This window comes from Dreissena polymorpha, chromosome 11, assembly GCF_020536995.1.
Source record: "Dreissena polymorpha isolate Duluth1 chromosome 11, UMN_Dpol_1.0, whole genome shotgun sequence".
Lineage (NCBI taxonomy): Eukaryota > Metazoa > Mollusca > Bivalvia > Myida > Dreissenidae > Dreissena > Dreissena polymorpha.
In genome coordinates this window covers 32,730,625-32,802,713 of record NC_068365.1, presented here as the reverse complement: position 1 = coordinate 32,802,713, position 72,089 = coordinate 32,730,625, and the positions used below count along the sequence as shown (strand labels likewise).

General features: G+C 35.4%; 2 protein-coding genes and 1 long non-coding RNA gene across 6 annotated transcripts; 2 read left to right on the top strand and 1 right to left on the bottom strand.

The window, feature by feature from the left end:
• Window positions 1-25,452: 25,452 nt before the first annotated feature.
• LOC127851659 (uncharacterized) lies at window positions 25,453-35,802 on the bottom strand. Its single transcript, XM_052385479.1, has 11 exons — window positions 35,597-35,802; window positions 34,601-35,061; window positions 33,826-34,169; window positions 31,434-31,548; window positions 30,350-30,504; window positions 29,836-29,905; window positions 29,321-29,458; window positions 28,840-29,015; window positions 28,011-28,179; window positions 27,123-27,233; window positions 25,453-26,418 (listed from the first exon to the last, which is right to left on the bottom strand). Exons 1-11 carry the CDS (start codon window positions 35,800-35,802, stop codon window positions 26,228-26,230), a joined length of 2,136 nt encoding a protein of 711 aa, XP_052241439.1. The 3' UTR covers window positions 25,453-26,227.
• Window positions 35,803-42,464: 6,662 nt separating this feature from the next.
• On the top strand, window positions 42,465-43,668 carry LOC127851667 (uncharacterized). Its single transcript, XR_008035877.1, has 2 exons — window positions 42,465-42,689; window positions 42,817-43,668. It is a non-coding gene; the product is annotated as an uncharacterized LOC127851667 (long non-coding RNA).
• Window positions 43,669-46,139: 2,471 nt separating this feature from the next.
• LOC127851665 (N-lysine methyltransferase KMT5A-like) lies at window positions 46,140-71,681 on the top strand. Of its 4 annotated transcripts, none has more exons than XM_052385489.1 (9): window positions 46,140-46,958; window positions 48,276-48,587; window positions 49,271-49,385; window positions 56,776-56,929; window positions 60,960-61,158; window positions 68,606-68,737; window positions 69,592-69,723; window positions 70,015-70,146; window positions 70,915-71,681. In XM_052385489.1, exons 5-9 carry the CDS (start codon window positions 61,152-61,154, stop codon window positions 71,064-71,066), a joined length of 555 nt encoding a protein of 184 aa, XP_052241449.1. In that variant the 5' UTR covers window positions 46,140-46,958; window positions 48,276-48,587; window positions 49,271-49,385; window positions 56,776-56,929; window positions 60,960-61,151; the 3' UTR covers window positions 71,067-71,681. The 4 variants fall into 4 exon arrangements, with proteins under 4 accessions (XP_052241449.1, XP_052241448.1, XP_052241451.1 ...); XM_052385488.1 differs by having other exon boundaries at window positions 46,162-46,257; window positions 46,689-48,587; XM_052385491.1 differs by lacking the exons at window positions 68,606-68,737; window positions 69,592-69,723; window positions 70,915-71,681 and having other exon boundaries at window positions 46,744-48,587.
• The last annotated feature ends 408 nt before the right edge of the window (window positions 71,682-72,089 follow it).

Genomic DNA, 72,089 nt, shown 5'->3' with positions numbered 1-72,089 from the left:
CCTTTGCTCAGTAAATACCCTAAAATACTTACACAGGTTTGAAATCGTAGAACTTGACCCAATTTTCTCTGATGGCAACTCTGTGTTGTCCTTGAACATCAAACCTGCAAAAGTAATCGAAAATAAGAAAAATCTAAATCATAAACAACACCAAAATCGGCTATGGAAATCAGATAAACAAGCTGAATTCGTCTAGAATTTAGAAAATCATGATTTAATACCAATTTACTATGTACTAAATACTACAAATAGTGCGGCTCATATTACCACTACCACTTCTTGCACTAATACTACTTCTATACTACTTCTGCTACTACTTTTACTTAATCTAATATAACTACTCTTAACACAACAACCACCACCACCAACATTAACAACAACAACGATAATACTATTCAACACGACAATTCTATCAACACCGAAAACAATAGTCGCAACAACAAAAGTATCAATATGGCCCTCACACAAATAGCACAACTATTCCATACGACAGCCGTGCAAACATTTCAACCAAAATCATTTCATCATAAAACCAACAACACACACCACATTCAATCAAATCTAAACCCTGGTACGGGCCTCAATGTAATAACAAGAGATTAACCTACAAACGAACGCGTAAACTCTACAATCAAAACAAAACATCAGATAATAAATATTTTATTGTTTGCATCTAAGCAAGTTACCTACATATGAAAAATAAAGAGATAACTGCTATTTAGTCTCATTTTTAAGAAATAAAATGCCGAAATAAACGAAGACGGTTAAATCCGTTCACAAAAATTTCACACAAATACAATAACAATAACCAACAGTAACAATAAGCGTTTAATATGAACACAATTACTAAACTTAGCAGCGAATGAGAAGGAGAATTTATTTCTTCTTTTTAAATATAAACAAATTTAACAATACAAATATATATTGGTTTTAATCATTGTGTTTTGTACTCTTCATCTAAGTGGTAAAGTTACCACGATAATAGCAGTGGGAAATCCACCACGTTTCCATGAAAGGGGAAATAATTCCTTAAATCACTATACTAGTGTGCAAAGAAAACGGATTTCCTTATTACTTACTTTGAAATACGAAGACATTCGCCATATCTTTTAAGCATCTTAATTGACTAAACGCTAAGTTATCAAACCAAAGCAAATATCATTGTTGAGAGGATATGTTACTGATTAATAATCCATACAAATATTATTGCTTGAGCAATCACAGTTATTTTCCTTTTCAATTCGATTCGACGCTTCATATTATCACCGAATCGGAGCGATAGAGGCAGTGAGGGTTCAGTGAAAGTTGGATATCACGCGCTTTGGCCACTCACAGACTAACGCGATTAGCTTATTGTGGACAGTTCATGCTTCACAAACAATATTACATATTTTATTATATTTTCAATTGAACTAAATTCAATTTGTGAAATGTGTCAGGATTATAAATCCACAAACTGGATTTTTACTATTAGCAAATAGATACTAAGACAACGACGCTTTTTGCAATTTTGTTTTCAAAGTACTTGTATTCGCTATACTATTAATTGGTTCCAAGGAAAGCGAACACGTTATTCAAAAGTACAGAATGCGGTTCGGGGTGTATTTTTTCTACCTTTTGGTTGTCTGGGCTCTTGATAATCTTGGCGATAATGATACACACACGGAATATGATTTGCACAAGCGACTGTTCCAGCAATACAACTCGAACTTAATTCCTCGTAGAATGACGTCATCGGACCCGTTTCACGTCGGCATCGAGCTCTACCTGATGTCAATCGATGAAATAAACGAGCTTCGACAAACTATCGCCATAACGGCATTTTTAGAAATAGAGTGGACAGACAGTTTGTTAATATGGGAACCCTTGGAGTATTCTAATGTAACTTCAATAAATGCCAAGGTCAAAGACATATGGACTCCGGATATAGTTTTACGGAGAACGCTTGACAAACAGTCTGACATTATAGACGCAGATGGACATGCGGTGATTTATTCGGATGGTCGAATAATAATGTGGCCTTACGGTAGGTTCACTGTTTCTTGTAAAATACTTATTGGACAGTTCCCGTTCGACGAGCAGACGTGTTTATTTGATTTTATGTCATGGACTAACCCGAGTTCATAGCTCGTTTTAAGCAGTGATTCAACGGAAATAACCACGGGTGCTTATTTTGAAAACGGCGAATGGACTCCCCAATAATATGCATTACGTTTCTAAACACGTTTTGTTTTATTTTGCCGGCGGATGGCGGAAAGCGGATGACGTTCTGCCTTTCCCTATTTGTTGCACTGGCCGTGTTCATGAGTATTGTCAACGGGTCCCTCCCAGAATCATCGGACGAGGTGTCGAAATTCGGCGTCTACATATGTCTTCAGCTGATCGACTTCGGCCTGTCAACCATTGCTACAGTTGTGCCGCTGAAATGCTTTTAAGAAAGCGAGCACACACCTATACGTTCATGCGTCCGGTTGTTTGTAATGGAAATGTGCGTGCGAAAAAGTTATCAAATACATTACTATAATGAAGTGAAAGCAAATCAGAATGGATACGAACTCATAACCGCGGCGATTGGTACGATCGACGACTGTGGAAAAAGTGATAAATGTATGTCCGATGGAAATGGCACGATACATCATTTACCTCCGGTTACCTGGAAAATGGTTTCCTGTGCGTTGGATCGCTTTTGTTTCATAGCCTCAATAGTTTGGCACGTAGTGCTATTAAGCGTTCTGTGGGCCGTCTTGGTTTCATAAAAACGCGATGGATTGAATCATAGCTGCAAGTTTAGCTATAATCCGACGGCTCTTATTTAAAACAGAATCATCGATAGAAAGATAAAAAGACGATACCTTGATGAATTTTATTCGCTAACAATTTTATTTATCACGTGGGTTTGTAATTAAACATTAGCGATTGACAACATTTATATGTAAATATGCCGTCAGGGTTGTCGTTGTTTGTTGACCAATGAACAACGTTTATTTGACATTGTGTCCAAATAAGTAGCTTCTCAACTAACATGTCTACGTATGCGCTTTGTTTGATGGGAAGCTTAATTTTCATTTTGCGACAACATGTGCATGAAACATTTGGAAAAGTCACCATAATTATTTATGTCGGTAAATAGTAACTTTGCATAAAAACATATTATGTTCTTTATAAATTTATTTAATTTAGTTTTGAAGACGCTGAATATGTAGCTTTTCCAAAATTATTGATATCTTTGTAAAAAAAAAATAAGCCGCTATTTCACAATCCACAAAGTATGAATAAATCCATACTAGCAATATTGATCTGTTTAAAAAACAGCGAAAACAAAAAAAACCTTCAAGGAAAAGTAATGTATCAGTGAAATTCTACATTATTGGCTTTTGTTTCTTTTTGTATGGCCTACGTTGGGCGCTTGTTCTCCAGTTCTGCTGTCACCCTGTGTCTTGTCCTACAACTGTTCCATGCTGGAACACGACGGCATTTATATAATTTACATAAGAAGTAAAAAATACCGCGCACTGCAAACAGATGCCAGTGGTGTAACAGTAATTTGGAAAGAAATAATAAATACAAATATTATGTTTTTATATTATACTAGCATTGCTGTTGCACATAACCAAAGAGAACACAAATACATGTATTTTTTCATATGTTAATCATAATTAACTGTGATCCGACAAAAATCTTGCAATATACCTTTTCTTACATTACGCCATGCGTTGAATTGTAAAGGCTTCCGAATGTGTCTTGTATATATAATGTCCATACTTTCTGGCAGGTATATTAGCTTCAATGCATCAGTACTCTGATAAACTATTAAAAGGTGTTTTTAATATTTTTTTGGGCAAATGATTTGCATGAGAAAAAATGTGTGTAATTATACCTTTAATCCTTTCTGTATCTTTTATTGCATATCAGAGTGCATTTCATCCTCATGACCATTGGCATAACCCTTTTTGTCTACCTGTACAAGATCAACCAATATAACAGCCTTCGTATTGACTGTATGCGTTGTTTGCACATCTTGGAGGTACCCAGTTTCTACAATTCTGCTCTATTTCAACTTTAAGCAATTCAACTAGTAATAAGATTGTGCATGGTACTAAATGTAGTTTATTTGTTAATATATATTGGTCCTTATTACTGGATAACTTTGTGTCCGAACAGATGTGGATACTTTTGAATGTAAGCTAATGTTTCTTTGCCAGAGAAACTTCACTTTCTTTTTTTTCTGTATTGCTGGGATTATTATTGTGTCTTAAACAGCGGGTATGTATTGGACCGCCAGCTTCTTTTTGTCGTTTGCACCTTTTACATTTTTTATTCAGTATTTCCGTGAATTTCACAATACCTCTCAGACTATTTCGTATCGTACATTCAGTTTAATACCTTTTGTTCCTCTATACCTTGGCTTATTTGACAACTTTGTGTCCGAGAGAAAAAAAGAGAGCCGGCGTATGAGCGATGAACTAAATTCTGAAGTACAAAGGTGAGTTTTTCGTTTAATTTAATAAGCATTATTTTTGCAAGAAGTTTTGTTTGAAAAATCCTCTTTGCATTTCTTAACTTAAGCAATTGGCATTAATAACATTAATTAAAGAAGATCTCTTGAAAAATACAAAATAATTTCCTCGCCCTTATGTATAATCGCCCACATGCGCTACCAAAATATAGAAATTTAGTGTTAACAACTAAAGCGGTTAGTGCAATACTTAACAATTGTCATTTGATTTCATTTATTAAAGTTTTAATCGAAAGATGTAAGAATTTTATTTATTAATAAGTACAAACTTCGGAGTTATAACAAAGTCGTTGTTTTCTTTGTTCTTCTTTTTCAGAAGACTAACCGTTACTATAATTCGCACAAATATATCGTTTCTAAATATATCAAACCGCAAGTATGACACACAGTCTAAGATTTTCATTTATATAAGTCTTCGGTAAACGGTTTATGACAACGGTAGAAGGTGATTCCATGCGCGAATATTATTAAAAGTTAGCAAGATTTATTATGTTCAAATAATTTTTTTCTAAGTCAAATTAATGGCTTATAGAAATTGGAAAATGCATAGTTGACAGTTAAGAGGTAAATTTGAGTTTAATTCGCTATGTTTTGCGCTAGTTGTTTTAATATTGCTCAGCATTATTGTGCAAGTTAAAATCAATGCAATCCTTTTAGTTAATTGTGTATACGTTGTTCTTTAGAGAAATTGAATAGATTATTCATTCAAACCAGTATGATGTATTGTTTTTTGTTGTTCATCATAGTCTGTTGCATATTTCCCTGCAATAAAACATGCTTTTAATTTATCCCCCTTTGACTATACAATTCGAACCAAACAGACAGTGTTTTAATTTAAAAAGATACATGCTATTTTGACCGAGATGTTTTTGATTTGTTACAGTTATTTTATCAAAGTTTTCGAATGAAAAACATACGCATATGGTGTATTGCTGATATTGAAGTTATATATCACGGTTAATACATAAGGGCGACATTTTCAAATAATTGTGTTCTGTGAAGGTGTGATTTATATGAAGTTTGTGCAATCATTATTTCATACAAGCATTACATTTATTTTAGCACAAATCTAATAAGTTTCATCAATCCATGTATTAAACGAATCTCTCGGATGTTAAAAGAGTACAATGACATTATTAATTACACACTAGTTTGCATTGAACTGTTTAATTATAAATGAGTTGTCCATGTAATAAGCGTTCAACGTGCGAGATTCGAAACAAAATTCTTTATATAAGCTTATTTCACGAATGTTTAGTTTAGATCCGGCCGGTTTATTCGGTGACCCAATGATAATGCAATATTGACAATTGGTGTTTGCCGAGAATAAAAGCATAGAAGATTAGGTAAGAGGTACTAGTGATTTTCATACAATTTCAGCATTACTTACACGTGTAGGCCAATGACGTCCTCATTTTTTTCAAATGTTAATGTTTTATCAGAGCCAATTCAATTTCAATTTATCATGTACAGAAAAAGTATACGAACTAGAATTTAAACCGGCATTTGGATCCATGTAAGTTATAAACAACCGTCGAACATGCATACATTATTAGATTTGGTCAGACGAAATTGCTTCTATATTGTCTTTGTTTATTTTTTAAATGTCCTTAAACGTACCAATTATACTTTCATGAAACTAAATTTAAAATGTTATTCTAAATTAGAGGCGAGTTTGATAAGACTTTCTGTAAGCGTAAATTGATTTCACTTTAATATAATAATGATCAGAAAATAAATTAGTTATTGATAGATAATTGATTCCTTGTCCTCATGGATTCGTTTATGCTACTAGTGCATGGGTCATCAAACAAACAAGAAATGTCTTATCTAAATAAACTGATGGAATTAAGTGTAGCGCCTTTTTAAATATTTTCCTTTTTATTTGAATTACAAATATGTTTATAATCAATATGGTTATATGTAATTGAAGCTCTTTACAGCAGCATTCTATTGCGATATCGACTGGACCGACCGGTCAATAGAAATTTATATTTGAATAACTCGAGATAACTTGCTTTAAATCGACATTAATCAATAAATACAAAATATAATGTACTATCAGATAAATAACTGCATCTAAACTAGATGTTGGTCCATGATGATGATGATGATGATGATGATGATGATGATGATGATGATGATGATGATGATGATGATGATGATGATGATGATGATGATGAGAATGATGATGATGATGATGATGATGATGATGATGATGATGGTGGTGGTGGTGGTGGTGATGATGATGATGATGATGATGATGATGATGATGATGATGATGATGATGATGATGATGATGATGATGATGATGATGATGATGATGATGATGATGATGATGATGATGATGATGATGATGACATAATGAACACAAATCGTAACCAGAGCACCATGTGGACAATTACCCCAATGTCGACAGTAGTGAAAAAACATGAAACATGAAGAAAATTCATTTTTTTAATAGATAAAAAACTAATGTTATTGTGAATGGTGTTATTGTTTCACGAAACCTCAATATGATCGGTATTTACGTTGACTGTATTAAGAATCATCAGTTAACTTCCCTCTTTTGGTAGGCGAACACACACACTTAAAAAAGACTAAATCTATTAAAACGCCTGATTACTCAATCAAAATAATAAATATGAGACAAAAACACTTAGTGTATTAAAATACAATTTGCAAATGTTCCATGTCATTTATTTTCCACAAAATGCCCTAAAGCACATCTAATTACATTAAAATTTCCATAATAAATCGCTGTCTCGAAAATACCAATAGAATGCCTCATTCGCTATGTCATATAAAAAATAAAAATAAAAGAAGTATTTTACTTGTTTGACTGCATAGGGTTTACTAACAATTGCGGAAACATTCGACCATACACAGACAAAAGTCATCTCTATTTATCCTTTTTATGAGAGATTTTGTTTCACGCTACATATAAAAGATTAATTTTTAGAAATAAAACACGCCGTTTTATCAATAGGAAGATATTTGTCTTCAACATTTTCACCATAAATTATATGTGTCTTTATATTTAACATATATGAATGTTCTTTTTAGAAAATAATAAAACCTTAAAATAATCAACAGACAAAATTAAAAGGATCCTTATTTACATATATATATATCATTGTGAACTGAACGGGTCAATGACGATGCATGGCCTGACGGTAGTAACTTTCCTCACAAATACATGGCAAATTTTTCTATCAATTCACAAATTAAAGGGCGCGCTTGCCAACGTTTTAAAGAGAAATGCACTTGTAAAATTAAGTTAAAGTAACATTATAATTGACAAGAGAACATAAAATATTATCTGATATTCATCTTCAATTACTAAATTAAACATCGACGATGCTGAACTAGATTAATAGTACCCAATACGCACTAGACGCATTTAATATTGCCTGATGGGTGTTCGAGGGATAATGACTATGATTGTCTTGGTCTTTGACAAAGAGATAAGTGATACAAATATAAAGTGGACGCCTTTCATTCTTTCAACTTTCAACAAATTAACACATTTCTCTAATGACACGTCGGTTTCATTTTTATTTTTTAATTATAGACGACATGCGGTTTTGATCAAAACTGTTCACAAAACTGATGATTAAAACACTTTAGGATTGGTTTTTAAGTTTTGATTATTACCGTAAACAACTTCAAAACTATGCTAAAACATGCCTACATGTATACTGTGCAATTTAATGTCGTACATGTAATTTAATATAAATTAAGTCAGTCTGTAGGAATCAATTATTTGCCATGAACCGTGTGGTGTTTTGCCTTTTCTATTGCACTTTTCTGTTAATGACCTGCGTCGATAAGTAATACAGAGAATATGTCAACTCGCTTTCGAGTTGATACTCAAGATACACGAGCATTTCAAAACAGGCGATTTGATTTCGATTTCGGGTATAGGATATCATATAACTGAACAGTTTGTGCCTGGAACCCAAAACAGCAGCTACAACGCAAGTTATGTTAACACGTCCAGGGTAATTCATGGTAAAATATTGTACAATCCTTAATTAAGTGGTATTCTTTGCTTAATAACACGGTGTGCAGTATGTTAAGTTGCATTACATAACTAATATTACTCCTGTCTATTACACTTTAAAATTAAATAATATCCCTTTTAAAAAGTAGACCTCAATGAAGGCGTTTTTGTATGCTGAAAGCAGAATTGCCAAGACTTTGCCAAGCTTTTCAGGTAACAACCTACATCTGTCGTGGATGAAGGTTTACGAAAATCAACATTATAATTAATCGATATGAAACAGTTCAAAAGGGCTTTAAGTAATAGGGTCCGCGGAATGAAATTGGTTGTTTCAAACATATACAAGACACGAGAGATAATCTTTGCAATTCTGACATTGCGGTGAGCCATGTAACTGACATCTTTGTGATACATATTTATTCAGAAACTAATGTTAATACTGGATCCGTATAAGGCCAGTGTGAGCAGAGAAATATCTCATACAGCTGATGAGTATTGAACGGTAGTGTCACAAGTTATTGTGTTTACGTATCACGTGGACAAAAATACTGTCAGTGTTATAGATTATGCTTTTTATTCAATATATACTTCGTAAAGTAAAACAAATATAAGCAAACAGCGCAGACCCTGTAAGACACCGCATCATGCGGCGTCTCATCTGGGTCTACGTTGTTTGCCAAGGCCTTTTTTCTATACGCTAGGAATAAATGGGTTAATTAAACAAGTGGCTTGTATCCAACTACATATGTTACCTCTACCCTTAGAACTTAGGCTCATGCTGAATTCTATTTTTGGGTCTGTGCACGGTCTAGCTTTCTAAGTTGTACACAATAATGTACAAACCTGTGTTTTGCAAACCTCAATTAATAGGCTGACCTTATTGCCTTAATGAATGCTATTAATTGTAATTTCGGTGTGCAACAGAGAGTATGTCGATAAACGAATGAGGGAGACAATGAGAAAAGGCTATCAGATTGGATTTTTAAGTACACTCTTTCAAATAATTTTCCCGTTTAGATAAAAACATTGTTTAAAAATATTCAGATGCTTTTCGCCCACGTTGTATATTTTAATTAACATGTATCGAAGCAGTATAACGATTAGTTATTCATAAATAAACTTAAAAATATATTATAAATCCTCTGTATAATAAATATGTTTTATTTTAAAGAAAAAAACAACGGCTATTTTGACTCGGCTTTGACTCGGCCTACTGTTAAAAAGTTACCAGAAGAAAAATTGATTTGTTGGTTAATTACACGTGATAACCTTTGTTCGGCAAATACTCTGTTGTTAAGGTTTGTATCTTATTGAAGGAATCAGTTTATATAAACAAAGTTTATAAGGTAGGAACCAATGCCATAGCTTTCAAAATAACGTAGTAACGAATGTCCGGGTTGACAAAGAAATGTAGGAACGATTGTCCGGGGAGTCAAAATATCGTAGGAACGAATGTCAGGGTTGTCAAAACAACGTAGGAACGAAAGTCCGCCTTGTAACAGGCAACATTTTCAAAGGCAATTAGAATAATATTAATAATATTAATATTGTTTACTATAACCTTTTCGTATGTTATAATGAAATATACACAATAAAAATATACCGGTAATATGCTAATGGTTCTGTGCATGGATTATAATTATTAGTATTGTTTTCATATACAATGAATAGCTTGGCCTTTCTCAGTAATGATAATTATCTGGATTATATTTAAGGTCACACAGAAAGGTTTGCTATCTTATTATCTTAACTTTCACAAATATCCATGGCAACCAGCCGATCAGGATCTCATATTGACAACAGTTACCAGTGCTGTGTACTATTCCATACATATCTGCCAAGTGTGTCATGTTTATGGCTATTTGGGTATTGAATTGTGCTTCATCAGTGGATATACCACATTTTGATTATGACACAGCATTGTATCAGATAGATAAGAGATTAGCCATCGCCTAATTACACCAACTTTGCATCATTAACATATATCACTATCAGACCAGTGCTACAGCTAGGCCGAACAAAGGGCATCTTTAACTTTAATAATATCTTATTGCGATTTCTTTTCGTACATGCATTCATACAAAAATACATATGTTGCATAGTTCATAGAGTAGATATCCTATAAATTGATGTTATCGAATGTATAGAAAAAAGCAAAAGGGTTGGGTAACAAGTTTTAAAAACATTCGAAGACGACCCTTCCCAGTATTTCCGATTCGGTAAATAGGTACATTCAAAGTGCACATTGTGATTGTAAAATAAAAAAATCCAGTAAGTAAATTGATAGACTTTAGCTGACGACAAAAAACATTTGGGAAAATGTATTAACAAAAGGTAATTTTGTTCACTGTTTTACATTCCAAATGGTTAAGAGAAAAAATGTAAACTAAGTTTAAAGAGAATGTTATAATATTACAATTAACTAAACTCTACAAACTACAATATAGCACATAAGCTACCGCGAGAAAGCTTGAACTCTGTATAATAAAATGGATCAAGCGAAAAACGTTGAATATTTGTTTACAGTAAAAAATTTATATGAACCTGTTGGAAGTCTTAATATATCGTTGAACTTCCAAAAATAACACATTGTTTTGGTTATCAGTTAGTTCTGGGATACCGTATAATAGTTTGTTTGTATTAAGAGTGTGGTATGGACGAGTGTTGGTTAAAAGCACGATACGTTGCTCGGAAAAAGGAGGACATTTGAAGAAGAAATGATCTACGTCTTCGACAGGACTATTACAAGCGCATTATGGATTGTCACGTAGGTGGTTTAAGTATTAATCGGAATTTAAGTCGCTACAGTGGTTTCTTAGCCGTGCATGTAAAATTTGTTGCTTTCGTTCGCCAACTAAGAAAAACGAAGGAACTATAGGAGGATTGTACTTTCGCTTTACTGCACTTTTAAAACTAGAAAGCGTTGGTAAAGACCTTGTATCGATGTCAAGTTCGTTCCATAACTTAAGAGACGAAGATATAGTTGAATTCGAGTAAATCGCAAGTCTGCGGGCAATTGTTGCATAGTCGCCACGATTACGTAACAAGTAACGAATGTTATCTGTTGTGGCTGGACATTATCGTTTAAATATTGTTGTAAGGCACCTTTATTGTGTTTATATACGAAAACAAGTTTTTGAATTTTCCGTCTGTCATCGAGAGAAACCCAACCAATTTCATTTAGAAGTAGAGTAATTTTAAATGATATTGTTAATCCTGTTACAATACGAGCTGCATCCAATTGAATTTTGGCAAATAGTTCTTTTTCGTATTTTGCGCAGTTGTCCCAAACAATGGACGCATACTCTAATAAAGGTCTTAGATATGAAACGTATATCTGATTGAGTGTTTCCCGCTTGAGTTTGTATTTTAGCATTCTCATGGATCCAAGTATTTGGGAAGCTGATTTTGTAATATTGTCAATATGTTTGTGCAACGAACCGTCATCACTAAGCGTAATTCCGAGATGTTTATGTTCTTTTACAAAAAAATAAATGGGTTTCTTCGAAAGTTAAATTTGGACGTTTTTGACTTTTCAAGAGACTGAAAAACATAACTTCCGTTTTCGAGGGATTAAACTGGATCAGCCATTTCTTTGCCCATTGGTTTATGCAGTCTAGGTCATGATTTAAAACACTCTCAATAATAGCTGTGTCATTTGAGGAAACAGATAGTGAAGAGTCGTCAGCAAAAAGGCGACTTATGCTAAGAAGTGATTCAGAGATATCATTAACATAAATTAAAACAAGGGACAAAATTGTCACAAAACCAGGTTTTCATTGTGAAAAAAAATCTGATTAAGGGAGACAACTCAAACTGAACTTTTGAAATGAACAAACAAAATTAACCCCCTTTGTAAGTTTGTTTCAAAATAAATCTATTTTAAGTTGTGGTGACCTTAACATTGGAGATATTGACGTGATTCTTTCGTGCGACACACCGTTCTATGATGGTGAACAAATGTGCCAAATAATTGTAAAATCTCACAATGAATGACATAGTTATGGCCCAGACAAGCTCATTTATTGCCAATTTTGACCTTTGAACTCAAAGTGTGACCTTGACCTTAGAGATATCGACGTAATTATTTCGCGCGACACACCGTCCAATGATGGTGAACAAATGTGCCAAATGATTTTAAAATATGACAATGAACGACATAGTTATGGCCCGGACAAGCTTGTTCCGCCCGCCCGCCAGCCCGCCAGCCAGCCAGCCCGCCAGCCAGCCAGCCCGCCCGCATTCGCCAATCTAATAACCAGTTTTTTCCTTCGGAAAACCTGGTTAAAAAAGAAGAGGCCCTAATACAGAGCCTTGTGGAACGCCTGAATTGATATTTAATGATCGGGAAAACGACAATCCGATAACAACTTTCTGAGATCTATTGGACAAATAGCTGGATATCCACGCAATACTATTTCCTGAAAACCCAAGTTCTTTCAGTTTATGTATAAGACCTTTCTGCCAAACCCTGTCGAAGGCTTTACTTATGTCACAATAAACGATACAAGTAGATTGTTTTTCATCAAATGATTTACATATTTGATTATACATGCCAATTAGTTGGTAAACAGTAGAATTACCTGGTAAAAAACCTGACTGATTCTTGTATATAAGTTTATTTGTGTGTAGGTAGTTGTAGAGGTATTTGAAAACAACCCTTTCGAATACTTTTCCAACACAGCTTATAAGGGAAATAGGTCGATAATTCGAAGGAATAAAGTTTTTTTCATCTTTTTTAAAGAGAGGCTTTCCAGAAGGATGGAAATAGGTTTTTGTGTATCGATCTGTTGAAAATAATTGATAGTGGCTTACTAATTGATTTAGATGTTTCTTTTAATAATTTATGACTAATAACATCAGGACCATTAGCTTTTTTAATGTCTAAATTGCATAGAACATCGATCACGTCTTGTTCAGAAATAAAAATGTCGTCAAACGTGTCCCGTGTTTTTCGGTGTAATTGTGGTACGTCATGATCGCGATCATCAGTTGTAGATATTGATACAAAATAATTATTTAATGTATTGGCCTTTTCAATGTCAGTAACCGAATACGATTCATCTGGGTTCACCAGCGGAGGGATACTATTAAAACTATTTGCATGTTCTTTCACTAGCATTTTTACCGTTTTCCAATATTGGCGTGGGTTAGTTTATTTGCAATCGGCAAGCCCAATTTCAAGAGTATTGAAGAAGCATTTTTAGCATATTTTTTCATATTATTAACTTTGTTTCGTAGATGTTTATATGCTGACCAATCAGAAGCTTTACCAGATTTTATAGCAACACGCTTTTGTCTGTCCCTATGGCGGTATGTTTAACGTATTGATGAGTTATACCAAGGACGATCGTTTGGTCGAATAGTGACATCGGTAGACGGAATTAACTGGGAAGCTTATTGAAGAAATACATTTGTAAATCTGAGTACAATTTGGTTTAGATCACCCGTGTGTAAAAAGGACCAGTCGTATGACGTTATTGCAGCATTAAGCTCCCCAAAATTCGCATACTGGTAGCGCCATATTTTTGTTTGGTAAGGAGCATTTTTGGGTAAGTCAATATTAATATATATGTATGTACCAAAATAACCACTTATTGATTTATCAGTTTCAAAAATTCCTGAATGTAAATGCTGCAATGAGTTTGTCATAGCAATGGGGTCTATTAGTGTATTAGTACATTCGGTCACTCTGGTTGGTTTGTTAATTACGTTAGATAAGTTATTCAAACACGGAATATCTTTAAATTTGTGGTTGGAGGGATTTAATTGGTTTTCGTTAATATCGCCAACAATAATTATATTGTTACAAAGGTCATATGCTTGATCAAGGCATGTTTCAAATCGATCCCAAAATTCAGAAGCAGTATTAGGAGCACGATACACATTACAAATTAAAAAGGACTTGGAGTTGTCGAAAATTTTTGTCCATATAGATTCTGGTAAGATTATTTCTAGGTTAGATAATCGGGTGGGTCGAACTAATGACAAAACATACGTCAATAAGCCCCCCTGAATGATTAGTATTATCTTTTCGAAAAATACAATCATGACCTTCTAAGGATAGACTTTCGTTAATGATGTCACTTGACAGTTTCGTTTCTGTAAAGCATATTATGTCGAAATCTAAGAAATTGTCCCGAATATATTCAAAATTGTTTCGAATACTTATTATGTTTTGATGCAATATTGACAGGCTGCATGCTTGAGGGGTTACATGAGATGGCCAAGGATTGAGTGCAATGTCACCCAACAGTAACAATAGCAATAATATTGTGTAATGGTGGATAGAGTACATGCAAGGTCGTCCACACGAACATGTAAAGTAATTGAGTTTAGATCTGCCAATGTAAAAGGACGGTGCTGATAATGGTTTACATTTTGTACTTCATTTAGCACGTATATTAAATGAAACCATGCGTACATAAATATAACGCCCCCTGAACAGATGCAAACGTTTTGATATAACACTGAAAATATATGTTATTATGTTACGATACATGTATTTCCATGGATGCACATGTTTAATGTAAGTTGTAAGATATCGCTGCAAACATATATAAAAGCCCCCAATTGTTGATCGATATTGCGTTATGTCAATCTTCTATGTGTGTAAAGATACACACTAAGTAAAACTATCAACACAATGGGGACCTTTAAATAAGAGCAAGAGACCGGGTGGGGGAAAACAACACAAGTGGAGCAATCTGGTACATTAAGCATTATAAAAGAAAATACAATAAAAGCTAGTTTGCATAGCAGAACAAAAAGAAAAGACGAAAAAAGAACAATAAACAAAACAGTACAATGAATACAATTGTACATTTTGAATCAGTGATAACGGAAAAGATAATCAAAAGGCGCTCATGTTTAAAACAAACTACAGCAACGCAAAATCTACGATGGAAAACTTCCATACAATACTTCGGATTATATTCTAAATCGTGAATTTCGTGGAGAAGCTTATTTTCAAACCACAGGTGTATTGATAGCCAATGAGTGAAATTACAAACAGCATTACTTTTAATCATTGATATCTGAGTGTTTGAACAAACAATATCTCGATAGACATTTTGAATAAATACTGTAAGCGCAGCTAGTTTTACAGGTAGTATACACTGATTGCTACAGCGGTTAACCTGGTGCGTATGACCGAAAGATTTCAACGCGCAGGTAAATTTCGAAATTTACACGAATACGAAAGCCCCAATATTACTGAATGGACAAAAATGTTTTAATAAAAACAGTGCTATTCAGAGCCTCTGGCTATTATTGTTAACGTACACACGCAGTCATCCGGTTAAATGGCCAAATATCAAAGTCGTGTTTAACCGAGTTATTTGACTGTGTACTTAACATTGCACGATGACGGAAATTTAAAGCGCTTACATGACGTGTCGTGTTTATAGATAGAAACGGCAATAGATTGCATAAAATACATAAATATTATACTTAAAATGGAAATATATGGTCTTCATAAAACCAGGACGATATATTTCAGTAATTACCTGTGTACTAAGGACAGGGTTAAGAAGTAGCAGTGAGGTTTACATGTTGAAGTCAAAAATAAGTTCGTCATTTGCTTACACGTTCGTTACCCAGATGGGGGTATATGATAGTTTATGGAAGAGCCAGGGGAGGATACGACGGTTCCATACCATTGCAGATGGCATCGATGGCATCGAGGTCTTTGATCTGGTCTTTCCGTTCATGGCCGTTCAGCACCATTAACCCGTAGATGTTACCACCAGCAACCCAGGTCGATGTAAGCTTGTGGTCGCGCTTAAGTGCACGGGCTTCGAAGGACAGCAGCGAGCGGAACGTCGTAAGAGAGACTAGTATAAACAGCCATTTTCCAAAGGACTTCCGGGCGTTGAAAACCCGCTGCCTGGCTTTGGAATTTGTAAACTTGAGGGCACCTGTCGCACCAAGGCCCCACCCTGCCCCCCTTGCACTAACACCACACCCTAGTTTTGATTTCATCACATTATTATACCGGAAGTTGTACTTGAAGTTCCAATACATTTATAAAAAAAATCACACTGAAACTAGTTTTACTTATTATTGGAACAGTGCTTTAAATGAAAATACATGTAACGTGTAATATTTGAAAATTTGCAACAGAGATAATATGACAGTGCGCGCAATAGTGCCCTTTCATAAATTATCATCAATTATTCTTACTAAAATTGCGAAAAATATCACATCTAAAGCGCTATAACGCCGGTTTGTTCCTGAGGGCGAATGAACTTGGGATCTTCCTACGTCACTCCCGGTTTATATAAAAATGGCGAGTAGATCGGAATGAACGAAACTTCGCGACTTTTTCATGTTCGTTCTCGCTAATAACACCGTTATTAAATCGAAGTGAGGTGCGATAATGTTTTTATATGGACAAAATTCGATAAATAAAAGGTTTTTAACGGATTTAAAAAAATGACATATCTCCTTTTACCATAAAGCGTGTGTAATTCCGTTCAAATACTTCAATCATACCATTATACGAAAGCTAGTTACCTGAGTGTTTGATAGTTTTACATACTTCAAAAATGCTTCTTTATCTGTTACTGCCTTTCAGTAGAAAACTGGGATGTCCACTATGTTTCCGGAAGGTGGAAAAGCTGCGTTAGTGGAGGTATTATCATGTTAAAGTACATAAGGTGCAATCATTGCTTTTGGAAGATTTGTGTTATGATATGATTTTTGTCTCGGAAAACGCTGCCTAGAAATACATTGAATATGTATGAAATTCGTATCTTGAAGTATATTTAGTCCAGCGTAATTCCTAGCAAATACGTGTTAAAATACAATGATACTTCATGCGAATATCTATATATATATAATACGGGCAAAAGCCCGCGAAGCGGGCGTTGACCGTTCATACATATGGAAATTTAGACATAAAATTACATAAGAATACCACATATGGATAAGTCTCAAAAAAATTTGCCACGCGACATATATTTTCGCGATGCTATTTATGAACTTGAACAAATCAAAAACACTTTGACATATGCTAAATCACATGTAAGTACATACCTTAGAAAAAGTTATATCAATGACATCATAATTGTGTAGCGAATCGCACTAAATATTCTCGCATTATTTGTTTTTCTTCGCAACCGTTCCAAAATTAGGTCATTACTCAATTATCTCCCCTGAATGCTCTTCTTTAGTGGGTATAAGCCGAAGACTGGTTCACTACATAGAGTAACAGTCTTCACCGAACACAATTTAGGGGAACATAACCCGTCTTTAATATATTGCCGAATCTCCGATTTCTGTCGAATTTATTTGCTTTGATCTTTTCGATATCTTATTGTTATTATTATCCTGACAAATCACAAACGCTTGTTAAAATGTTATTTGCTTTAAACACTATAGTTGGCATCTCTATTCTTCAAGTATTCTCGCGGTATTTCAATAACGACACCCTACTGTTTATGTATCAGAATTTGTAACGCATTTTCCATTCGCTCTCAGAAAGAAGTTTTACGTTTGATCATGAGCAATATTCTGGTAAGTGTCGTTGTTACCCAACAGAAACACATTTATTCACAAATTTTTAAGATATTCAGATCTAACTTTTTAGTCTTTTAGCTTTAATTTTTAAAGTATTTTCACCTCGTCTGCTCGCTCTTTACCGATATCCCAAAAGGTTACATATCACTATAAATAGTTTAGGCCTAAAACCACGAAATCCGATACCGTTGGAATTTTCGTACCACAATCTTACGTAAAAAATCTTCCAGATTCGAAATCAACAAAAAACAAGACATTTATAAATTGTCTGCATTATTGATCAAATTTTAAGATATTTGTTGGTTTTCCGTTTTTAGAAGCTGTTCTGCCAAGGCAAGAGATGGGCATTATACAAGCCATTATATCCAGCAAAACTGACAGTTTTGGTTTACAGAAATCAACAGAGGAGGGATTCCCGAACTATCAAAATTTCCAAGCTATACACACAGTTATTATCTGTGGTGATCTTTATTGGTTCTGATTGATTACTTGGATGGAACATGTGTGAACATTTATAGAACTTTGAAAAGTCTTTTTATGTCTATCTATAAACAAAAATCAGCTATGGTATAATAAGATCAGATGTGCAAACACTGTCAAAGGGTTGTTAAATTAACAATTTGAAGGCAATTATGCTGAAAAAATATGAAAAGTTTCCATGCAAATTTTGTCTGTATATCGACAAGTGTCTGCCGATTATTGTCAAACTAGTAATACAAAACTTACCACAAGTATGTAAAAGCACTAAGTACCAGTGATCATTTTTAGTAAGATAGTGTAATTCTAAACAGTAGGCTACTAGCAAATAGCTTGTTTAGTAAATGCATAATGCAATTAATATGATTTCCGTTCTATTGTGTAATTAATAAATTGGTTGTTACTTGCTAGTCCATGATAAATGTTTTATGGCTAGTGCAAAACCAGCAATGTTAATTTTGTAAAAGGTAATACAATAACACCACTTTGTAATTTCATATACGTAAATATTCTTGAAATGTAGGTTGATGAGTTTTACTTATTTTGTAACTATTATTTTATGTGCAAATAAATGATATGAAGTGTTTTGTATATCCACTCAATACCACATATCTTTTTATATATGTACTGTATTATGTGTTATTTGAATGTTTAAATAAAAAAATATGGATGATATAACATGATGCATTCTAATATTTGCATTTAAATTGTAACTGTAAAGCTAAGTGAATGCAGTTTAGACTGTGATTTTAGAATTGCTACAAAATGGCTAGTTTTTTAGTGGCGACACAATTTAAACTTTTCAACAATAGTTTGCGAAAGAAAATTAGAAACCTGCAAGATACCTGTATTTATTAAATATTTTAATTGCGAAACAAGTATGTTGTTATGCTGTTACACATAATTATACATTGATAATAAATAAGAAGACAATTAGTGGTGTTAACGTTTCCCAACAGTAGAAATCATTCTTCTGATGAAGTCAGTGGTATACAGACGAAAGCTCCAGGTATGGCTTTCAATACGTAGTGTGCAGGCCCGTACCCAGGCCATGGGCCCAGGGGCCCGGCCCCCCCCAGCTGGCTGTCGAACTATGATTTTTTTAAATGATAGGCCCACTGCAATTTTTTCTCTCGTGCAAGGGCCCACAGTACACTTTTCCATCAAAACAAAAGAGCAGCTATGTTTTATTGTCCCTGATAAACAAGGGGATAAGCGCTCGCCAATCGAGATAAGCCCCTAGGCAATGTTTTCTTATCGCCTTGTACACACATCCCCGATCAGTCCCCCATTGTGATCATGAATGCTTCATCTATGGATGGTTGATGTAACATGTATTTTGATAAGTGCAGCAAATGGAAGCAACTGCTACAGGAGGTTGTAGAATATGGTCTGATAGTTGCTAATGCAGGTTTTTTTTTCCTTCTTTGAGAAGGCCCTTTCCCCTAGACGTATTTTTCCTCTATAAAAGTTAACTCTTTTTTTTGGAAACCTTTTATTTGGGAACTTTTAGGTCCCAATATACACTTTTTACATTGAGATAGGGCCCTGAATTTGAACCGAAACAAAACACTGACAAAGGTATTTAAACTTAGTTTTTATCATTTTTGCAAGGAAATCACTGAAAAAGACTATGATGAGATAGTTAACATGTCTGTTGAAAAGACAAACAGATTAATAAATTTGCCGAGCCACAGATAAGAATTTGGCAGAAAAATGTCCGCTGATGCCTCGATTCGATGGAGAAATTGAGTCTTTAAAAGTTTTCCGTCAGGAAATCGCGAAATATTTCATGAGTTACCTCCACACTCAGATCAACCCGCGAAAGCGGTTCCGGCTGGCCCTATGATAGGCGTTATCCGATTAAAAACAAGTAAGTAATAAAGTAGATGTACCAGTTTGAAGACTCAATTTCCCATTGAATCGAGGTCTCGGCGGCCATTTTTTATCAAATCTGACCACGTGATTCCCCGCATTGATAATTGAGTACTGAGAATTGAGTAATGTCAACCTATTAATGGCTCATTGGTAAAAAAAAGAAAATTGAAACAACAAATCGATCTCATTATATAAGTTAACCTGATCCAGAGTAGAAAAATATTGTATAATTAAATTATCTGTTGCCTTGAATTTGTTTGAAAACAGTAAAATATGTTTAATTGATTATTTAAGACTTTCATTATTTCCCCCCAAAATTAGGCGTTTCGCGCAATTTGTTTCCTTAAAAAAAGGCAAGGTCTTTCCCAAAAGATCAGAGAAAAAAACCTGTGACGTTATTGATTTTTGAAAAAAAATGGTGGAAGCAATACGAGAGTTGATGTGGATAATCGTCAGTTTAAACCTGTAAGTTTCGGAAATCTAAAGCTTTTAATATTGTTGTGAATTCACACCAATGTTTAAAGCTTAAGACTTCCGAAATGTGCTGATTTACTTGTTATATTCCATCAATTCATATCACAAAACACCATTTTTATAAGCATTAAAATTCACCTTGCAAAGTGCCAAATTTAAAAAAGTATATATATAGGGAGGGGAGACCCTCCCAAACCCTTCCCGGTTGGGCCCCCCCAGTCAAAAAATCCTGGGTACGGCCCTGGTGTGTGTTATTTGGCAGTCTAAAACTTATTGGATTAAAAAAAATCCTGTCAAATTTGTCAATCAAATTTGATTTGACACATCACATGTACTGTATGCTTAATGCAACTGCTTTAGCAAGCTGTCAAGTTGAATTGAGACATTTGATGAAACAAACTGATTCCTGGGTAGGACCAGTACTTAGTGTCTATATGACGTACCATGACGTCGAAAGTCTACAAGACCTACTAGGTAGAACGAGAAATGTACTTCGACGTACAGTTTTCACCGACCCTTGAGTGTTAGCCAATCAGAAGACACCTTACATGTGTTGCTTTTAGAGATATTTGACATTGAACATAAGTATTATTATTATTTATACCAAATTATGCGACTATCGACCGCTTACTCATAGATATTGTGCGTATTTATTAAACATTATTATTATTATAATTTATACCATATTATGCGACTATCGACCGCTAACTCATAGATATTGTGCGTATTTATTGACCTGGCGTGGCGGAATTAACCTCTGACTTATGCAAGTTATGGTTATCACAAAATACGACCCACGGAGAGGTCATAATACATTATTTATCCTGTTAATGCTTGGTAACTGTTTGGTTACCGTTGGGAATTTCCTACACAGTAATGCACTGGACGGTCTTGATACTCTGCCCGCATGATCAATAAATACTCACAATATGCTGAATAATTTTAATTTTAAAAAGGTAACAATTGAATCTTCTTCAAATTTGTATATAATCTATTTCAATGCATTAAATACTTGAAACTTCTATGTGTTGTTTTTTTGCCATTCTGATATTTTTATTCATTTTGTCCTCAATTAAAAAAGAGATTTTAAACATTTATTATGAATAAATCTTAAGGAAAAGCGGCTCAAGAGACTAGTGTTTTGATTGGCTGTTCAAAAAATGTGAACGTCGAAGTACAAATTGTACTTTGACGTACAAATATATACTTCGAAGTGTATTTTATATTTATGTCGACGTACAATTATTGTACTTTGACGTACATTTCTCTTTTTAACTTGTAGGTCTTCTTGACTTTCAACCCAAATGGTACGCCATAGTATGTCTTTAGGGTTATCTAAAGAATGCTCCCACTTAAGAGATCAATACAGAGACCTCCCAGTGACTAAGCCAGTTAGCAGACACCCCATCCACTATACCACAGACACCTAACCAGCTATAAATTCCTGTGGCTAGAAAACAAAAAAATATATGAGATGCTAGATCTTTAAGCTTGGAACATGTAACTTGTTTTAAGATTGATTTTTTTTTTGGATGCATTACTTAAATATTGCAAAAATTATAATATTTTGAACACAATCATGTCAATATATTTATTAAAAATACATAGTTATCAAAAAAACTTAAAAAGCTTTTGCCCGTAAATTAGGTAGCACCTATAATCATATTATTATATATATTCATCCAATGATCCCGAATCCGTAGAAGTTAATCAGTAGAAACCTACGGACAATAATCTGGTGAAAAAATACGATTTTGGGTGAATTTAACATTCTAAAAAACATAAGAACATTTGTGCAAAATGATTATATACATACAATAATCTACAATGAAGTTTTACAATGTCTTACAAACATTTACATTCTAATCAGGACAACCAAATCGAGCTCTCACCACCAGCCACCCCATAGACTGAAGCCACCATATCACAAACATCACAGAAATCGACGGGTCAACCAGAATTTCAACCTTCCAGGACAAAAAGTGAGTCAAAACTTTATTTACAAACACCAGTTTTTTACAAAGACAAACGCCAACGGCACCCGAAAAAGAACCCAGGCCCGTGACGTACACACAACAATTACCAACAGCCACCGGTGTCCGAGCGAAGACCTCATTAGGAGGTAGAATGTTTAGATCTAATATTATTAGGTTAACATGCTTTACGGGTAAAGAATATGATAGCTCACGGCTTTCTTAACAAAATTTGAGAAATTCTGTTCAATGAATGATATTGACAGATATGAATTCGCTTTTGTATTACCATTTTATTTTGTGCGATAGGGCGGAATCTTTCTATAATAATTTATCAGAACAAGTAAAATCAAATTATAAGGAACTTAAGCAAGCTCTCGTACAACGTTTTCAAACCAAAGAAATGGATTTCAATTTAATTGCTATTAAACAAAACGATACGGAATCATGTGATAATTACATTGCAAGAGCATTACAAATATCCACTGATATTCAAGGACTAGATGAAAAGGTACTAGTAAGTATATTAATCAATGGATTAAGAGACAATATAAAAAGATGTCATATTAATACAACCAAATTCCCTATCGGAATTTTCAAAATGCTGTAAACTTTGTGACATGAAAACCTCATTTTCGGTAAATTCAATTGAAACCAAATTTCAAACTCTTATAGAAGAAATTAAAGAATTAAAATCTGATATAAAAACCAAGGAAAGCAATGCTCTATAATTAAATCCAGTAACAAATACGCGCCCACGGAAATAATATAGATCAGAAATATCTATCACAAGATCAATATACGATCGTTCCATATGACCGTACCTAAATGCAAATCAACCTCGACGTTATCAAAATTTCAGAAATATATTACCAATGGAATATCAAAACCACGTGTTATACACCGCTCAGTAATTAACCCGCGATTAAATACTCATCGACCACCCGTCTTGTGTTCTAAATGTGGTTATGCACAGTGTATAATTTATGATTATATTCAAAGTAATTATACGTTTCATTGAAACAATACATACGTGTATTATTAAATAGACTATTAAATGAATAACTGTCGATAGTAAATATGAAATTGAATATGCCTAATTACGTTGAATTGTAATCAAATTAACTAGTTACAGCAATATATCAAATCAACTGTATTTTACATATATTCGGTCTTCAATTGTAAAAACAATAATACTTTGTACTTACACGAAGTAACAAAATGCGATTCACAAGACACATGCGTATGATACTAATATATAAATAGAGCAGATTTTACATATTTGAGAGTAATATAACAATACGTGAAAATAATAAAATTGTGTTCGTATATTAAACTATTGTACAGTCAGCTGTAATAAAATACATATCAATTTTACTCATGCATGTAACAATACTATATGAATTAGCCTTTGCTGGCCTTATAAGAAACAAAAATATATAGGCTCTGTTCACATTAAAATATTTCATTAAACTGATACTATGAAACGGTCTTTATAGCTAAACAAATACGCAAAACAACATTGAAATGACGACGTTGGATATTCATTAATAAGTATTTCATAAACCTTGTTCAGACCACCTACGAAATAAAAAATATACATGATCCAAACGTCATGTAACATGCTATATAAAAGTACAGCAGTTATAGTCATGGTTAAAACTGACATACTAGCTTAAATTATATGCATTTCAATGCGTAAAATACAGCCATATTGTCGTAAAAGACATTTAGGAATAGGCACGATACCTCTATTGAAAAGATAAAGACAAGTTTTGTTCAGTTGTTATTAATTCGATAGTTAGATATAAACATAGCGTTTTGAAAGTGCAGAACCTAATAAATACATTTAAAATTACAACCCGATCGCGGTACAAAACACATTTAAATACATTAAATAGATGCTACACAGGTATGCGATCGAACCTAAAAGGAGCAATACATTAATATTTCATTAGTTGGTGTTATAAACTCTATATATATTGTACATATTTGGTCTCTGTCTGTAATACAATGTATTATTTTGTTTTAGTTCCGTCTATAATTTACATTCAAGAATAAATAGAAACCCGTCTTCGAGTTTATTACAAATAATACAATTTATTTGATCTAATGGCATTTACGTAGGTCTGTTTACCTGTCTCAATATTTGTGATGATATACGAAGTTTTGATAAAATAAAACAAAATTGTTTTACATAGCATGCATTAAGTTATTAAGGTACGGTTGAAATTAAAAATGAGCGATATTTTTATAAAAATGTGCCCTAGTAGAAATTTGAAGTCTCTCTTTCCAATTCTAAACAAACATGTCGCTCAATCTTTGCCTTACGGCTGCTATGATCACGTTTTCATTTCAAACATCTTGGAAAAGCCAAGCAGAATAAAATCCCAAATTACTTTGTAGATCTTTTAATAATGTGCACCAATTTTTCTTGGGTGCATACTCAATACTATCATTAAGCATAGTCAAATAAACCTTTTTGTTAAATGTATTATCTGGTGTTCTTGAAAGTTTTATCCAGTATGTTATTATATTAATATATATCCTGTTTTGACAGTTTAAACATCCGAGTTCACCATATACCAAAACAAACCAGAGCGATGTCAACACAATCACGAACTAGCGTTCAATGTGATTATTTATTAAATGCATTTTATAACCTGTACATCAGAACTATGTACAGAAGAAAACAATCGCGAATATACAAATGACTTTCTTAATTCACTAAAATACATTCATATATTAACGGCTGTAAAATTGTGCAATACATATTATATGGTTCAGTTGCATTAGCACAGTACAGTGTTCATAACATTGGTATGCAAATATAGCATGTATGTGGATTACATTCGGCGGTTTGTAAACCATTCCCCTAACACAAACTGATATATCTCAGAATATATTATACTCTTTTTTACAAATCAAAGCGTTTGCTATGGTTGCAGCTTGAATACCTTACCATGTGTTTCAACAGTCTACATGCTACGATACAAATGACGTTATAACAAAGAATCGTAACATAAAAATCCCACCAATAAAATCATAGAATAATCAATGTTAAAAATAAAATGCACACAATGCATAAGGTAATATTATGTAAATATTTACTTCCTTGAGGGTGGCACTGCGTTTTGTAAACCCAAGACACCACTGACCTAGTGTCGCCTTAAGGAAGTAAATATATGTTTCTTTGAGAGCTAACAAATAAACATTGACTTGTTTCTCCACCCAAATTAGCCGTGTTTCAAAGCTGGTTCATGGCACGTTTTACATTTTACCTTTATTTAAATTTTCTACAATCTCCGAATATCGCTAAATCGAGTCTTATAAACACATATCAACGGCAAACGGATTTTAGTAAAGTCCCATATTTCAAAATTAAAGCATGTATGTGCGGATTTTGTCTTTAATTTCCCTCTTACAAAGAGGACAACTACGAAGATTTCTCGAACACTCAAGACACACTTTGAGGTGTGTACATGGCAAGAAGAGAATGTTCACGTGATTGGTCCTGCAAATGCAGCACATAAGTATTCCTTTTAGCCGGATATTTTCCTCCATCATTCCATCTGAAAAACAAACCAACGCGCGCGTCACAGAAACACTGATGGCGAGAAAATAAAATATCATTCGATTAATTACTGAGATAAGATGAACGATGTTTTATTTTATCATTTTGTAAATATGCTTAGCTTCTTTATCGAAGACTCGAAACGATTGACAGGCGACTATATGTAAAACGCCACACCTTAATAAAAAAAGATCAAACAATATTGTTTTGTTTATCGATAAAATCAATAAAATAATAAAGCTTGCGTTAGGATCAACTTCGATAATAATTGTATTTCAAACATTGTTATTAAAAACATCGTTATTTTCTTAGACCTTTTAAGGTGGTTACAAATAGCAGTAGATATAGACAGTATTATGTGGTCATAGCTTTGTCATAGCTTTGTAACAAGTATCATTAATTACACCTGGGTGAAATTTGGCTTTTATAAAATAGCGTTTCGTTTTGTTTAGATTGCCTTAATAGCTTCATGGCAAACGCGTTTTCCACCACACAGGATTTAGACATCGCACTGACTTTTACCAACAGTCTTAAACTACATTTGATAGTTCGTGAACATGTGTTAAGATAATAGTTTTACAATGTTTGCTTTTTACATACTATTTTTACTTATGTTTACATAGTTATACAACAATTTTGTTAATCATAATACATTATGGTACGATAATGTACACATCAACGAAACGAACACTAGGTCCATACCTTCTGTCTGTTGAACATTCTGGATAATCTGAAAGTCCCGAGATACTGCGTTTCTCTCTGCAATAACTTCAATTTGGGTGACAATATCTTCAATGCTGGGTGTTTTATTGCCTGAATTACATAAATGCATTTGCTTGTTCATTAAAAAATGTACGTGCTTTATTGGAAATCAAATAAAGCAATATTATATCCGATCGATTAGAAAAAAATATGAATACTGATTGTCGCGCAACATGTATAATTTCAAAACCCGTGTATTAATTAAAGACACATTTTATCTTATTTTTCCTAAACTACTTTTATATAAAAAATATATGGAAGTTGAAATGAGATTTAAAATGAAAAATATAGGAAATAAACTATATATAATCGCACCAAGTATATGGTGACTCTAAACAGGGACATGTGTAATTTCAGACTCAGGTAATTTACAAGTAAATTTGATAATTAAATGTAATATTTACTGTTAAGCTTGGTCGTAAATGTTGTATTACACTATGCTGTAATCATTTGCAATTAAATAGTCGCAAACCAAATATCAAAATATATACTGCATTTTCATAGCGTTCGTTGACGTTGGCTCCAACGTAGAGCAGGGGGAGCAATCTGCTAACTTCTAAATAGATATTCGACTAGTCAAACAGGCCAAGTCATATTTGCCTTTAATCGCTAAATGGTAATCAATATGATATTCTTTCTTATTTGTTAACGTATTTCTGTAAGTATTTGCTTTCGATATCATATTAATTTTAAACATTTATTGAAAATTTGCAAACCATGTTTCAAGTCTTACATCTGAAGTAAAACAGCAATTTGTCATGATACCTTGGTTATACACAGTTCATACAAAATGTCATATTGTGTTACAAAAATATATAATCGACATACCTTGCTGAACGAGTTCGAGAACTGCCTGTTTGATTTCTTCCTCAGAAAATCCCATGCTCTCTTTTAGCATACTGTCATGTCGATCAACAATTCTCTGAACTAGAGGATCCTCCATTAACATGGCAGCCAATGAGTTAGTCATATCTTGTTGCGGCGCCGATGCGTTTTCCTTTGAAACAGAAAAATACATATAGTTAGATCTATGCGTTTCATGCAAAGGTCTATAGGAAAGCAATGGATAACGAACTTTTAAACTAAAATACTTTAAGTAAAATCTGCATCCATACATTTATTTGTATTCGCCTGTTGTTTGTAATCAAACAATGTATAGTCGAGAACAGTTCACTTTTATTTGAACAAATATTCGTTTGTTTATTTGAATCACGAATATGTATTATATAAACAAATTAAAATGCGATATTCAAGTAATGATTATTTAGAAAAATACTTATTGTATAAACGTTAATATGCTATCATGTTCGTGCTTATGCTTTGCATTCTTAAGACCGAAAACGTTTTCACCTTACGAGTCTCAATACTTCTGTGGGCGAAGCCTTATGCTTAAATGCCAAGATTAAGTGATGTGTGGTTCTCAAGTGCATTTCTTTTTATGTTTTGGTCCAACACTTACCCTTATATGTGATCTCTTCTTAGAGCTTACTTAACGTTGGTTGAGTGCGCTGTTTCAATAATAGAAGTGCATATATGCACCTTGTCCTTAGCATGGTGCCAGTACACAGAAGTACAATACCCCAGATCCAGGATGGGGTCAAATAAATACAGATTTAACTATCGGTATGTCTTGACAGACAGTACATAACGTAATTACTTCGGCAGCTTGATCAGCTGAAAGCTGAATAAGGTCGATGAAATCGCGCCCTTTTACTTCGCGTGCATAAGGACAAGCAGGAAACCATCGACAGTGTTCTATCCAGGGATCGTCTCCGTGTTCCCATTTCCTCAATCCACCGTCACACGCAAAGCATCGGCAATGGTCGTCGTTACCTGGTCATAATATTGTTAGATAATGAAAGGGATCTGGTGGATGCTAGGAGATATAAAATAACCCACAATGAAAAGACGAAATATTTTGTGAAAATGTTTTGAAGGTGATTTTAAACGGACTAAATACATGAATTTTACTTGTAGGCATTCAATATTCTATATCTCACAGAAACATTATACCTGAGGAGCATCATCGTTAACTGAAAATATTTTGGGCAAAATTCAACCATTGTGTTGCATTGTAAGCAAAGCAAATAACCATTTGATGCAGTAAGACATAACGAAGGGCTCACGTGGGTACATACCTGTGTAATACAGCCCAGCTTCAGCGAGCTCTTGAGGTCTTTGGGTCACATGTGACGGCCAGTTAGTGAAAGTATCCAATCGAGACTGCAGTGACCGAAGCCGTTCGTGTCTAGCCCTATACCCAGTCGCAGGAACACCTTATGCACATAAGATAACAGTAAAGTATTTAAATGTGATCACCCTCCATTTAGCAATTTAACCCCTTCAAATATTTTGTTAAAATGTAGACTGGGTACGGATAACAAAAATTATAATTTAAATATTTTTTTCTTCATTTATAAGCTATAATAATACATTGATAGCAATATTGTATAACCTCTTTAGTGATTGTACTATAATGATTGCATTCGTTTTATATTTCAAAATTAGCTCATATATTTCGTTATTTTTTAGCATAAATAACATTGTCGTCGTCGTCGCGTCGTCGTTGACACAGGTATCTAAAACAACATCGTGTATATCAAAAGAACAGATTTGTGTATTATCCAGATCTAATTAAATTTCGTATACATACTTTGTTGGCTGTTATATCGAAGACGCTGCTGGCGTCTGATCTCTTCGGGGTCATGTGTTGGCAAACTTCGCTGAAAATTTAAAAATCGCAGAGATTTTTTAACCAATTAAATAGTAGCAAAATTAGTTAAAACTCTGCTGTGCGATCCAACATCCGATACAATATATGCACAGAATGATTAAAATTGTACATTTTATTTAAAAATTACAAATGTCTGGCTTTAAAACTGAACCTGTGCACAAAGTTAAAGTCACGATCTGCCAACTTTAAGAGGAAAACAACATCAACATATAATTCGTACATAACCGCTGACCTTTTTCTGTACCAATCATAGTTTTATTAAAATCATTAAATAAATGTGATCTAGTATGTGATTTTGAAATAAGTTTAAATCGTTCAGATAAGTGTTACCACCAATTTAGTGGGGTTTTTACTTTTCACAAAATCAAGCAAACTCCGAAATAAGTATATTAAATAATAAAAACTTAAAAGCGGCTATAGTGTTTAAACGCACGTGGTATCGTTCTATTCCGTCTTGGCCTCCCAACAATACTAAAAGGTAAGCACAGTTCCTAGAGTGACGGACATGTTCTTGTAGAGGATCGTCAGTGTCGGAAAAGTCTTTTAGACCAATACCACAGCAGAAACATCTAACCAAGTCATCGTTACCTACAAATGGTAAACATTGTATTCAAATGCATACGACTCATCATTACTTTTCAGATATTGTGTTTGCATCTAAAATTACCCAAAACATGTCACAAATATTTTATCGTTTGCGATATTGAATGGTGTGCTTGCTAAAAGACTATCTTTTAAGAAGATTCGATTTAATGTTATGTGATATCGAGTAAATGCCATACAAACAAAGTGAAATACTAATTTAGAATAATTTTATGCGTTTGTATTGTGTAAACAGTTGTAGGCACGACTTACATTATGCAAAATTGCGCAGTCAATTATATTTAAATAAGAACGGTCAAACGGCTGAGTATTGGATTTTGACTGAGCAATTAGATCTCATGGGAAAGGGAGTAAAAATGTTTAATATTTGTACTCTTTTTATGCGATCAAACTTGAGCTTTTACGTTTAGACCCTTATGTTGGTCAAGTTAACAGTTATTACATCACGCACACTGTATAATCAGTCAGCAAAGGAGCTGGATCTGTTCAAAGACTGTATATTATACTTCATTTTGATATGTATAATATAATATATGTTTACGTTACAAAAATGCGATCTTTAAACCAGAGCTTCAAACATAGACAGTGCAAATACTCTTAATCAGTCGTTATTAAAATATGCATAAATGTACTCAGTCTATGGAAAAAATAAAAGTATCATTGCTGTACATTTTCAAAAAACACAAAATATGCCGTATTATCAATTATTAACATGTAATAGGAATGATCGTATGATATTCGCTTTTTGTAATTAATTTTACAGTTCATACATTATTACGTACCAATTATTTTAAAGTGAAACAATCTTTATAGAACGAATACTCATTGAAAAATAACCAAACATGCATAAAATTATTGAACATCGTTTGCTTTAAAAGTAAATCTATAACAAAATAAACCCGAGTTTTATATACCTGTATAGAAAAACCCACTCTGACACAAAGCTGGTATTGTTGGTCGTGTCCTTGGCCAGTTTCTAAAAGATGACGTCCTACCTTCGACCGCTGCATAGCGAAGATATTTTGCCGTCTGCATAAAACAAGCTTCATAAAACATAATCAGATCAACATTTACATAAACATTTACACAGTGTCAGTAACATGTGATCTATTATGTTATAAGTTGATCATTAGAAAAAACAAAGCCATCTTATCTCAGGTAACATTTTTATCAGTTAACCATTAATTGGTTACCAATGAATCAGACGTCGAGACAAAAAGTAATATTTACATTAAATGATATGCAAATATGTTTTTAATATTTTATATGAAGACTTGAAATATTAATTGCACAATGTTATCAATTGAGATACATATTTTATCATAACAATCATTTGATGGCTTTAAAACAAATCAAACAAGTTGGCCATAATGACCCAAATCGCTCTCCTCAGTTCAAGGTACAAAAATTGTGGAAGAATTGACCTTATGACCTAGTTCTTTACCAATTGGTACATATTCAAACATGGCTTTGATATTGTCAGAAGCATATTGCAACGAATTGACCATGACAAGTCAAGATATAAACTTCTCCAGTAAAGTAGCCAAACAATAAATTAGCACATAGTGTGCTCACGTTTTCTGAAATGTGTTACCTAACTATGTTTCTTGTAAGTACATATAAAAAGAGATAAGTGCAACACATAGTTAAATCTCAAAAAAGAAAAAACAATATAGATAATTAAGAGAAAATGGGTTTCATTTACTCTCATAGGTTATGGTTAACGGTTATGGTTATCATGGGTCATCCAAAACAATTACAAAACGTTCACGTTTTAATTACCTTAAATTTTAAGTGTAAACGGTCTTAAAGAAAGGCATGTTGGATGAGACGAGGTTTGGCAGAAATAAAGGCTGTTTTCCGTTTTTCAATATACGAATATTTAGTCCTATTTGGTTGTTGATTTCACTTCTCTTCGACTACTGGTTGAATCTCGCTTAATTAAACTTTCACACTATAAAGTGTATAATATCGAAATGAAACGAATAGTGACTGCGACCAGCTGGAGTTGAGGAATGGTCCTTTGTCTTTACTGTACACTATATAATGTACGTGTCAGTGTCAAATCAGCGTCTGCTATCCATTTCCAGTTACTTATATTCTTATACTTACCGAATACCACTTTTTTGTGTGTTTCACAATGACTTGAATATTATGTTTGCCTCTAGTGGAAATTAATCTATGTTATCGCCCTTGTTTGTTTTGTATTCATGTGAATAGTGTGTGTACTTAACAGAGGCATGACAGAGGTGTGTGTGTTTGCCTTTTCTGTACTAAGTGTGTTTATAAAAAGATATTTTATTCATTCGACTCATACAACATATCCATTAATCTTTATATATATGTATACACATACTAACAACAACCGTTAACTCAAACCTATTGATTTAAGCTTGATTGCATTAAAAGCATCGGGCTTATTAAAACGCTCTCGAGTCCGTTACCTGGGTAGAACCAGTACTTGGCGTCTTTTGAGGAGATCGAATGAACGCTCCCACAGACGGGATCGAAATTTGACCACACGGTCGCTAGGCGGACATCATATCCACTACTCCACGGCGATCCTGTGCTTACATTAGCTAACAGAATGAAAAAGATTATTTAATAGATAGATTATTTAAGTTATTATTCAAAAACAATTTCATTATCATAAAACACAATTTGTAATATTAGTATACCAATAGCTGAAGTTAAATCAATATTTTGATAACAACTGGTAAGTCCTTAGCACTTTTGTTTCCAAGACAAAGTGTACTGATTTGCGATCTTCATATTTATTGTGTTCTTTAATTTCAGGCGTATGAGAGAATTTTTGTTTAGTATTTACGGAAAGAAATTATAATATTCGCACAACGTTTCAATCTCCATCATCAATAGTATTGAGCTGATGGACGACTTTAAAGAAAATCAAGTTATTTGTAATGACGTAGTGTATTATATTGCCTGTACATGATTGGCAGTTGGTCGTTTGCCTTAAATAAAAGACCAGCTGGTGTTGATAATAAGTTTTCTCCTGAAAAAGTTTTAGGTGTTTCAAAATTATTCAACAAAATGCGACGCATGCTTCAAACCAAATGCTATCCAATCCTCCTGTAATTTATCGTTTGAAAAAAGTTCAGAATGAAATGCAAACTTGTCAGAAACGACTTTTTGTCTCCTTCCGATTGAGCTAACAAAACTAAATAGAGTACACGCTTAGATACTGTTATTTACTTCTGTTACTATTAGAACTCACAAAGAGTTAACAAAATAGTTCATAATTTAAATTGCAGACGTTGAACTAGACATTCGTGTATATTTTCTTACCGGATAAGCCGTTGCTTCGCCCCGCCACCTATGTGTATTCGATACTTCAGGACTTGAACTATTGCACCGGATTTCCGACTGACCATATCGTTCTGATATGTCTAGTTCTATCCTTGAAACAATACTTGACTCGTGTATTTGTAGTGGAGTGATGTTGTCGCTATGCTGTTGCACCAGTGAAGTACTTTGTGTCTGGGATTGGTAGCTCCATGGAATAGGAAGTTCACTCAAGCCTGACGACGTAGCAACAAATGAATGGGACCCATCCGCATCGTCAACAGCTTGAACGGCTATGGCAGTTTGTTCCTCGTTTTCAACGGGATATGCAGGAGTTGGACTTTCTTCTGTATCATGGGTGTAAATTTGCAAATTGTACTCTGCATTACTGAAAACTGCCAAATGGGTATCGTCCTCTGTAATGCTTAATACTTTAGATGTATTGCTTTGAAGCAAAGAAACTGGGGGTTGAAAATCATTCAAATTTAGGCAAGTAACTTTCCCACTAGTAATGTATTCATTGACAGGCGCGATTAAAGAACTGAGATCTGGAGATATGCGGCAAATTTGAATTGCCCCATCTTCATTTACATATATGAAAAATGATTTTGGTAATGGTTCGTTTGCCTTCATAAAGGACCGGCTGCAATATAAATAAAAATCCATAACATGTGTCAAGAAACCATAACATGTAACAATGGTAGTTATTGGTCAACAACGCAACAATATTTCCGTTGCTTTTAGAATATTTGCGACATCTATATAAATGTGGACTAACCTCCATTCTCTTTGTTGAAAGGTCCAGGATTTGGTTCTATTCCAGATAATATAAGCAACAGGCGCAAAGCCGTCAAAGCCGCTGCACTTAGCTTTCTGGGTGAATTCAAGCTTGTGAACATGTATTGTAACTCGGTTGTGGTATTCTTGACGCTTTGGATTTTCTGGGAAAGTGAGATCACCATGTTTGATTCACAGTTATGGTAATGAAGACGCGATGTTTTCGAAAGTACCTTCCACGTGCGATGATCAGCTAGACACCGAATATGACCGTTTACTCGTGTTTGAGTACGGTATAAAATATCGTCATATTTTATATCAAGAAACATAAGTGGTAAACCGTCGAGATGGGGCATGAGGGTCTCTTCAAACACAATCGCGAGTACTTTTGAGTCACGATGAGCTGTATTTACCGAGCATCTTGAATGTTTGTCGTATCCGATGTATTCGTTAGTAGAATAGCTGAAATTAATTTAAATAACTGTGTAAGTGTTTTAATAGAGCGAACAATACAAATTCAGAAACAATATCCGTGGATAATTTTGTTGCATCTACTAAATTTGTAACATAACACCAACTTTTAAAATAACTCTATTGAAACTGGGGTAATTGGTTAAGAACGGTCATGGCAAAGCATTGGAGGGTTAAACCGATTTAATGGCTAGCCGCACATCTCACTTATTTCAAAACTACTAACAAACGAAATGCTCGCCTAAAGCTATTTCAAATTATCTCATGCAGAAAAAAAATGAATTCATGAACGACAAAAAGTGACGCGCGAATCAAATATAACTGATACTATTGACCAAGGATCTAAGGCATCGGATACCTATTAACACGATAAGTAAAGAAAAATGGTCCATCTAAAAAAAATATTGAACTATCAAGTAAGCGATGTATCTACAGATATTTGTCAAACAAACTAGGTGTAAGAAATATATATATATGATACAATTGCTCAGTCAGCTTGTTGAGCATATAATTTCAAATCACGAACCTATGGAAGAAGAACAACGAAACACAAATTATGAACATCGGCGATGCAGCTGGCAAGCTGGTCCTCAAAAATAACGGATGAGTAGACATTTTTATTGGAAATTGTTTTTCGCTTTCGTTGCAGACGAACTCGATGAACAAACGCCTCTGTTCGACGCCGATATGTTTGCATTTCCATTCCCATGATGTCCTAAAACGACATTTCATATGTATCTTCAAATGATATAGTTCTGTCACCAAGACATAATCAATTTCACAGCTAGTAGACTGGAAGACCAATTTAGGTACATGTAAGTTGTTTCTCGCAAAAAGCTAAGAATGTCATTAAACTGGCTGGGGTGTCAGTCCGTGAGTACCGTCTGTTGACAGATCGACCAGATATTCCATGCATTTTTGCATTTTTTTCCTCATCGCTGGTAACAATTACCCGTAATTACTAAGTTTTTGGACACTTAAAAATAATTATTGTTTTCCATGTCCGAAAATTAAGAAACAAAAAATGTTTAAAAAATACAGGTTTCCCAAAATTTAGAGACAACAATTGAGGTGTTCGCAAATTTAGAGGAACTCTTTATATATAACATTGATGATCGGATACGGGTATGAAATGTGATAGCGTCAAATGTCTCAACGAAGGAGCAAGCGCCTTTAAAATATCACGCCGTTAAGTATAAATTACTTTTACGTATTATTCAGTTCAAGCTGTTTGGTGAGACCATTTTCTATTACCGGTATACATAGTTATTTACCCAATAACGCAAATGTAATTGCCGATTGCCTTAGGGCATTCGTCTGCCAGGTTTTATTAACTTTATTCGGTTGTAAAATTGCGTGCTCGATGTGTTATCAGATAAGCGCAACAGGGCAGAATTCTAGTAACACAGTATTGTAAAATAAACTGCAATTGCTGTAAATATCCAATTGAACAATTTAGATAGAATTTAATTAAACAAATTACACTAAAGGTTTATATATGAGTAGCGTTTAAAGTAAATTGAGTAGATAATTAGATAAAACAAATATTATTGATTGATGAATGATTTGAATTCTACCAAGAGTATTACATTATATATTTAGAGCTCCTTATTTAAATGTCAGCTCACGTATTCAAGCCGTTCAAACATAGACAGGTATAATATTGGAAGCCACTGAGCTTTCCTTTTTATGTGATTTTAAAATAATTGATAAAATTATAAATTACGCACTTTTACAAAATTGTGATTTAAACAAATGTTTAAATCAAATATGAAACACTTTAACAAAATTTAAAGTTTATACATGAATGATGACATATCAAATGAATACTAGAAACATATAATCCTCTAATGTATACATATCGAATAAAACGAAATGCCAATGACGTTGGAACGCTTAGGATGGTTTCCGTTATGATGAGTGATAGGAAACCGGAAGTGAAACAGAATTATAAAAGTATTTTCCGGTATGAACTGTATGGAAAACTATATATATAAATATATGTACACGTGTTTCAATTTAAAATTGTAGTAGTAGTAGTAGTAGTAGTAGTAGTAGTAGTTGTAGTAGTAGTAGTAGTAGTAGTAGAGTAGTAGTATTTGACATGCTCTTGTGAAACAAATTAAGACAATATTGTTTCATTCGGTTGTATAGAAGACCAGATCGCCTCATTAAGCATTGATATTGTCTATCATTGCGTGCACAATAAAATGACTGATCACTTGCGCGAGAAAATACAAGTATTCCTGACGTAATGCCAATATGCTAAGCGTATTCCTCAAAGTCCCCGTTCGCGGATATATATATATATATATATATATATATATATATATATAGTTTCAGATTGGGTAAAATGGTGGGTCAAACGTCCATTTTACCGCCGTATTGTTGGGTCTTTAGTCGATTGTCGGGTCCCAAAGTCGATTATCGGGCCCTTGGACCCGACAGTTGAAGACCCACTTAAAAAAAGGCTGCTTAACATCCTCATGACTATTTTTTAATTCAAATTTGCATATGTAATTTTACTCGAATTGTCGGGCCTATATCTCCCATTCGCAAACATTAGATCAAACTCCTCACGGCAGTTACTTCCCTTGGGCATCTTCTAGAATAAGGGAGGCCACTGAGCCCTTTTCGGAAAGTCGCATATCTCCCCTGAGTATTCTCCGGAATTGGAGGTTCTCAATCGCTGGCATTCGGTACCCCTCGCAGATTATCATAATACTTATCCGATGTTTGACGGAAAGGGCCGAGAATGTGCGATTGAATCGCTGGGTAGTATTGATTTCCAGTAACAATGGCGTCGAATGAGAAAGAAAACGATCGTTATCTGTCTGACATCGAAATTGACAAATTAAGTGTTGCACAATTGAAGGATTATTTACGATTTCATAATCATTATGTGTCAGGGAATAAGAATGAACTTGTCTTGAGGACAAAAGGCGTACAAAAGCTAGGATTAAATGATCGACAGCTGCACAGGAATGCGGAAGTAAATTATGAAAAAAGGAAAACAGAAAAACTTTTTACGCCACTCGGTGAAAAGCTGCCACATCCAGATGTATTAAAAACGTTGAGTAGTGACTTAATGGACTTTCCTACATTAATAGATAGTGACATCTACAATTATTTTGTGCTGAAAATGAACACACAAAAACAATTGAGATAAAAAAATTGTATTATGTTTACAGACATAAACACAGTATTTTGTACCATGACAAAAGTGACAAATGGGAACATTGTTTTGTTAAATGCAAAGTATTACCATCTCTACCGAGTGCAAATGTGAAAGAAAACCCAGATCACAGTGTGTGGCTCTGTCTGTCAAAGGTCACTGGACAGGTTCATTCAGCGGAATGTAATTGCACAGCCGGGTGAGTGTACACAGTTTTTCATATAAGTTCTTGCAATATTGAAACGAGGTTATAAATAATTTATCAAGAGACATGCCTCTGTTACGATCCTAGTTGCAATAATCCAACTCCCAGCTATATTTACCCTCTGGGTTGTGAGGTCTACGAATGTACTCATAAACCCTCAGAGCATTCAAGAAGAACTAGTAGTTACGATCCCCGAATCGGCATTATACCAATCATTTTCATAGATCTATATACTGGTCACAAGCTATTCTCGGGATGGACAAGTTTCTGGGAAATTTTCATCAAAATTTAGATGCTCGAGCAAAAAAAAAAGTGCAGTTTGAAAGTATGTCTAATTATTATGTTTATATATTTTCAGGAGCGGAGAAGCATGTATCCATATTGGTGCATTTATGTATGCCCTTTCTGATCTCACTGCTAAAAAAAAGGACGGCACTCTAAGATCAACCTCAAAAAAATGCGTGTGGGACAGATTTAATAATCCCCGGAAAAGAAAGCTAACGCCTAAAAAGTCTAGCGAATTTACATTTCGGAAACATACCTTTGAGTCAAAATTAGAGCCAGTCGAAAATAACACCAGAAAAGAACTTCTTGCGATTTCTGTAAATGAGAACAGTTTCCGTTCAAAACTCGAAAATATGCAACCCAACAGCTGGATGGCTTTTGAACTTTTTAGAAGAGAAGGAAGAGGTGAAATTACCAAAGTTTATAGAAATTGGATATAACTTTAGTGATAGCGTAGATCTGAATAGTGAAACTGTGAAGGATAAAATGTCGAAAATGATGGATATGCTACAAATGGATGAACTTGAATGCCAAAGTATTGAAAAATTAACCAGAGGTCAGGGAAAGAACGTACTTTGGGAAGATGAAAGAAAATTACGTGTAACTGCATCCAATTTTGGTGAAGTAATTTTACTGAAACAAGAGACTGAAAGATTTAAAAGAAATTGAGTGCAATCTTTAAAGAATAGTAACAAATATGAATTTAAGATCACAATTGTGAATTTCTCGCAAGCTTACCCTTGCTCCTAGAATATGTTTTTATAATTTTGATGTCTCACTTTTCTCTAGAGATTAACCCTTTACCACTTAGATATGTATTTTCAAGCTTTTGTAGTTCCTTAAAAAGTTAAATGTAATAAAGTACCTTTATTACTAAATTTAAGTTTTAAAGGCTTCATTTCCAACCCTTAAATACTGATGAGCAGCAAACAGTATAAAACCTGAACAGACTGCGAGTTACTAGCATGCTGTTCTGGTTTTATGCTGTTTTCACTGTGCTTCCAAGTGGAATAGGGTTAAATAACAAAAGTTAACGCCAGATCAGAAAATAATTTAAGTAACAACAGTACAGGACATCATTGAGGTCCCTCCTTTTTTATGTTTCAATAGTCATTTAGCTCTACAAAGCATATAAATATTGTACATAAAAGTGTATGAATGTATAAATATTTATCAACTGTTCATATTATGAATTTTACAGTAGTACATGTAGAATGCTTTTCAACGATTTGTGTACGGTTCATTAATACCATCACAACGTGATTGTCAATTGTTATTCCGCTAAATTGATTTGCTCTTAAAATGATAAATCATAAAAAGAACTTTTGCTATGTTATTATCCATTACTTATTACCTTACCTGTGTTTGGAGAAAAACCGAAGGGTTTACGATAATAATCTGTTTCAAAATGTTAAAATGATATGAAATTAATGAGTGGCAAGCATGAACCAAATTAAGAAAATCAACACAGAGGTATCAACAGCTGCATCTTATTAAAAATCTGTGCACAATGCTTTTTGTCCAAGTATAGATCATTTCAGAACCCCATTGAGTTAATAGACACCTTGGAAGCTTTGCTGGTATGACTTCTGCTTTACATCTGACAAGTACTCTGCAGGTGTTGCTACTTGTATCAGAAATCTTGGTTTTAAACAAGAGCTGTCACCATAGGATGACTTATGCCCCCTATATACGCTTGATAGAAGTTATGAGCATTTTCCCAAACCTAAATGCATATTTCGAAACCTAAACACGGACCCTAAGTTTAAGGTCAAGGTCACAGGGGTCAAAGTTTGTGTGCATATGGAAAGGCCTTGACCATATACACATGCATGCCAAATATGAAAATGCTATCTGAAGCGACATAGAAGTTATGAGCATTTTTCGAAACCTAAACGCAAAGTGTGACGGACAGACCGACAGACAGTCCGATCACTATAGCGACATAGAAGTTATGAGCATTTTTCGAAACCTAAATGCATATTCGAAACCTAAACGCGGACCCTTAGTTTAAGGTCAAGGTCACAGGGGTCAAAATTTGTGTGCGTATGGAAAAGCTTTGTCCATATACACATGCATGCCAAATATGAAATTGCTATCCAAAGCGACATAGCAGTTATGAGGATTTTTCGAAACCTAAACGCAAAGTGTGACGGACGGACAGACCGACAGACAGTCTGATCACTATATGCCCTCCTTCGGGGGCATAAAAATTCTTGACGGGTTTATTGCTCCCAATTATAAATTAACTGTTGATTAAGTCTTCAGTAGCAGTACTAAACCTTAAAGACAAACATTTACTTAGGTATACAAAAGAAATCTGTGTTTTCAACGCTCTGTGTCAATTAATGTATGTAAACTTGAATCCAGTACAATATTTATCAGAATTTCAGTCTTATAATTTGTTTGGTCTTACAAAACTGCTTTCAAGCAAGAAAACATGTATAAATATATTGGCACAAACACACAAACGCAGAAACACAATTTTCTTTTTTTGCCTGAAAATGTTTGTATGGAATATGAGACAAGAAAATAATAATCAGTAACAATTTTATTTTCACAAATGAAAGCTGCACTGTAAAATGTGAAATTAAGTATTATTCACATAATTACATAGTATATTACTTATACATACATGCAATGGTCAAACACTTCTAGTTAAATTGTATACTGAATTTCTCACAAAGTTCACTTGTTCAGCTTCTTATCAAACTTAATTTGTACTAGTTTTAAGGAGCCACTTTTCCAGTTTATATTAGCATGACTATTTTCAGTTTATAAACACACTTTATTTTCCGGGGACAGGTTTTTCGTGCTAACCCTGCTTTCATTCCAACACTGACCTCATCAAATAAACACTCAAAAGTTCCAGCAGTTGGGATACCAGTGTAGAACAACACCTTATCGTCATCATCCCTTATATCCTCAAAGGTGAAGCTAGGCCGATCCACTTGTATCCCAACTGTCGACGTTTCAGTAGAAGTCTGGGTTGATATACTTCTGGGAACTCTCGTATCGTCGGTTTGAGTAACCACAGAAATCAGCTCCGGTTGCGCTTGTTCACACTGATGACGGATTATGGCGGGTACTGGTGTAAACCTTCCATAGTCATGGAGCTGAAATAAATAAATACATTTTTACAAGCAAAGTAAATGCAGTTTGAAGTAAAGATTATAGGTCTTTCTGTATTTTACTAAGGCATCACCAAACTGATAACTTCTTCAGTTTTTTTCTTTAAAAATGGGAAGAGCATGAAAAACAACTATCTATTTATACTGCCAAGTGCCCTTTCGAGCATGGTAGGCAGACATGGACATTATCGAGTCGGTTTCCTGGGAAGAACCAGTACTTGGTGTCCATGGAGGAGATAATTAGAATGCTTCCCAAGTAAGGAGTGAACCCACTAACACCCGATCGCTAGGCGGATATCTCATCCACTACAACACCGCGACCTTGAACTACAAATATTTTGTTATGTCCCCCACTATAGAAGTGGGGGACATATTGTTTTTGCCCTGTCTGTTGGTTGGTCTGTTGGTTGGTTGGTTTGCGCCAACTTAAACATTTTGCAATAACTTTTGCTATATTGAATATAGCAACTTGATATTTGGCATGCATGAGGATCTCATGGAGCTGCACATTTTGAGTGGTGAAAGGTCAGAGGTCAAATATATGTGGCCTAAATTGCTCATTTTATGAATACTTTTGCAATATTGAAGATAGCAACTCGATATTTGGCATGCATGTGTATCTCATGGAGCTGCACATTTTGAGTGGTGAAAGGTCAAAGTCAAGGTCATCCTTCAAGGTCAGAGGTAAAACATATTTGTCCCAAATCGCTTATTTTATTAATACTTTTGAAATATTGAAGATAGCAACTTGATATTTGGCATGCATGTGTATCTCATGGAGCTGCACAATTTGAGTGGTGAAAGGTCAAGGTCATCCTTCAAGGTCAGAGGTCAAATATATGTGGCCCAAATCGCTTATTTTATGAATACACTTGCAATATTAAAGATAGCAACTTGATATTTGGCATGCACGTGTATCTCATGGAGCTGCACATTTTGAGTGGTGAAAGGTCAAGGTCATCCTTAAAGGTCAAATATATGGGTCAAAATTGCTCATGTAATGTCACTTCTGCAATATTGAAGCTAGCAATTTTATATTTGAAATGCATGTGTATCTCATGGAGCTGCACATTTTGAGTGGTGAAGGGTCAAGGTCATCCTTCAAGGTCAAACATTATTTAGGGGGACATTGTGTTTCACAAACGCATCTTGTTTCAAATTATCTTTATTCAACAACATTTTGTATAACGATAAAACAACTCACTCTTAGAGATACGTCTAGTAGTGATGCACTGCTTTCAACCAACAAACCATCTGCCTCGTTCTCGAAACTCAAGTCTGGTGAACGGTTATCTGACATTTCCTCAGTTTCTGGTGTGGAATTCGTCTCATCTGCTTCAGGGCCATTTTCCAGAGTCTGTAAGGTAAACAAATAAAATTAAATCAGCACATCAAAGACCTAGAAATACACATACTTTTTCAAACTAACATGAAAGAATGATGTTCAGATACGTAATATTTATGCTTCTGTATCATGTTGTAAACACCGTCAGATTCTATACCGATAGAGTAACTGACCCATGTTCATTCTTGAAACCTCGTATAGCCTAGTGGCAACATATCCGCTTCAAAATATCAGATACCATTGGTTCGATCCTCGGCTGTGAGCTACATAAAATAAATCATGAACTGTGCCATGGGTATGTCTGCCATTATCCCATGCTTGATTGTACCACAAGGAATCACTGATTTGAATAGTAAGCTCGATTTAATAATCCATCGGAATCGTTTTAAGGTGATAATCTGATTACACGCAGTGCGCAATCTGATTATGTGATGACTTAAATTAGTATAAGTATTAATATGATTTAATAAGAATAGTATATGTGCCTTTTATATACGCGTTCAATGCCATAATACCGGTAAAATCATAAGTTGATTTAGATATCAGTACATTAAATAAATGTCTATATATTATAATCATACAATACGCAATTTTACAATGCCGAAGTAATGTTATTTACTGAAATAAGATCTATTTTCGCATGACACTGGCTGTATAGCAAGTAGTCTTATATAAATAAGAGCAACATTACTTCAAGCACGTACACTTAACAAAAAGAGTTCTCCGTTTAAAAATGATGGTATTAAGGTGTTACTAAATATAAAATACCCAACAGCGGGCGAGCGTTTAATGCACTTTGCGCTTGATGAATAATGTTATACAATTATTATGGGCAAATTTATAATTTCAAAACATTATTAGTTGTTGATGTTATTCGCGTTCAATAAATACATCAGTTCTTCTTATCAACCTGATGCCTGTTGCCTGCTACAGTTTCTTATCATAATTGTATAAACTACAATACACCATCAGCGGCCGAGAGCAGAATACCGGCCGCTAAATAAATTGTGACTTGCATCAAATCTCAGGTCAAATTTCGATTGTTTTACAATAAAATACTAATATTTTATAATGTCAAGCACGTGCACTTAATAAAATACGATATTTCTTTATTTAATTGTAGAATTTTGCAAAAGTAAAGCGCTTTATATATAGCAATGTTTTATTATTTCTTTCTAGTTAAGTAAATAAACAAAACATAATTATGTATATAACATTTAATATTTGTACATAATTTATAAAAATAAATACAATGAAACGTGATGTTTGTGAAGTGCGCGTGACATTGAACTTCGAGTTAAGCGAAAGATGCGAATTAAATTACACATAATTAAAAACTGATACTATTCTGTCAGCATGATTTATACTCCATCGCGCCAATAAATTCATCAAATTGTGTATACAAGCAAAACGATGGAAATTATGACAGAAACCCAGCTTTTCAAATAAAATGACCCTTAACATAACGCTAGCAGACCCGAATGAATATACTTTATTTGAGTCGTGTTCTGAGAAAACTGTGCATAATGCATGTGCTTAAAGTGTCGTCCCAGATTAGCCTGTACAATCCGCACGAATTATCAGGGACGGCACTTTCCGCTTTTATGACATTTTTCGTTTAAATGAAGTGTCTTTTTAGCAAAAATCCAATTTAGGGTCGACACTTTACGCACATGCATTATGCCCATTATTCCCAGAACGCGACTCATTTAATCCAATCAGGTAAATAACAAATACAATAATAAAACAGGGGAAGTCTACACTGTGTATTAGCAACCTGCTGTGGTGAATATATCTTATCAGCTAAATACACAGGCACCTGGCTACTGTACTGGAAAAATTGGATTTACTGCCAAAATAATTGATTTCATTTATGGCTAAATTGTTGTGTACATGTAAAATTAAAAACGAGGATGTATCCACATCACCGTTGCACATTGTTATTAATTTCACAGTTATCTGTTCTTTATTAGAGATAGCCTAATTAAAGACGGCGCTAATAAAATGTGAAGGTGGATATAAAGAAATAAGGTCAATTTCCGCATGACACTGACAGTATAGCAAGTAGTCTTATATAACATATTAAAAATATTCCATGGTTAAAAATGCACGATGTTATATAGTAAAAGAGTGTGTTTGAGTAATCAATAGGATATTTTGTATTGGCTATATTGTTTCACTCGTAAAGAAAATACCAAAATCGACGTGCGAAACGTAAAAATTTATATCTGAAATAATATTGTTAAGGGCGTTAAGCTAGTTAAAAATAATCACGATTATTTACTATGTATAAATTAGATAAAACGTTAAGATGTAAATTCTTATCATAAATATAAAATGCACATAATATTATAATATTCATTCATATTTCATTATTTCAGGTAAAAGTACAAACATATTGTTTTAAATCCTATGTAATCAGCACTTTATGTTGGATTTCAACAATGCTTAATTAATTATCGGGTGTAGCAGCGGTGTACATTACCCATATGATATAACGCAAAGGTAACGGTCAAGCGACTTCCCACATTTATATGACATGTTTTATTATCGTTATCAGGTATCTGTTATGTGTCAACGGATTAACGGACATTGGTTGATTACCCGATAATATGCAAGTATCAAATGATTTAGATTCATTAGTTATGGGAAAACATTATATGCCTGACCTGAAAAATGTAAGTCATAACAAATAATTATATTATAAGTTCACTTACCAGAATCACAACCTAAGTGTTGCCATCGCTCGCAGGCATCGCAAGAAACAGCACGTTGCCTCTGCCCAACTGTCTTTCCACAATGTATGCACTTTACCACTTCTGCCATTGCAGAAACACAAAACTCACTTACTCTCACAGTAAAATTATTGTATCCTACATTAAAGAAGCACAAATGTTTGAAATATTTATATAAATTAGTTCAATTTATGATTCACTGTGTGTGTTTCAGAGTTTATTTACAGGTCCTACTGGCCTCTTCACGAGGTTATGGTAGCCCGACCTGCCCCTGTGACCTCTCAGGGGAAAAAGATTAATTTAGAGCCAAAGTAGGTCAAATTTACCCCGGCTTCCCGGGTATTCGCCAAATAATTTAATTTTAAAGAGAGTTTCGTGCACGTTGGCCAATGAGACCTTAATGTGTTATTTACCGTAAGGTGGTGATGAGGTGCGGATCCCGCCGAGTGTCCCGCACACTACTTATGTACAAGACACTCAACGCGACCCACATACCAACACCACTCGGTAAGTAAGACCCGGAATACACACACATAACGCTCTCACAACCCCCCACTCATAACGGGTGATGTGTATGAGAGTGCCACGCCCATGTGTTCCGGGTCCCTTGATGTTGATCTGTGTATGGTTGTGTATAGTATGTGGTATGTGATTGTTGTGCATTTGTCTGGAGCGGAAGAGGAGATGTCTGTCGGTTATTTACGGTCGTCGGTCAGTCGTGAAGGGCTGTATATCGTTGCAGTTCCCAGATCGCAGAACACGCCGCCCCCGCACAAGCGCACCCACGCCGAGCGAGCCCGAGCCCCCCCCCCCCCGCGCCCGCATACGGCCCCGGCCCTAGCACCCAACCGCTGAAGACCCTCGAGACAAGCACCCTCATCCACCCTCTCGCTGCGCGCGACAACAGATCAGTCAAGAACCAACCATGGAGCCCCCCAAAGCCCCACCCGGAGTCACCATCGTTCTTTCCCACCCACCTGCCAAACATCCAGACCATGTATCAAGCTGGGATGTATTTATTTTGTAGTTATGTTATATTTGCTATTATAATTGGATAGGTAAAGTAAATAAATGATCTCAAAATGCCGTTGTTATATCATATGATTTATTTATGTTTTATATTAATTTGTAAAACTCATAGTATTATAGTTTATGTCCTGTATTCTAGCTTTCATTTACCCAAGTGTGGTTATTGTGCTCTCCGCCCCATGAGAGGTGTTAGTGGGGGTTCGAGCAGGATACAGGAAACGCCCCGATTCCAGAGGCGCCCCTGGTTCTTTTAAGTGCCCGGTGTATAGCACCGATACACTGCACCCCCGTTTAACGTCTCTCGCGGAGGACATATTAGTACATAGTGTTAGTATCGGTACTTATATACATGTGTAGTTCTGCTGTCTTGTGTCATATCTTACGGTAACGTGGGCTCTCTCTGTTGCTATTTGGTATATAGTTTGAATGTTATTGCGAAGGGCAGGCTAGTTTTTGAAAGATCATGTATTTGATGATAGAAGAAAGGGACTATGTTTGTTTGATTGGGCCGATGACTAGTTCGTTGGGGGTAGAAAATTTCTTTGTAAATTCTTTCTTATTGCTGTGTTAAGTGTCTTGTGAGACTGTGGTGTTGTAAGGGCCAGACTAGTTTTGATAGGTCATTTATTTGATGAAAGAAGAGAGGGCTGAGTTTGAGATGATAGTAAATTTGGTATTAGGGAGAGCGCACACGTTAGTGTTTCTGGTTATAAAAGCAAAGACAGCATTCCTATGTGTTTTTGTAATATGCCAGGTTAGTATCGTGGTCTGGTCTGGGGCATATGATTCACTGAAAACTGCCCGCTTTATATACAGACAGCCCTCTTAAATGATCAGTCGCCAAATACGCAATCGCTCCGCCCACTAAGTTGTGTTTTCATAAAACGCTTATTCCATTACTCCGTAAGTCTTTGTTTGTCGGACCATGTGGCCGCAATAAACGAAATCTGATTGATTATTACGTGAGTTTGATTGACAGCTGGCGAGTGGTCAATTACTTTAAAAAGAGCATTGTTGTCTGGTTAAGCTTGTTAATAACCTTATGTAGTCTTTTATCACGCCAAACTGTGATACCATATGTCTTACTCATAAATCTGTGTCCAGACAATCAAAGCATGTCGGCATAATTAATTTTCATCAACTCACACTTTTACAAAACATAACTAACACAAAAGCATTCAATTATTCTTCTATATTTAAACCAAACTATCATACAATATGTCTGATTAAAAAATCTTTGAACAGAAAATGAAAGCATGCCGTCAAATTAAACGTCGTTTAACATTTCACGCTTGTTCAGATTTCAGGGGCGAATTGTCTTGGGGTGAGATTTCTTTGGGGCGAGTTGTCTGATTCCCATTCCGAATGGACTTTGAAAGAAACGAACGACAACTTTGTAAGAAAACCCGCCAATGGGGCTCGCGACCAATCGGATGGATGCTATGCCTGCTGGGATCGCCATGCTCTTTTTCGACGCGGACAGTGGACCCGACATGACCGACCTAACGGACTCGACTTGACGGACTCGACCTAATCAATTTTCTTTATTCTTAGACTTAAGTCTAAGAATTGTTTGGTGAATACGGGCCTAGCAGATTCTTTTGTGCACGAGGTAATATACTGTATTGCATTGTATTTGCCCCCAGGCCGTATTTATTGCTGTTTACCCATTGATATTGGTGGTGATAATCTTTAGTTTAAGTTTATTTATATGTTTAGTTTAAAATTATTCTGCAAATTACTGAATTTAAACTGAGAGATTGGTTCAGGGACATTGTATTTGTGGGTCATTCTTCCCCAACCTCTGAATGAAGTGGGTCACTTGAAGTTGGCCGGTACTGTTAACAAGTTGTATGAAAGCTGGTTAATGTTCTATGCAATATTTTTATTATTTTCTACACTGGATCTGGTTTACTTATATATTTGAAGGTTAAACAAAAATTGAGGCAAAAATTTACCGGCTGAGGGGAAAAAAATTCCAGTGGAAAAGACCATTTTTCGACGGGTCACAAAGGAGATAAAACCTGTCCTTGATTACATGATATAAAATAAACAGATTGCATTCTTATGTTTATCTTTTAAAGTATATTTTAATAAGCATAATTGTGAAAGTGGACAACCTGTTTTCGCTGTGGGCAAGTAGATGTTCATAGTGACTTGCCCCCAGTGCAAGTGGAAGAAAAGTTCTTAAGAAAATCCCTGGAGATTGCACTGTGGCTCATGCATTATTTAAGATTCCTCTTTGTATCAAAATCTACCAAGGAATGTGAAGGTTTTCCTTGTATGTATAAACAGATGCGGTCAAAAAGAAGAAAAGACGAAAGAACCAATCCAGACTTGGTGGCAGAGGAAAGTATAAAAAAGAATGCAGATCTTGGTGGATTTTGTGTGGATACAATTCCACCTAAAGGTATTTCTTGTTGACAGATAGCCTTGACCTTAAGTCATTTAAAGAAGTTTATTAATTTCAATTTCAGCTGGCACTATATGTATTTGCCTGTATATGTTTAAAGAAATAAAAAGGGCAAACAAACAATTAAACCTGGGATACAGCCTTAGCCTCTCAAAAGGGGAAAAATACCATGTGACCAGCACTTTTGGGGAGAAATTGCAATAAATCGTCATAAACTAAAGGTTAATTACATGTTATAACCATTATTTGCTCCATTTAAAAGCTGAATCTTTTTATATGGCTTTCCCCTACCACAAGTGATTGGGGCTAAATGTATACTGGAATCACTGTGTCTGTCTGTCCCACATGGGTTTATGAATGGAATCAAACATTTCAAATGCTTAACTGTTCCCTAGAATTGTTCATGAAAAATGCCTTGTATTATTTTTAAACCGATTTTTTTCTCAACTTTCCCTCTGTGTCCTTTATAAAGGACTAAGTTGAATATTTCTTTGCAAAAATGTACAGGAAAATTTTAATGGAATATGGATTGTTGTAGCTTTCTTTAAAGACTTTATGATAATCATATTGAAGCAGTAACATTCAGCCATATGTATCCATACGGCTATAAACTAATACCAAGCTTCCCCTTCCAACACTAAAACTTGTTTTACATCTTAAATAGTTTAATCCAGAGAAAGCTATTGGAAAAAAGCTAAATTAATTTGAAATATTTCAAAATGAACTTAAGCACTGTAGCTTGGACATTTGTCAGGCCTTTTTCTGCCTATCTCACAGGTACGATAGTCGGACCCATTCCCAATGCCAAATATGGATGTTTTTTTCGCAATTATCTAAACAAAAATTCCCAATTTCCAACCGAAATAATGGAGCCGAAAAATGCGTTTCTCAGTAGATACTGTGTTTTAAATAATTTGGGCACCGTGTTTTAACATGCCAATGCGTAAAATGTCATAGTATCGAGCGTTCCATAATGCAATTTTGGGATCTTGAGACTTCAGACAAACAATGACGGACGCTTGTGTCTATGCATTTCTTAAGACACATTTACGGTCATTTTCGGTCAGAATTAGCTTTTAAATATTGAAGTGCTGGATTATTCAGAATTATCAGGTATGTATACAACAATTGATAACAATGTGTACGCATTAATTACTGTAAATTGTTTGAGAATCGTTATCAATGGCCTGAGGTAAATAAATGTGGACTAGTTTAACTTGCAACGTTACTGTGGTTCGGAAGAGTAAGTTAAGGTAAAAAAATACAGAAATCTGACGCAGTTTAAAAAAATGTCGCATAATTCTAAGTATTATTGAAGTAAAATACAAAAAAATGACCTGAAAGACACACAAAAACTGAATGTTTTGTGGGGAAATACTACCGCCAATCAGTCTACTCAACGGTTAACCAAGAATATGACTCATTTTCCACTGCCAGATTCAGAGTCACTACCCTTTGCAGCTTCTTAACATTTCAATACTATACATTTATGATGTTTAGCTATACTTTTGTGTTTCAAATAATGGTTGCCTTCAGACATTTGGCAACTTGAATTTTGAATAACAATATGTTGGATGCAGGTCGTTCGACTGAATGTTCATAAAAAATACTTAATGACATATCAAGCTATGTATATCATTTGAACTTCAAACGTAACAAAGACTGTGTTTTATTATCATACTCATACTTACGTTAGCAGTGGACAATGACTGTTGCTGCAGCTGCTTGTTGCATGGTAAAAAAAGAGTTTAATACTTAAATAGCATTTTTAGGCAATACCTATGTATGAAAACATTTCATAAAATAAGAAAAAAAAAGAAAAATAATTTCCCAAACAATGCTTTTGTCCATGAAAATTCTTCCCAATTCGGAAGAAACCGGGACTGGTAAAATCCCAATTTTTCCAGGTACTTTTTCCCAGAATAGACAGAAAAAGGCCTGTTTGTAAATTCTATAATATAACCCAATTGATCCAAGCTTAAGGTTGTAAGATTTTTACTCGGTGGTAGTTTTTTATTAGTTCGATGTTTTCGGAGAAAACCCCCGAGGTTTTGTCATAGCCAGCTCGTCGTGTTGTGTCATGCTAAAACCTTGACATTTTACTCTACAATGAAAGTGCTTCCACCTACAACTTTGAAACTTCATATGTAGATGCACCTTGATGAGTTCTACCAGGGCTTGACACTAACTTTTTTTACGTACTGACCCAAAGGACCACCAGCTTTCAGAATTTACTGGTCCTCCAAGATTCAAGTGGTCCGACAATGTTATTTGACATAAAGTTCAGCTTACTTTCCGGACTATTCACAATGTATTGTGCATTTATAAAAAGAAAACTACTATCTTCTAAACTATCTCTTATCCTTTTCATATTTTCTCTGTACTTCAAGCTTCTCTTCATTAGTTTAAGGTTTTTAGGCAGAGGTTCAACCACCCTTGGAATGAAATTCCACATTGCGAAAACTTGAAAATCTTGAAAATACATACGCTTACTCTCCTGCGATATCAAAACATTATTCGGCGCACTCCATTGTAAATTTGCACGGTCAGGGTTCGACATAAACTTTTTTTTACAGCCAGACCATCGGACCAGCTCCTCTTAAAATGTACTAGCCCGAATCTGATGTCTACTAGACCATTAATGACATAGCAAATAAACAGAATTGTGTTGTGTAACTGTTTAATCAGGTTTCATCAGAAAATTAATAGTGAACACAAGAAAGTTATTTGATGCACAGAGTAAAAAATAATATAAAACTATTTAACAACATAAATTGTTTGTTATAATTTCACTGTTTATCACCAGTTAAACAAATGATGTCTGTACAGCAGGTGACATTTATTAAACGTTATCAAATTCTAGCCTCCTTGACCGCTGTGCTCCATGCTACCACAGCTCCAAGGCCCTCTTCCATCATAATCTGTGTCAGTTTTACCGTCTGATTCTTCTTTATTAACTTATTTGTCGGACGAAAATCCAACCTTGAACAAAGCCATTCTTTAAATTACATTCTCTCGTCTGCTACGCGGTCACCAAAATGTTTACATCGACGATAGCGATTTTGGATAGAAGTCGTAAAAACATGATGTAAAGTTCTATGACACTGTAGAAAATCATTAACTCTTTCAGTGCTGAAACGGAATTTTGAAGGTCTTTGCAAACAGTTTGGATCCAGATGAGACGCCACAGAACGTGGCGTCTCATCTGGATCCAAACTGTTTGCTATTCTGATAGTATTCTTTGAAAAAAATTGAAAATGCTAATTTTAAAAATTCAGCAGACAACATTTTAGCAGACTACAAATTTCCCAGCATGCAAAGGGTTAATATTCATGACAACCAATGGAAACAAGCTATTTCTGCGGGAAGCTCTCCTTCGCGTCTATAAATAGCGATGAATCATGTGAATGCTCCGCGTTTATTTATATACGCTAGTTTTGTTCTGATGTAAATAATGGATACAATAGTTATTTTACACATCAAGAGAAAAAGGTTTTCGGTTAGTTATAGTTATATGAATCAGTATAGATTTTGTATGTACGACCAGTCGGACAAGCTAGCCCACAGTTTTACTAGCCCGACCACCGATCTTACTAGACAATGTCTGTCGGACGTGCCTTAGTGTCGAACCCTGACGGTAAACAAAGTAAATTCTGATGGTACTAAGATCGATACAATGCTAATTATTGCTGCTTTTTCAAAATAATAAAACACCATTTTGTTCATTTCTCAATCCAAACGCTTCGAATTTTATGTTAATTTGTGTATTGATCATTGCGAAGTCTGGAGACATTTGCGGGAGACAATTGCGAAACGCAAATCAATTTTTTGATCCGACAACAGGGTTTTGTCATCCGGGCTTCTAGACAAAATTGAATTTCCAATATATTGCTATTTTTATGCCCCCCCTTCGAAGAAGAGGGGGTATATTGCTTTGCACATGTCGGTCAGTCTGTCGGTCCGTACACCAGGTGGTTTCCGGATGATAACTCAACGCTTGGGCCTAGGATCATGAAACTTCATAGGTACATTGATCATGACTCGCAGATGACCCCTATTGATTTTTAGGTCAAAGGTCAAGGTCATGGTGACCTGAAATAGTAAAATGGTTTCCGGATGATCACTCAAGAACGCTTAGGCCTAGGATCATGAAACTTTATAGGTAGATTGATCATGACTTGCAGATGACCCCTAATGATTTTCAGGTCAGTAGGTCAAGGTCACGGTGACCCAAAATAGTAAAATGGTTTCCGGATGATAACTCGAGAACGCGCAGGCCTAGGATCATGAAACTTGATAGGTAGATTGCTCATGACTCGCAGATGACCCCTATTGATTTGCAGGTCACTAGGTCAAAGGTCAAGGTCGGGGTGACCCTAAATAGTAAAATGGTTTCCGGATGATAACTCAAGAACGCTTATGGCTAGAATCATGAAACTTCATAGGTACATTGATCATGACTGGCAGATGACCCCTATTGATATTCAGGTCACTAGGTCAAAGGCCAAGGTCACAGTGTCAAAAACATATTCACACAATGCTAGGTTGGCGCTAAGGAAAAAAAACTTAGTCGCCAAACCTAGGGGGGTCCGGGGGCATGCCCCACCTGAAAATGTCCTGAGCAAAATTAAGACTATTTTTGTCTGAAATTAGCCCTTTTTTTGCTTGAAAAATTTTCTTCGCTGGTGAGCCACTTGCTGACATTTTGCAGGAGATTTTTTTGTTTACACAGACACCGGTGGCGTAGTGATAATGATACATTACCACCCAGGGATCATATTTTTTTCGGTTTTGTCGGTCCTAGACCGATTGGGGTCATGAAAGACTGATTGAAAATCCCTAACAGTCGGTCCGATTCTGTTTGCTATTAAAATTCCCATGTCATGAAATCGATTACACAGTGGACATGCTAACACACCCTAATGACATTCTTATCTCGATTATGTGTGATAAACCATTCACTGCAGTCTCTAAACCGGTCAGGACCGGTTTATTGCACGTTAGACCAAGAATCAAAAACTTGTGAACAGCGGATTAAAGACGCACCCGAAAAGACGCGTCTGAATGCACGCGCTGTAACTAAACCAAACATGCCGATACATTTTCCACCAGCGTAATAATCCGGTAATAAAATTATGAATGAAAGTCGCGGATCTGATCGACAGAACAGCCGAAAGTTATTTTTATGGGCGGAACTTCACATAAAATAGTGCACAAGAAAAATAAAATACATTGAATAAATCTTTAGTAAAACCGTGTTAGAATCGAAATATTCTTGTACTTCGTTGTTGAATAACTCACGGCCGGAAAATTAGATTCGTGGTTTCAAATGCTTTGCTCTGGTGATTAAATCCCTGCGCATCTAAACTATCGGACGTGGGTTATTTGACAACAAATTATTTCTTAATTATTTGGTTTGTTGTTGTCAGTAGCCAACCTACGCACATACATTTGTTTGGTTCAGTGCATGTTTGTAAGATATTATTGTGTCGACAACAATTTAAAACATGGGTATAGACTTTCACAGATTAATAATATTGACAACGATGAAAAAAGTCTGATAAAACAGCACACGAAACAACAATGAAATACCAAATGATAAAACCATTTGAGAAAACTCGTTCCGTTTCAAAAAATGCCTATGGGAATTGTACTTGTACATGTATTTTACCACCTTATTTAATATATTTTAACGTAATTTGTCATGATTTCGGACACACATTTTCGGATACTTTTATATCCGGACCGATTGATGTTGCGGGAAAATATGATCCCTGTTACCACCGTAAAACAGTTTTCGGTACATGTGGTATTTAGGTTAGAAACCACAGCCCTCCCGTCTCGGTAGTAATTATACAACATTTAATGTAATCCAAACACTACTTTTTTTCATTTTTTTTTTGTTTTTGAAGAAATGCGTGAGAAATTACTTAGTCAGCATGAGACCGTCATTCCATGTCAAAAACCGTGAGACTCACGGCGAAACCGTGAGACTTGACAGGTAGATGTTTCCGATTCTGCATTCAGGTCTGCGCTATTTTAGACGTCTTCGGATTGCGAACCTAACATTTGGTAATTTCCTTAGCTTATTCTGTCCGCTTTCTTTTCTAAAGAATTGTGTTAATTTATGTTGCTTTGACTTTCCATTTTCGTTCACAGCATCCATTTTTCCCAGAATCTGCAACTCGCTTTCGAAATCGGTCTTTCATGTCGCATAGCTACCGTAAAGGGAAGTTACTCATATCTACTTTTTTAGCCAATCAAAATCGTTGTTTCTTTTGAAATTAGTTTTAAGTGGCTATGTCAATGCCATAACTCTGCCCATCTGATTAAATGACAATTCCGTACTGGTCGATTCGATGACGTTGAATCGTAACATCTAGAGCATAGGCCATTACACGGCACGCTTCAGTGATTATCATGTAAATCTCCAAGTAACCCAAATACTCGAAAAGTCTGGTCGCAGTGTAAAGCATGACCACTTAAGACATTAGCCATGTGGATTATTGACCTAGGCCGTCGTCATTATCCCCTGGGGCCTTTCCGGTAAGGGTAATGATTGTGTAATCTTAGCGATGTTTTTGGCGTTTTATACGGTCTGAAAACAGGCATTTAGAGTGTGCATTTGTAAAGCATAGGGTCTTTTTTTCAATCGCCAATTTCATGAAAATCTTATTTTTAATCGCCAGCCAGGAATTGTAATCGCCAATGGCGATTTTGGCAATCGGTAACGCTAACGTAGACAATGGCTGTCACTATGGAGAGCCCATATGGGGGGGCATGCATGTTTTACAAACAGCCCTTGTTTATCCTGGTCTCGAGATTGCCCACAAAGTAATGATGAAATTATCGGTTTATTATGAACATATGAAGTTGTTTTATTGATAAAAACGGCTTTCCACCAGTATTTACGATAAGTTGGTCGGGATTTTTAACTGGTCCTACGGATCAACCAAATTCTAGTTTAGCTGAATATATTTCCTCCCTTTTTTTTACTGACCCCGGGTCAATGGACCACCGTTAGTGTGGAGCCCTGGTTCTACACTCCACACCCATTTGTGGGTCACTAGGTCAAAGGTCAAGGTCACTGTGACCTTAAAAAAATTATGACAAGCTTTCGCAGCTGAGCGTGGCACCCCTTATGTGGTGCTCTTGTTCACACTTGAGACAAAGTCAATTGTCTTTTACCATACATTAACCTGACCGATGTTTATATGTACTTCACTTAAATGTCATTATATATATAGCAGTTTCAAGGTCAGATGATAAATGATTGTCATACTTAAATTATGTAATTTTCCTTGAGTGTAAAATGCTCCCTCTGCTGTGCTCTTGTTCCATATGGCATATAGGTTGTTAGCATAATGTTTTATACAACTTTTACCAGGTAGAGGAGTTAGAACAGAAGTTCATAGAAACAAGGGCGACTTTCTCCTTACCTATCATGGAGAATTAATCACAGGAGAAGAAGGCAATAAAAGAGAACTAATGTCTGTCTCTGTCTTCAGATTCTTCTTTTCTTTCAAAGGGAAGCAGTGGTGGTAAGCAGATGACTTTTATGTTCTTCCATTTTTAAAAACAGCAGCTTTTGGTCTGATGATTTACATTAATAATGATAAAACATCTTTAGAAGATAAGGATGTATGAAAGCTATTAATTCCTTTTTCTGAAGCCTTGTATTTTAATTTAAAGAGATACGTTTTTATTTGGGTAATTTCAATGATCATTGCATATAGTCCAGGGGCTCATTTTATCAAACATCGTATGTTTATCTTAAGATCGTCATACGTTTTAAGCGTAAGATCATCGTACGCTTCTTCGTACAACTGTTCTATCAGACCCATCGTACATTGACATCATAGTCGCAACAATTGTTTACCATCGTACATTTAGATATAAGCTTTAAAACATAGAACATGCTAAAAAAGAACATTAAATAAAAATACTTACCTCGCTCGCACATCCAGGGGTGTGATTGTTCCTCTTTTCAGCTGATTTCATCTTTTATGACAAAATTTCATAAACAAAATGTGACGGATTCTGCTGGATCTGTTTGGAAATGCAATACATTTTTAAACCCTGGCAGGGGTAGGGGCTATTTCCTGAAGGCTTTTTAATGTTTTTTTTGATAATCACACCCCTGACAAGAGTACCTTGTTTATTCCAAGTAATTTTAGCAAATTTTATTTTGAGTGATTCAAAAATTTGATTATAAGCAGAATCTTTGTAAGTTTTTCGTGCAACAAAGGGCGTTTAAATCAAAACAAAACTGACGCCAAATTACCCGAATACTACTATAAAGATACGCTTGTCCTCCAAAAATAGAATTACGAATCCACATGTCAATAATTTTGAACACACCGACCTTCAGTTAATCCGAAAACACACATTTGTCCGAAATTGGTCTCACTTATTATAATTCCATGTCTTCATCTTTTTCGCATCAGACTCCAATTTTACTTTGCAGAATTAAAAATGTACACATACTGGCAATGAAATAAACTGTTCTGTTACAATAAAATATTTTTTCTTCGATTATTCCATGTTAAACTTTGGCATGGGCGCTGCTATAAACTCAATATGCAAAAATAAGGGCATGCTGAAAGTTTTAGCAACATTTTGGTTGAAATTGTGAAAATTTATTCTAAAAAATGTTTTCAAGTAAAACAGATACATAAGGTCTGACGGACAAATAAAGCAATTAAGCTGTGATCTTTGCCATCTTTGTACAAAATTGCCGAATTTCCAATTTCAGATTTCCAGTTTGCGAAGTCATTTTTTGCCAATTCCCAATGGGCCTAATATTTATTAATTAGGTTGTTTACAATGTATCCTAGTTTGAAGCTTTATTATTGCAATATTTCTTCCTCTGCCTAAATACATGTAATAAACATTGTTGGGCCTCTTACAAGTAATAAACATTGTAGGGTCCCATATAAGAAATAAACATGTTTACACTAATTTTCGGGTCTCATATAAGTAATATTGTTGGGTCTCATATAAGAAATACTGTTGGGTCCCATAAAAGTAATATTGTGGGGTCCCGTATAAGGTATATTGTCAGGTACTTTATAAGAAATATTGTTGGGTCCTATATAAGAAATATTGTTGTTGTTTTAAATGAGGTACGGCTGGGTCTGTCAATTGTTGAATTTTGGCGAGATCTTGCGATAATCATACGGTTTTTATGTCCCCCACTATAGTAGTGGGGGACATATTGTTTTTGCCCTGTCTGTTGGTTGGTCGGTTGGTTTATGATCATCGTACAAGAATCTTAACATTTGGTTAAGATTTGTATTTTGGTCCAGTTTACTTCTCTAAAGTATCATAGCTATTGCTTTCAGACTTGGAAAACTCGCTAACTATTGTAATGGGACTGTACAGGCAAAGTTGCATAACTCTGGTTGCCATTTTAACAGAATTATGGCCCTTTTCTGTCTTAGTATCTTTGAATATTTTGTAAAATTTTATGTTTAGATCCACTTTACTTCAGAAGTATCAAGGCTATTGCTTTCAAACTTCAAAATTTTTCTTACTATCATGAGGGTACTGTACCAGGCAAGTTGAATTGACCTTGTTCTTTGATTGACCTTGATTCAAGGTCAAATTATTAAATTTTGCTAAAATTGCCATAACTTCTTTATTTATGATTAGATTTGATTGATACTTTGACGAAACTACTCTTACCTGACATACCACAAAGACTCCACCCAAAACATCCCCCGTGCCCTCCCCTCCTCCGCCCTCCCCCCCCCCCCTAATTTTTTTTTTTTTCAAGATCATCTCACAAATGACCACCACACCCTCACACTATCCCCCCACCCCACCCCCCCCCCAATTTTTTTTTTTATTTTTTTTTTTAATCTCATCTTACAAATATCACCACCCCCATCACAAAATAACCCCCCCCCACCCATTTTTTTTTAAAAATGGTTATGTTTGAAATACCGTCCAACCATCGCACCCAAAAAATACTCCCCCCCCCCCATCGCCACCTGCCACCCCCCCCCTCCCCCCGCCCCCTATTTTTTTTTTTTTTTTTTTTTTTTCGCTTTTTGGGAAGATAATGTAATAAATGTCCACAACCCCACACTATAAACCCCTCATCACTCCACCCCTCCCTTCTTTGTGATTGAAAATGAGAGTCCCTTCACCTTTGAAAAGAAAATAGATGAGCGGTCTGCACCCGCAAGGCGGTGCTCTTGTTTAAAATCTGGTAGTAACTTAAGAATTTCACATAACCTTATCTGGAGCTCTGGATCATCTAATAGATGACCACTACCGCACATTATACCCTTCTCTCAGACCCAAGCCCCCACCAAAAAGGTTTTTTTCTTTAAAACATTGTAAAAAATCAACAAATATTTTTTTATTTTATTTTTGAAGGACTGTCCAACCATCCCACCCAAGCTATTGCTATCAAACTTGAAATACAATCTTATTGGTTTGTTTTATGTCTTCACAAATGCTCAATAGATTGTGGAAAATATACCTGAACTCAGAATTGTCTATAAAGTACAACTTGTTTAATACATAAGTGATCAATATGTTTCAATTATTGCCCTCTTCTACTTATAATATGACCATATTACCTTGAACTTATTGAATATGAACAATTACCCCATGATGGCTTACGTTATACTGTCAAGCACTAGAATAGTTGAGCGCGCTGTCCTCTGACAGCTCTTGTAATGCCTATACGGTTAAATGGAAGTTACTGAAAAAGAAAATATAAGCAGCACATTTGCAGTAAGTTTTCCAATACTCATTGTATGATTTACATGATCATAATGTGAGGAATGTGACACTTTGCTGGGAAACATTTTGATGCAACTTAGTATCAGAGGTAATATTTCATGCCTATATGTGTATATATGAACAAACTGGTGGGGATATGTGTGCAAGCAAACAAATGCACCAACATAATATATGAATGCTGTTAATGTAGGATTAGGTCTACATAGAAAGTAAAGTTAACCTAAATGTGAGGCCTCTTTTAATACGCAGTGATTTTTTTGCTCAAATTTACAGCCGAATTTCGGCTGCTTCCCAATCGCAAAAATACATGTTTTTTTCCCAAAATTCTGACCAAAATTTCCCAAAAAAAGCCCAACTTCCAAAAAAAAAATAAAAAATTATTTTTATTTTTTTATTTTTTTTTAGAATGAAGTCTCATATAACTTAATTATGATTTCTTAAATCTAGTTCTCAACTTTATTTTTTAAACATCTTACAAAATATATAACTTGAATTTAGTCATTTTTGTCCATAAATCATTCCCAAACTTGCCACTTTTATTGATTAAAAAAAAACAATTTGACCAGACTCCTTTTCTAGAAAACTCCCTGAACATGCACTTAAAAACAATATCACTTCTGTTACTTATAATCCTATTTATAATGCTTTTCATTTTTCCCAATTTTATGGTTTATCGCGCTATTTTTCCCCAATTTCACGGTTTATCGCGCTAATTTTCCCAATTCAAAAGGCACAGGCTGTAACAAATTAAAGCAAAAAAAATCACAGATAAGGTCAAGACTGATTAACTAACTTACAAATGTATGTTTTCAGCATCGATTCTACCCTGGAAGTCAAAAGTGGTCAGTTCTTGGGTCGACTTGTTAATCATGGCAAAGGCAAAGAACAAAACTGCAAAATGAAATGCATAGAGGTCAATAAAAAACCATACCTATGCTTATTTGCTCAAAGAGACATTCAGACAGGAGAGGAGCTTCTTTATGACTATGGTGTGTCTGATCTACCATGGAAGGTTAGTTATATCATATACATCATATTTAATAAATAGATGATGCCATTATCATGAAGAAGCACACATGAATGGATGTCAAACTACTAACATAACTTTTGTCATTAAACAGCTTATGGCTTTTCGCTAACATAATTGTATCCTCAAAAACAGCTGTTAACCCTTTGCATGCTGGGAAATGTGTCTCCTGCCTTAATTCATCTGCTGAATTTCAAAAACTAGCATTTTCTTAGAGTTTTTTTCATAGAATATTATTAGAATAGCAAACAGTTTGGATCCTGATGAGACGCCACATTCTTATTTTTTCCCTGTAACAAAAAGGAAAGAGCATTTATACATTTGTATTTGGTATCTACATGTAGCGTCTCTAACTGGTCCACTATCAGGATTGTTTAAATAATGCCCCTTTGGTTAAAATTTGCTCCTTCCTTGGAGATCACATCTATTACAAAAATTTATGAGCTATCAGATTCATCTTATGTTCCAAGTTAATCAACCCCACAAATCAATAAGAGTTCAGCAATCTTTATTATAGCTGTTGACATCAAGTGAGCAATATTGGGCGGCTTTTTTATGTCCCCCACTATAGTAGTGGGGGACATATTGTTTTTGCCCTGTCTTTTGGTCTGTTGGTTGGTTGGTTGGTTTGCGCCAACTTGAACATTTTGCAATAACTTTTGCTATATTGAAGATAGCAACTTCATATTTGGCATGCATGTGTATCTCATGAAGCTGCACATTTTGAGTGGTGAAAGGTCAAGGTCAGAGGTCAAATATATGTGGCCAAAATCACTCATTTTATGAATACTTTTGCAATATTGAAGATAGCAACTTGATATTTGGCATGCATGTGTATCTCATGGAGCTGCACATTTTGAGTGGTGGAAGGTCAAGGTAATCCTTCAAGGGCAAATATATGGGTCAAAATTGCTCATGTAATGTCACTTCTGCAATATTGAAGCTAGAAATTTTATATTTGAAATGTGTGTGTATCTCAAGGAGCTGCACATTTTGAGTGGTGAAGGGTCAAGGTCATCCTTTAAGGTCAAACGTCATATAGGGGGACATTGTGTTTCACAAACACATCTTGTTGGACCTTTTGTTTAGTCTTGTGTTATCTGGTACCTTTTATAAAATCAATATTAAGTTACTTTTGCAATAATTTGTAGGAAAAGAAAGCCAATGGTATGTTTAGTTTACAGTTTTGAATGGATGTAATGATACTTTGAATGGTAATATTGGGAAGTAAGTAGGTAAATATTCTTGTTTAGATTGTCTAATTATTGAGTAAGCCAATCTTGTGAAATACAATTTAGCAGAACGTTCAAAGAAAATTAGTTTTTATGGCCAACTTTGCATCATGGTTGTCAGTTTTTTTCAAGGCTGATAAATAGTTATGATAATTTCAATACTGTCAAAAGTATGCAAATGATAGTTGGCACACATATTCATGTACATCTCTTATAAAAAAAAACCAACATAACTTAAAGCGGGTATATTCGATTTTTAAATGCGTTTAATTGTAATATATTGAAACAAATATGATACATTTAAGACGAATTTCATAAAATGCAGCAAATGCAAACTTGCGCACCAAGCTGATTGTGACGAAGATAATTCGTACATATTTTCCTACAATAACCGATGCATTCGTCTTTTAAGTAAGTGTTTGTGTGTGGTATGAATCAATATCGCTGCAGGAATTTAAAATGAACCGTTAAACTAAATTTAGATTCACATCGTCACATCGTACATGCATGATATACATGCTGGCGAATTCGGCTGTACAGGCTTTTTCGATTTCAGTTTTAAATATTCTGCTTATTTCGCATTTTCCGACAAATGTTCTTCTTTACTTGTATTTTAGTTTATATTGAAATATATGTATAATAAGTTTTTTGCACATTTTATATTAATTAATAAATATTTGACAAGATCGTATATACCCGCTTTAAATGGTCTGCCACCTAGGGCGAACATGTATATGATACTTGAATTATCCAGTGAATGGCAAAATCAAATTCAAAGGTATCATTACAGCCTGCTTGTTAAGATTTAATTTTCATGTTAGTTTGCATCTTTTCATTTTTAGCTCATCTATTTTTTGAAAAAAAATTATGAGCTATTGTCATCACCTTGGCGTAGGCGTCCGATTAAGTTTTGCATTTACAGGGGTTTTTCTGCCTATTTTGGGAAAAGGAGTCTGACCAAATTGGGAATTTTTTATCGACACAATTGGCCATTTTGTGAAATTTTGCTTTGATGAAACAGCTCATTTGGGAAAAAATAGTGAATATCAGGCTTGGCGAAATTGCCGGTCCGCCGGTCCTGACCGGCAGATTTCAATTTGGTCCGGCAGGTTTAACAAGAATGTCGGTCCTGGTGACCGGCAAAATGTGAAATGATTGCAAACAAATCTTTTTTTTTCAAGTTGAAAATTCGAAGAGCTAATCGCTTACTACATCATGAAAATGAAATCGCTCGTTGTTTTGATGTTTGCTGTAGGTTTGTTACGTACAATTAGCAAATCCAACTTGTTACACAACACCTACTTTAAACTCGTTTGCAAAATCGCCAACTGCGTTCTAACAAAAAAGATCTTGATAGCTTTTACATATTTTTCGAGTAGGATAAGGACAATAAAATATGGTATCGTGATCAACACAACCATATGCATACGCCATTTTTCATAAGTGTAAAGAGTACAGTGCATTATGGGGCAGAGCTTTCATTGGACGAGCGAATTTAAATTTAGATTGAATGCAATACGATACATGTACAAAGAAATGTTTTTATTGCATCATATGCAGTGCCATGTAAAAAAACGTGCTTCCCGGGGACTTTCTGATACTGGTCAAAAATGAAAATGAATCTCTGTTAACAATTACACTGCGTTAGCATGTAAATAAATCGTCTTTTTTATTTAATTAATTACTAGTAAACGTTCTGAAAAATGAAATGCCTTAATCATTAAATGTCAGGTAACGTGTTTTGTACTGTGCGCAGTATATTTTAACAGCCGCTCCAAACTGCAATCATATTAAAGTAAGAATGTTTAAATCGTTTCGAATAACTTAAATTTGATAATTATTAGGCTTGCACATACGTTATTGAAATTATCGCACCGAACCGTTCTAATAGGGAATACATGTAATAAAAACTGACACGCGAATTTTTCACAACATGATTGACATTACACAACCGATTAACACCAATTAGCTGCCAGTGTAACCTCTAAGCGATTAAAATCAATTTAACGGCCGGTTGAATAAAGAGATCAAGATGTGATCGCTGCCATTTTTGAATTTTCTAGTTAAGTTGTTGTTGCTTTACGGTCCGGCTAAATTTTCTCCGGACCGGCACATTTTCTGAAATGCCTGTCCGGATGACCGGCAGATTTTTTCTAATTTCGCCATGCCTGGAATATATCATGCTTAAATAATTCAGTAGTTTAACAAATAAATTTGTTTTTATTTGTTATTTTGTCTTCTTTATATAAACAGATGCAATATTGGGCATGTTCAACGTTTATTCAAGTACTGCATTTTGTTTATTAGTTACAGTTACACTCTGAGATAAGAACTGAACAGTCAAAACCTTATAGCAGATATTTTTTACCAAAACAAACACTGGTTAGTCACACAAGTTATAAGACACTTCATTCTTTAAAGAAAAAAAATAAATTTTTATTTGGAAGTTGGGATTTTTTTTTTATATTTTGGTTTGGGATCGGGTCCGTTTGCTTTGGGAGTGCCTCCGTTTTCCGGAGGCGCAGACAGTGCTGAAAACCCACTGATTTAGGTCCACTTTTCTCATTAAGTATCAATGCTTTTGCATTCAAACTTGGTACACTTACTCACTATCATGAGGGGACTGGGCAGGCAAAGTTAGATAACTCTGGCGTGCATTTTGACAGAATTATGTGCCCTTTTTATACTTAGAAAATTGAAAATTTGGTTAAGTTTTGTGTTTTGTCCACGTTATTCCGTAAGTATCAAAGCTATTGCTTTCATACTTGCAACACTTATTAACTATCATAAGGGGACTGTGCAGGCAAAGTCATGCAACTCTGACTGGCATTCTGACGGAATTATGGGCCCTTTATGCTTAGAAAATTGAAGATTTGGTTAAGTTATGTGAATTTTGTGTTTAGATCCATTTTACTTCTAAAGTATCAAGGTTATTGATTCTAAACTTCAAATACTTTCATGCTATCATGAGGGTACTGTACCTGGCAAGTTGAATTTTACCTTGACCTTTGAATGACCTTGACTCTCAAGGTCAAATTATTTAATTTTGCTAAAATTGCCATAACTTCTTTATTTATGATTAGATTTGACTGATAATTTGACAAAACAACTCTTAACTGACATACCACAATAGACTCCCCCCCCCACCTTATAAATGACCACCACACCCTTACACTATACCCCCCTCCCCCCCCCACCACCACCCAGCCCATTTTATTTTTTATGTTCCCATTCACTATAGTGGGGGACATATGGATTTTCCCCTGTTGGTCTGTTTGTGCCAACTTTAACATTTTGCAATCACTTTTGCTATATTGAAGATAGCTACTTCATATTTGGCATGTATGTGTTTTTCATGGAGCTGCACATTTTGAGTGGTACTTTCTGATAATGGGTTAAAATGAAAGTGAATATCTGTTAACAGTTGCACTGCATAAGCACGAAATAAATTGCCTGGATTAATTCATTTATTTTTCTTACACATACTGCTCTGATAGTTATAAACATGACTTGCGAGTTTTTCACACCTTTATTGACATTACACAACAGATTAGCACCAATGAGCTGTCGAAAGTCGTTTAACCTCTATGCCATTAAAATCTGTTATATGGACGAATAAAGCAATTAAGCTGTGATCTTCGCCATCTTGTACCAGATTGCAGAATTTCCAATTTCAGATTTCCAGTTTGCGAAGTCATTTTTGCCAATTCCCAATGGGCAGAATATTTATTTATTAGGTTGTTTACAATGTATCCTTGTTTGAAGCTTTATTATTGCAATATTTCTGCCTAAATACATGTAATAAGAATTGTTGGGCCTCTTACAAGTAATAAACATTGTAGGGTCCCATATAAGAAATAAACATGTTTACACTAATTTTCGGGTCTCGTATAAGTAATATTGTTGGGTCCCATATAAGTCCCATATAAGAAGTATTGTAAGAAATATTGTCAGGTACCATATAAGAAATATTGTTTGGTCCTGTATTAGAAGTATTGTTGGGTCCCATATACGAAACATTGTTGGGTCCCATGTATAATAAGCATTGTAAGAAATATTGTCAGGTACCATATAAGAAATATTGTTGGGTCCTATAAGAAGTATTGCTGGGTCCCATTTTAGAAACGGGTTTTTTACCTTCTATGACAGACGCCGAACTAGGCTGTTTGTTTCCCCTTTCTGGTAAAAAAAAATCCACCTAAAAAAATAAATATATATTTATTTTTAGCTCCATCTGGCCAGCGGGGCTTATGTCATGGTCCTGTGTCCGTCGTGCGTCCGTGTGTGCGTTAACTTTTTCTTTAAACATCTTCTTCTAAAGTATTGGTCCAATTCTGATGAAATTTCTCAGGAATGTTCCTTGGGTGAACCTCTTTCAAATTTGTTCAAATTATTCCCCTGGGGTCAAATTTGACCCGCCCCCGGGATCACAAAATTGAAAATTTGCTTATATAACCCCTATTTTGTTGTCCATAACCATTGGGCCTAGGGTTATCAAATTGGGTATGTAGAGACATCTCATAGTCCTCTACCAAATTTCTTCAAATTATGCCCCAAGGGTCAAATTTGACCCTGCGCCGGGGGTCACAAAATTGAACAAATGCTTATTTAAAGTCTATTTTGTGCAAATTTTACAAATCTTCTTGTCCATAACCATAGGGCCTTGGTCTACCAAATTTGGTATGTAGTGACATGTAATAGTTCTCTACTTACTTTGTTCAAATTATGCTACTGGGGTCAAATTTGACCCTTCCCCGGGTCAAAGGCCAGCGGGTCTTATGTCATGGTCCGTCGTGTGTGCGTCCGTGCGTGCTTGCCTTAATTTTTTCTTTAAACATCTTCTCCTAAACTACTGGTCCATTTCTGATGAAATTTCTCAGGAATGTTCATGTGGTGAACCTCTTTCAAATTTGTTCAAATTATGCCCCTGGGGTCAAATTTGCTCGGAATCAGCTCGATTTGTCACGCTGCATAGATCGCAGTGAAGAGAGATGTATGCAAAAATCACGGGTCGCGTAGAGTATACACATGCATTATGGAGGTGTATTATAAAAACATTCAATAACTTAGTCATTTTTGACAGAATGCCCTAAATAGGTGTGGTTCTAACTCTGATCATCTACCCGAAAATAAGACAAGACCCTACTTATAACTATATATATTTCAAAAATGATACACTTAAGGATAAAAATGTGGAGACCCAACATTAAACAAAATGTATATATATATATATATATATATACTTAACAGCAAAACTGCTGTTTTCCTACCCAATATACTTTTTCTGTAGATATCAGAAAGACCCATCAATGGATAATAATGACGAGACCCAACTGTTGACTATATATGTATATACATAACAGCAAAACTGCTGTTGTCCTATCCAATATACTTTTTATGTAGATTTCAATGGATAATTAGACACAACTGTTGACTATATACATGTATTTATATTTAAAATACTTTGAATAAATTTGATGCTATTTGATTAGTTAATGAGGTGGATATACAGATTCGTATATCCCTCATACATCGTCTCCCCTCAGGTAGCCCTGCAAAATATGTCATATACTACCTGAGCAGGGTTGAGGCTGATTGGTTGGAAATACTATGACTTCCTTATATGGCATGTACCATATTGATTTTTATGTAAATAGTAAATAGTAAAATGATTTTCGGATGATTACTCAAGAACCCATATGCCTAGGATCATGAAACTTCATAGGTAGATTGATCATGACTCGCAGATGACCCCTATTGATTTTGAGGTCACAAGGTCAAGGTCACAGTGACCCGAAATAGTCAAATGATTTTCGAATGATAACTCAAGAACGCTTTTGCCTAGGATCATGACACTTCATAGGTACATTGATCGTGACTTGCAGATGACCCCTATTGATTTTCAGGTCACTAGGTCAAAGGTCAAGGTCACAGTGACAAAAGTCGTATTCACACAATGGCTGCCAGTACAACGGACAGCCCATATGTGGGGCATGCATGTTTTACAAACAGCCCTTGTTTCTATAGATTTCAGCAAGACCCACCAATGGATAATAGACATACAAGACCCCACTGTTGACATTATATGCTTACAGGCATTGAGGCAACTATACAGGAGTCAGAGCCTCTCATGATACAACAGGCCAGTGTTAACTGTGCTGATCAAATGCAATCTACAGGTTTCACTTTGGTTCTTTCAGAGTCCATGTCAACTGCTGACAGTGAAGAGCCAGGCAGTCTGACCCATGATAGGAGGGAGCCAAGTGAAGAGCCAGCCAGTCTGACCCATGATAGGAGGGAGCCAAGTGAAGAGCCAGCCAGTCTGACCCATGGTATTTCTATTATCATATAATAAAGGCCCACCTATTGATGATAAAGACATGACCCAACTGAAGACTATATATTCTAGTACAATTTTCTGTTGTCCAAGCCAATATATATTTATGCCACCCTTCGAAGAAGAGGGGGTATATTGCTTTGCTCATGTCGATCGGTCCGTCCGTCCACCAGGTGGTTGTCATACGATAACTCAAGAACGCTTGGGCCTAGGATCATGAAACATCATAGGTACATTGATCATGACTTGCAGATGACCCCTATTGATTTTTAGGTCACTAGGTCAAGGTCACGGTGATCGAAATTGTAAAATGGTTTCCGGATTATAACTCAAGAACGCATACGCCTAGGATCATAAAACTTCATGGGTAGATTGATCATGACTCGCAGATGAACCCTATAGATTTTGAGGTCACATGGTCAAAGGTCAAGGTCACAGTGACCCGAAATAGTCAAATGATTTTCGAATGATAACTCAAGAACGCTTTTGCCTAGGATCATGACACTTCATAGGTACATTGATCGTGACTTGCAGATGACCCCTATTGATTTTCAGGTCACTAGGTCAAAGGTCAAGGTCACAGTGACAAAAGTCGTATTCACACAATGGCTGCCAGTACAACGGACAGCCCATATGTGGGGCATGCATGTTTTACAAACAGCCCTTGTTTCTATAGATTTCAGCAAGACCCACCAATGGATAATAGACATACAAGACCCCACTGTTGACATTATATGCTTACAGGCATTGAGGCAACTATACAGGAGTCAGAGCCTCTCATGATACAACAGGCCAGTGTTAACTGTGCTGATCAAATGCAATCTACAGGTTTCACTTTGGTTCTTTCAGAGTCCATGTCAACTGCTGACAGTGAAGAGCCAGGCAGTCTGACCCATGATAGGAGGGAGCCAAGTGAAGAGCCAGCCAGTCTGAGCCATGATAGGAGGAAGCCAAGTGAAGAGCCAGCCAGTCTGACCCATGGTATTTCTGTTATCATAGAATAAAGGCCCACCTATTGATGATAAAGACATGACCCAACTGTAGACTATATATTCTAGTACAATTTTCTGTTGTCCAAGCCAATATATATTTTCTATAGATTTCAGCAAGACCCACCAATGGATAATAGACATACAAGACCCCACTGTTGACATTATATGCTTACAGGCATTGAGGCAACTATACAGGAGTCAGAGCCTCTCATGATACAACAGGCCAGTGTTAACTGTGCTGATCAAATGCAATCTACAGGTTTCACTTTGGTTCTTTCAGAGTCCATGTCAACTGCTGACAGTGAAGAGCCAGGCAGTCTGACCCATGATAGGAGGGAGCCAAGTGAAGAGCCAGCCAGTCTGACCCATGATAGAAGGGAGCCAAGTGAAGAGCCAGCCAGTCTGACCCATGGTATTTCTATTATCATATAATAAAGGCCCACCTATTGATGATAAAGACATGACCCAACTGTAGACTATATATTCTAGTACAATTTTCTGTTGTCCAAGCCAATATATATTTATGCCACCCTTCGAAGAAGAGGGGGTATATTGCTTTGCTCATGTCGATCGGTCCGTCCGTCCACCAGGTGGTTGTCATACGATAACTCAAGAACGCTTGGGCCTAGGATCATGAAACATCATAGGTACATTGATCATGACTTGCAGATGACCCCTATTGATTTTGAGGTCACTAGGTCAAGGTCACGGTGATCGAAATTGTAAAATGATTTCCGGATTATAACTCAAGAAAAGGTCAAGGTCACAGTGACCCGAAATAGTCAAATGATTTTCGAATGATAACTCAAGAACGCTTTTGCCTAGGATCATGACACTTCATAGGTACATTGATCGTGACTTGCAGATGACCCCTATTGATTTTCAGGTCACTAGGTCAAAGGTCAAGGTCACAGTGACAAAAGTCGTATTCACACAATGGCTGCCAGTACAACGGACAGCCCATATGTGGGGCATGCATGTTTTACAAACAGCCCTTGTTTCTATAGATTTCAGCAAGACCCACCAATGGATAATAGACATACAAGACCCCACTGTTGACATTATATGCTTACAGGCATTGAGGCAACTATACAGGAGTCAGAGCCTCTCATGATACAACAGGCCAGTGTTAACTGTGCTGATCAAATGCAATCTACAGGTTTCACTTTGGTTCTTTCAGAGTCCATGTCAACTGCTGACAGTGAAGAGCCAGGCAGTCTGACCCATGATAGGAGGGAGCCAAGTGAAGAGCCAGCCAGTCTGACCCATGATAGGAGGGAGCCAAGTGAAGAGCCAGCCAGTCTGACCCATGGTATTTCTATTATCATATAATAAAGGCCCACCTATTGATGATAAAGACATGACCCAACTGAAGACTATATATTCTAGTACAATTTTCTGTTGTCCAAGCCAATATATATTTATGCCACCCTTCGAAGAAGAGGGGGTATATTGCTTTGCTCATGTCGATCGGTCCGTCCGTCCACCAGGTGGTTGTCATACGATAACTCAAGAACGCTTGGGCCTAGGATCATGAAACATCATAGGTACATTGATCATGACTTGCAGATGACCCCTATTGATTTTGAGGTCACTAGGTCAAGGTCACGGTGATCGAAATTGTAAAATGGTTTCCGGATTATAACTCAAGAACGCATACGCCTAGGATCATGAAACTTCATGGGTAGATTGATCATGACTCGCAGATGAACCCTATAGATTTTGAGGTCACATGGTCAAAGGTCAAGGTCACAGTGACCCGAAATAGTCAAATGATTTTCGAATGATAACTCAAGAACGCTTTTGCCTAGGATCATGACACTTCATAGGTACATTGATCGTGACTTGCAGATGACCCCTATTGATTTTCAGGTCACTAGGTCAAAGGTCAAGGTCACAGTGACAAAAGTCGTATTCACACAATGGCTGCCAGTACAACGGACAGCCCATATGTGGGGCATGCATGTTTTACAAACAGCCCTTGTTTCTATAGATTTCAGCCAAGACCCACCAATGGATAATAGACATACAAGACCCCCTGTTGACATTATGTGCTTACAGGCATTGAGGCAACTATACAGGAGTCAGAGCCCTCTCATGATACAAACAGGCCAGTGTTAACTGTGCTGATCAAATGCAATCTACAGGTTTCACTTTGGTTCTTTCAGAGTCCCATGTCAACTGCTGACAGTGAAGAGCCAGGCAGTCTGACCCATGATAGGAGGGAGCCAAGTGAAGAGCCAGCCAGTCTGAGCCATGATAGGAGGGAAGCCAATGTGAAGAGCCAGCCAGTCTGACCCATGGTATTTCTATATCATAGAATAAAGGCCCACCTATTGATGATAAAGACATGAC

Bases quoted from the DNA above. Each gene is read 5' to 3' on its own strand.
- LOC127851659 (XM_052385479.1), bottom strand. From the start codon at position 35,802: ATGAAATGTCGTTTTAGGACATCATGGGAATGGAAATGCAAACATATC. The intron at 29,459-29,835 runs GTATGTATACGA...TATGTGCATAAG, and splicing joins TCGATATAACAGCCAACAAA to GTGTTCCTGCGACTGGGTAT. The intron at 27,234-28,010 runs GTATGTCGATTA...TATGTAATTCAG, and splicing joins TCTCGAACTCGTTCAGCAAG to GCAATAAAACACCCAGCATT.
- LOC127851665 (XM_052385489.1), top strand. The intron at 68,738-69,591 runs GTATTTCTATTA...TGGTTCTTTCAG, and splicing joins GCCAGCCAGTCTGACCCATG to AGTCCATGTCAACTGCTGAC. The intron at 69,724-70,014 runs GTATTTCTGTTA...TGGTTCTTTCAG, and splicing joins GCCAGCCAGTCTGACCCATG to AGTCCATGTCAACTGCTGAC.